Source organism: Camellia sinensis, chromosome 11 (genome assembly GCF_055761805.1).
Source record: "Camellia sinensis isolate YWXY chromosome 11, ASM5576180v1, whole genome shotgun sequence".
Taxonomy (NCBI): Eukaryota; Viridiplantae; Streptophyta; class Magnoliopsida; order Ericales; family Theaceae; genus Camellia; species Camellia sinensis.
The window spans coordinates 157,308,994-157,381,082 of NC_138971.1; the positions used below are offsets into that span (position 1 = coordinate 157,308,994).

The 72,089-nt window shown below is 39.0% G+C and overlaps 3 protein-coding genes across 4 annotated transcripts; all 3 read left to right on the forward strand.

Moving 5' to 3' along the window:
• The first annotated feature begins 28,614 nt into the window (after positions 1 to 28,614).
• LOC114283817 (uncharacterized) lies at positions 28,615 to 32,248 on the forward strand. Of its 2 annotated transcripts, XM_028226688.2 has the most exons (3): positions 28,615 to 28,830; positions 30,502 to 31,596; positions 31,777 to 32,248. In XM_028226688.2, exons 2-3 carry the CDS (start codon positions 30,535 to 30,537, stop codon positions 32,014 to 32,016), a joined length of 1,302 nt encoding a protein of 433 aa, XP_028082489.2. In that variant the 5' UTR covers positions 28,615 to 28,830; positions 30,502 to 30,534; the 3' UTR covers positions 32,017 to 32,248. The 2 variants fall into 2 exon arrangements, with proteins under 2 accessions (XP_028082489.2, XP_082752069.1); XM_082895943.1 differs by lacking the exon at positions 28,615 to 28,830 and having other exon boundaries at positions 30,031 to 31,596.
• Positions 32,249 to 33,519: 1,271 nt separating this feature from the next.
• Positions 33,520 to 38,294, forward strand: LOC145802960 (uncharacterized). The gene is made up of 2 exons (XM_082895944.1): positions 33,520 to 34,718; positions 37,882 to 38,294. The coding sequence occupies exons 1-2, from the start codon at positions 33,660 to 33,662 to the stop codon at positions 38,128 to 38,130; spliced, it is 1,308 nt and encodes a 435-aa protein (XP_082752070.1). The 5' UTR covers positions 33,520 to 33,659; the 3' UTR covers positions 38,131 to 38,294.
• Positions 38,295 to 42,290: 3,996 nt separating this feature from the next.
• On the forward strand, positions 42,291 to 50,472 carry LOC114283816 (uncharacterized). The gene is made up of 2 exons (XM_028226685.2): positions 42,291 to 43,783; positions 49,911 to 50,472. The coding sequence occupies exons 1-2, from the start codon at positions 42,725 to 42,727 to the stop codon at positions 50,157 to 50,159; spliced, it is 1,308 nt and encodes a 435-aa protein (XP_028082486.2). The 5' UTR covers positions 42,291 to 42,724; the 3' UTR covers positions 50,160 to 50,472.
• The last annotated feature ends 21,617 nt before the right edge of the window (positions 50,473 to 72,089 follow it).

The window sequence follows — 72,089 nt, forward strand, 5'->3', positions numbered from 1 at the left end:
CCCTCTTAGGCCTTGTTTGGCCCCATTTTTGTGTGATTTTGGTGACCTCCGAGACCACCTTGTTTGGGCCTCCTCACCGCTGAAATCTTGAGGGATTTCAGTGGTGAGGATGGTAGTTTGAGATCCTAAGAAGGAGAGGGGTGACCCTCTCCCTTGTTGCCTTGTTTGTTGCCCTTTTTGGCCTTCCAAAGGGGCTCCTATTTGCATGCTTCCAAGCCTTATTTCAAGCATTTTTCAGTGGGTTTTAGGACCCCCATAAGCCATTTCCAGAGTTGGTTTGGTCTTGTTGAATGTCCTTATTGCATGTGTAGAGTAACCCTCTTGTTGGCCTTCCAAAGGGGCTCCTCTTTGCATGCTTCCAAGCCTTGTTTCAAGCATTTTTTAGTGGGTTTTAGGACCCCCATAAGCCATTTCCAGAGTTGGTTTGGTCTTGTTGAATGTCCTTATTGCATGTGTAGAGTAACCCTCTTGTTGGCCTTCCAAAGGGGCTCCTATTTGCATGCTTCCAAGCCTTGTTTCAAGTATTTTTCAGTGGGTTTTAGGACCCCCATAAGCCATTTCCAGAGTTGGTTTGGTCTTGCTAAATGCCTACCTTGCATGTGCTTAATAACTCCTTACATGGCCCTCTAAAGTAACTCATCATTTTTGCATGCCATGGTTGCATATCAGTGGTTATTTGGGCCTATTTTCACATGTTTTATTCACTGATTTTTGATGGTTTGGTGAGATTCCATGTGCATCATATACTTGCCATACAACCCATGTTTGCTAGTCAAAGTTGCATGCTATTTTAGTCCATCTTGCTAACATCTTTTGGCCATGCTTTGAATTGATTTCATGCATGTTTTGGACTGCCTTAGCACTGTTTTCATGCCTCACGGTCGAATAACACTTGTTATGCATGCTTGTAGTGCAATGCCCATGCCTAGCTTTGAGTTTTGAAGCTTCTTGCATGCTTAAATGGTAGTGTTTTCATGTTTTTGGGTCATTTTGGAGTCATTTGGTATGCCATTTCAGATCTGGAACATGCACCATTGTATGCCATATTCCCTCCTTGCCATACTTTGGTAGAGTTGCATTTTCATGCCTTAAGCTTGGTTAATGCATTGTGCATGCATTCCATGTATTTTGTTGCCTCACTTGCATCATTGTGGCCACTGTTTTGGACCTAGTAGAGAGCTATCCAAATTAGTTTAAGACCATCCCTTTGGAATGTTGTTGCATACTATACATGTTTGTATGTTTAGGTACTTAGTCTATTAACATGTTGTATGTTTAAGTGCCATTGCATTTGGCATGCTTCTTGTGTTGAGTTGCTTTGCATATTTACATGTGTTATGCCTTTCATGCTGTTGCATGTGTGTCATTAACATTGATGTTATGTGCCTTGCATGCTTACTTGTTTAGTTCATGGCCCATTGCACATGGTTTTGTTGTTTGCATGATCATGTTGCATACTTAGCTCACATGCCTAGGTTGCATTACATTGGCATGCATACTTTGCCTCTTGAATTGAGTATGATAGAGGTGGAGTTCATTGTTTGTTTATGTGCATTTCACTCCACATTGAAATTGCACACTTTGGTTTTTTGGGCCATCACGCATTGAAGTGCGCGATTGGTGGTCCGAGAATCGAGTACCGCCCCCCTTTGAGTCATAAACATGATAAGGGGTGTGGTTGTGCACACATTTTCTTGAAATGCATTGCCATGCCATGTTTTGTCCTCTGCTGCTGTCAAACCAGTTTCTGCAGGAAGATTTGGCCGGCCGGCCATCTTTAGTGCCGACCGGCAAATAGTGTTGGCCGATGGATCAATTTTGTGGCCGGTGGCCATTCCCCTCAGCCGGTGGCCATTCCCCTTAGCCGGTGGTGTTCCACAGTGTGCAGAGAGCATATCCTGGGACTTGTACAATTTTCAGAGGAGCAGAGCAGGGAAAACAGAGGCAACTTGTGCATGGTGGCGAATTTCCGAGCAGAACCGAGCACACATTGCATTGGACCCTCTTCCCGAGGCTGATTTTATTGCTTAATTAGCTTAGTTAATTTGCTTAGCTAGTGAATTGTCTGTAATAATTAATTAGCTTGATAGTTAGTTAATTGTATTATTCTTTTGGTCCCTCCGAGCGAGGGCTAATTTGTAATAAGTGTGGGTGCGTGTATGCATGTCTTCCAACCCCCACTTCTTTCTCCCTTTTACTTACCCGCTTTGATGGTTAGTATTAGGACACGTTTAATTTAGCATACCTTATGCAATGCATGCGGGCATTCATACATTTGTCTTGCATGCACCGGGCTCGGCGCATCATTCTAACTGCATTTGTATTTCAATTCCAAATTGAATACGTGCATCAATTGATTGCATTTCACATGTCATCGTAGGTTGGCCGAGCCTACTCTAATTGCATCCTGTATGTGTTACATTAGTCAATTTGACATGAACTAGGACCATGCATATTGGCTAACTAGTTTATTGTTTTGGCACGGAGTACGATGTAAGTATTTTCATGCTTTAGCATATCGCATGCGTGTGAATGCTGTCATGACGGCATGCTTACTATGTGGCTAGATGCTTATGTGATAAACTGTTTGAATGCCTGTGGGTGAAGGTTGGATTGTCTGAGTTGGAAAAACTCGTTGAAATCCGTATTTTAGCCTACTCGCGAGTAGCAAATTCCAAAGTGTTTTTTTTTTAAGACAAACGGATATGCAATGCTTATTTCCAAATTAGGCGATCTAGTCTATACTTGTTTGTTGTGCGCATAACGTAGTAATCCTAGGCTAATAACCGGAATAAGAACACATAACGTTTTCAAAAACGGATATCACGGTTAGTAGAGGCCGATCTTCGGATCGGGCGAGAGGGGGTGCTCATAGCTGACCTTCCCCGATCGTACCCAAGTTCCCGAGCCAAGGCAACTTTGGTGATGACGGACACGTGGCCTTTGGCACCGAGTCAGGGTTTCCTAAATTCCCCCATTTTAAAATATTTAGGTGGCGACTCTGTATCTGGCAAAGCAGTCCATGTTTGGCACTTCTTTTTCTAAAAATCTGTTTTCTCAAAACGATTTGCCAGATTTGGACTCTTTGGTTCAGATTAAGAACCGTGACAATTTGAATCCGAACTGTAGTAGACCCGCAAAACGAACGGAACGGGACCTCACCCTCCCGGGAACTTCCGATGACCAACAGCAAGCCGCCAAAGTTAAGGCCCGGTCTGCCAATTACATCCTCATCAGTGGTGTCTTGTACAAACATGGTTTTTCACGCCCATATCTCCGATGCCTCAGTCCAGCTCAAGCAACCTATGTGATGCGAGAAATCCATGAGGGTATCTGCAGCAATCATTCAGGCGGCCGGTCCCTAGCCCACAAAATCCTTCGCACTGGATATTTCTGACCTACCCTCAACCAAGATGCGACCGACTTCGTGCTCAAATACGATAAATGTCAACGCTTCGCCAATATCTCCCATGCTCCTCCCACCGAGTTGATCACACTTTGCAGTCCTTATCTGCTTGCCAAATGGGGGATCGATTTAGTTGGTCCACTTCCCACCGGCCGAGGCCAGACCAAGTTCACGATTGCCGCCATTGATTACTTCACCAAGTGGGTAAAAGCAGAACCCCTTGCCACCATTACCGAACGGAACACAACCAAATTTATCTGGCAATCGATCGTATGCAGGTTTGGCATCCCTCAAGCCATCGTCTCTGACAACGGCAAACAATTCGACAACGCCAAGTACAGGAAGTTCTGTGCAGACCTCCAGATCCAACCCTGTTTTTCCTTCCCAGGTCATCCCCAAGCCAATGGCCAAGTCGAGGTCACCAACCGTTCCCTTCTGAAGATCATCAAAACTAAGCTAGAAGCTGCTAAAGGACTTTGGGCTAAGGAATTACCGAATGTACTCTAGGCTTACCGTACTACTTCTCGAACTCCCACTGAGGAGACCCCTTTTCACTTAATATACGGCGCTGAGGCGGTCATCCCAGTGGAAGTCGGCTTGCCTACCCCAAGGGTCTCACACCCGAACCCTGAACTGGCCGAAGAGCTCCGTCGGGCAGACCTTGACCTAATTGAAGAGCTCAGAGAAACCACTACTGTCAGACTGGCCTCCTACCAACAGAAAATGAGAACACACTACAACCGCAGAGTCCGACCAAGGGAGTTCGCCGTAGGGGACCTTGTCTTACGCGAAGCAACCCTCGCCACCAAGAATCCGGCTGAAAGCAAGGTGGCAGCTAAATGGGAAGGACCTTATGTTGTCAAAGCCAGACCTCGCCCAGGCACTTACCGACTTCAGGACATGGAAGGCCGAGACCTTCCCCATCCTTGGAATGTTGAGCATTTGAAGCACTATTATCAATAAAACTTGTATTTTTTGTATTGTCCAATTGGTGTATGTCCTTTCTGACAATCTGCACAACTGAACGTTCTCATTATTTCGCATATGATGTAAATTTATGACCCAACGGGCTACACTTTGTATAACTGCAAGCTTATATCTCAACTATCTGTGGTATTCCAATAACGCTTTGATTGCAGCCTCAGCTAGACTGAGCACAAAAAGCCTCAGCCAAACTGAACATGAAGAGCTCGGCCAGACCGAGTCACAAAAATCCTCAGCCAGACTGAGCACAAAAACACTCAGCCAGACCGAGCACAAAAAGCCTCAGCCAAACTGAGTATGAAGAGCTCGGCCAGACCGAGTCACAAAAAGCCTCAGCCAGACTGAGCACAAAAAGCCTCAGCCAGACTGAACATGAAGAGCTCGGCCAGACCGAGTCACAAAAAGCCTCAGCCAGACTGACCATGAAGAGCTTGGCCAGACTGCTCTGCATTGAATTTTTTCTTACCAGTTAAAATTCACTCTGCATTGAGTTCTCTCACATTCACTCTGCATTGAATTTTTTCTTACAAGTTAAAATTCACTCTGCATTGAGTTCTCTCACATTCACTCTGCATGGAATTTTTTCTTACAAGTTGAAATTCACTCTGCATTGAGTTCTCTCGCATTCACTCTGCATTGAATTTTTCCTTACAAGTTAAAATTCACTTTACATTGAGTTTTCCTTACATTTTACACTTCACAATAATTTATACATTCCAGATGCACAAGCAAAAATAATGAACTTAAAACACAACTCAAATTTCATTTATTCACCAACTGGTACATAAGTTCATTGTAGCATTTCAAAAAAAAAAAAAAAAAACAACTCTATGTGCAAGGTCTTCTCCTTCTTCTTCAATTATTCCTCTTCACTGGAAATGAGGTCTTCTTCTTCAATCCCCTCATCCAGGGGGGTCTGGGCCACATCGTCTTCGTCAATTTTTACACTACTGAGGTCTAAGCCTGGGAGCAGCTCTTCAGCTTTACGCTTGAACATTTTCCAGCCACTGTCCCAGAACTCAACCATTTCATGCTTATAGAAGTCTGATCGCTAGAAGCTCTCAATAACTTCTGTCTCAGTCCTGTCCCCAGCGGTCGTTCTCGATGGGCCCGCCCCCCCAGACTCCTCCCTCGCCAAGCTGCTGGCGACCGCAGCATCAACTGCCATCTGAAATTCAGCAGACCCCTTGAACTGATCCACTGCTGCAACATACAGATCGGGGTATGCCGCCCTTTCAAAGGCTGCCTTGGCCCTCTCCTCCTCCAACTCCTTCCGCAGGGTTACCTTTTCAAAGGCTGCCTTGGCCCTCTCTTCCTCCAACCCCCTCTGCAAGGTTGCCCTTTCAGCAGCCGCCTTGGCCCTCTCTTCCTGCAACTCCTTCTGCAGGCCCTCCCTCACCTCCACTGCCTTAACACGCTCATCTTCCAGCTCCTTCTGCAGCCCAAAAATCTCTAGGTCTACGTCTTCTTTTTCCTTGATCTGCTGGGCACGCAGATTTTCATTGCTGGTTATAGCCTCTTCAAATCGTTCGATGGTGATCGCGCAGTCCTTTTGAGCATCTCCCAGCTTCTTATGCTTGCCTGCCAATTGGAACTCGAGTGACACAACCTGGCGGCATTCGTTCTCCAGCTCCAACTTGACCGCTCGCAGCTCAGCATGGGCACTCTCCCAGCCTGCACGCTTGCAAGTTGAGCCTGGGCCTTGTCTGTCTTCATTTTTGCAGCCGTCGCCTTTCTCAATAGAGCTCCTGCTAAGGTGGTTACCTCCATTTGAGCAGAGCATAACCCCCTCAACAACTCAGCCTCATTGAATCTGGTTACTAAGCGCACGGCTGCCTCATCCACGATCCCCACAAGGCGATCTGCACCAGCCCTGGCTGGGCCTTCTTCTCCTCCAGCTGCCCAGCCACTGCGCGAGCGTGGTAGATCCCGATCGTCAGCCCGACACCCCCTCCTTGGGGTGTAAGACCCCCCTGGGGCTGTTTTCCTTCCCTTGGCTCAGGGCCAGTTGCCCCTCCTTCTACTTGCACTTCGGGGGCGACCCTCGCCACCTCTGAGGTGATCTCCACCATTATTGGGACGACCTCCACTCTCTCCGAGGCGATCTCCACCACTTCTGGGACGACCACCTCTCCGGGGGTCTCCTCCATTCCCCCCTTCTCTGCCTCATTGGCCACGCTGGTCACCTCTGCCATCACTTCCCTCCTCCTCTTCAAGGCAGGCTCCCCCTCACCCCTCCTCACCTTTCTTTTCTTCTTCCCCACACTGCCCATCTCCTTGGCCCTCTGTTTCAAAGGATCAATTGGGGGCAGTCGTGGCTCAGACTCACCCAAGTCTTTTTCCTCCAGCGATTTTGGGCACGGTCGGATCCTCTCCCACGCGATCGGCTTATGCGGTCGGTCATCCTGCGCCTCCTTGAACTTACTGGCTTTGGCAAGGATGGCCATGTCCTCAACCACTTGCGCTTTCCTCCTCACCTCTAGTTCAGCCCGTCCCAGATCTCCAACGCTCGGCTGAGGGCCCAATCCCGTCGCAAACAAGGCTGAAGGTTGAACGAGCTCGTCCCACCTGACCCCCTCCTTCTCCTGCCATGCCTTCACCTTCTTTATTCTCTCTTCTGTCGCTGCTCCCAGTCTTGGCTCTATAGATTTGGTGGGCACTCTCCACACCGTGCGCACCCCAGCCCCTCTATTCGCAGACACATAAAACCACCGCAGCCTCCAACCTTTAATTGATGACGGTAGCCCCGCCACCAGACCCCTCACTGCCGCCGCCTGCAACGTCACCCAAGTCTCTTGTTGTCCTGAGGCCTTATAACATGCGAAGAATTCGTCTACTGTCATGGCCGCCCCTTCGTTCGCCTTCGGCCACGCATTTGCACAGGCCAGTACAATCTTCCACACGTTGGACATTAGTTGGCCCGGTGCCACTTCTAAACGGTTCAAGACATCTACCACCACTTGCGATAGTGGCAGCATCAGTCCTCCCTTCAATGCTTCTTCGTAAAGGGCAAACTCCACCGGCCTTGTGTCAGATGGCCTTTCCGTTGACGTCAACAACAATAACTCTATTTCAGCCGGCACTTGGTATTTTTCGCGAATAGCCTCCAACTCCGCCGCGGTAACCGTCGATTTGTCAGCCTTCGTGTGCCAGTGATCTAGTTTCGCCTGGCTAATTGGCTTTTGAACCGCTATCATAGTGGAAGCATGAGATCGTACCACCAGTTCCCCCACCCTCTCTATTTGCCTCTCCATTCTATACTGCTCTGCTAACTCCACTGCGTCGTCATCACTAAGCGGATCCACCCTGACATTCACAGTTTCTTCTTCGGCCATTACTATGGTATGTCTTCGAATCGCTTCGGATGCAGGTGCAAGGAAATTGAAAAAATGTTGCAAAGGTGTATCGTCAGCAACAAAGGAGTTAACACTTGGGATGTTTTGATTTTTCACAAAGAAGTAGGTAAATCGAATAATGCCAAAAGCCCAAGGCTTGCCCGTACTCCAAGGGTCGCAATTAATTTGCGCCAGTTTGAAAACTTTTCAAAACATCCGCCAAAACTATCTTTTCAACACCCATAATGACCTATTGTTTCATTTCTGATCCAACGCCTAATCTCCCCCTCTACGAGATGTTGCCACATGTGCGACCACGATCCACTGTCTCCTCCCCTTACCCTGTCTTTTTCACTTCAAATCACCACGTGACACGTTGTCTCTTGAGCCCCGCGTCCTTCCACCTTACCCTTCGCAGTCTGCCCTCCTCATGGTCGGCCCTCCTACTCGGCCAACCTTCGCGGTCGGCCCTCCTCGTGGTCGGCCCTTCCACTCGGCCACGATTCGCGGTCGGTCCACCTCATGGTCCACCTCACGGTCGGTCCACCTCATGGTCCTCCCTTCCACTCGGTCCACCTCACGGTCGGCCCACCTCGCGGTCGGTCCACCCACTCCGTCGCCCCTTACGGTCGACCTCCATCCTACCAATCTCTAACACCCTTATTCTCTTCATTAGTATTCCCTTCGTTGGACTAAAGCTACACTCGGAAATGGGGGACTACTGACGTGGGTAAGCCCATAAAGGCCATAGCCCACTATGAACAATCCAAGCCCATCACTTGGAGCCCAATACATAACCCAGCTGGTGAAGTCCAGAACAGCTAGAATCCAACGTAGCATAAATAGCCAATGACATTCAGACATACGGCAGGTAAAGGACAAGCCACATCAGCAGACAAAGATCTACAAAGTTATTGCCACTGCACATCACCATTAATGCAGCCCATCAAAGCATTTATTACGACAACACCTCTCCGTCAGAACAGTACCCCCTTACCCTGAACAAGGTAAGCTACAACATAGACTTTCGGCCAAGATGGCAGGTCGGAAGGACAGCGAAATGATGACCAAAGGATATAAGCAAACGTTGAAAACAAGAAGAAGGTTAAGTTTTCTATCTCCAATTCATCTCTCTACATTTCACTTCTCTCTCTCTCTAACTTGCCGTCGGAGGGTTCGCTGGGGGACTCCCCATTTCCCATTGAACTCTTGTGCAGGTTTTCTGGTGGGCTCGAACACTCAGTTACCGGTTGAAGAAGCGTGGATTAGTCCTACCCATTCCATCTAGGACCCGTTGTGTAGTAACTGTATCATCAGAAATTAAAACTATTATTGAACCAGATCTCCAAAATTGCATTGAATAGGAGAGTGATAGATATATAGTCATATATATATATATATATATATATATGTATATATAGATACAATGGTCCAATCAAGTTTTTCTCTTTCTTGTTTTTAACCTATTCGTAAATGCTAGCTTGCTTGGTTCCATTTTTCTAAAAACAGTTTTCAGAAAATTTTATTTTCTTATTTTCCGTGTTTTGTTTTTTTTACTGAATTTTTTAAATATTTTATACAATTTTTTTACTTTTTAGACACACTTAACATAAATACACCTAAAAAGTAAAAAAATTATAAAAAAAATCTTTCAAAAATTCACTAAATACAAAAAAATATTAAAAAAATATAAGAATTCAGTACATTTTTTTGTATTTTTATGTATTTCTTAATTTTTTAAAATATTTTTTCACAATTTTTTTACTTTTTAGATACATCTAAGTAAGGTGTATCTAAAAAGTAAAAAAAAAAATGTTTAAAATTTAAAAAATATTCACTAAAAATAAAAAAATACGAAATTAAAAAACTCAGTTTTTTAAAAACGTAATTCAGAAAACTCAAACCAAACATTTTTTTTTTTTTTTAAATTTACGTGTATGTTGTAATATGTGTACTTATTATTTAATAGGTCCTATGATAATTAATGATATTTTTATCAAACACTAATAAAAAAAATCATTAATTGTTAATTTTCAACGACAGTTTAAAATTTTTATCACAAAAAATGTTACTATAATTTTAAGTTTTAAAAAAATGTCACAAAAAAAGGTCACTAATTTCAACTTTCAATGATATTTTAAAAAATTCGTCACAAAAAAATTTGTAAGTTTAGTGACAATTTATAAAAACCGTACAAAAAAAAAAAAAATTTACTAATTGTTGATTTTTAGCGACATATGCAAAAAATGTCACAATTATTTTTAGCAACGATTTTATTAAAATTTATTTTTAATAAAATTTGATAAGAATTAAATTCAATTATTAAGATCTATATTAATAGTGTATTATTATTATTATTATTATTTTGGGATCAAAATTGTAGGAATTTTATTATAAAAGGTAAAAATTGTTTAAAACAAAATTGAATCCCTTCCTACAGAAGGGAAAAGCCACAGTGGGGGATGAAACTCACACATGCTCACCCCACTAGCCTTAAGAGCTTGTCTCGCCAAGCAATGCGCAGCCCCATTGGTTCCTCTTCGGACAAACCTTACCTCAACGGTGGTAAAGCTTTGCAATTGGCGTTGAATATCAAGAACAATTGGCTCAACAGCCGAAAATATGAATTGTTAATTTTATTTCTTAAGTTTTGAGCTGTTATATTTGAGAAATTTGGATTAATGTTTCGGAATTCTTGTATGGCTTAAATTTGTGTTTGTGTTTGCTGTAATTTGAGATTTTTTATTTATTTATTATTTGGGTTTAGTTTGAAGGGTAATTTAAGAAAAAGAAAGAAAAAAAAAAGATGTATTGAGAGTAAATTATAATCTTAAATAATTTAATTGAGTGCATTAAAAAATTGAGCGTACTTAATTATTTTTTTGTGCAAATAGAATTCTCGCAAATTAGTCCAAGTAATTGCAATTGCTAGTATTGTTTTACGAGGAAAAAATGCGTACATAAACAACATGTGTCATACTTTTTAGGGATAAAATTATAAACTTGATAAACCAATGAGCTAAGCTTAACTAATTCAATAATAATTTTTTAACGTTATTAATTAGACTAAATTAATATACATTTTAAAATTAAGAGTTAAAATTGAACTTATTAAAAATATATAACAAAAACAACATAAGGGCAAAATATAAAAGTTACTTGTATACTTTGTCCTTTTAAATTGGTATCAATTTTATACATCTGTCAATCTCGGTTATATAACTTAGCAGAAAAAATAAATAAATAAATAAAATAAATAAATAAATACACATGGCAATGTGTCTTTTTTGGTGGTGTTAGAGCATCTCCAATGTTAATCGTGAAAATAGCATTATCAAAGTTATAACTTAATATATTATAGTAGCAAAATATCAAATTATAGTAATAGTGTTTCAATGATGTAATGTCATTTTGGCATATACCCAACCAACTTTTCCTATTTTTTAGGTGGGGTTTGGATATATTTTTTGAGTAATTTTTTTTTTTTTTTTTTTTTTGGTCTACTTGACTAGACAAATATAAAAAAAAATAAAAAAAAAAAATCGAAAAAAATATATATAAATATAATTCATCCACCATTCACAAACTACTACAAAAAAATTTAAAAAAATTAATTTGAGTTTTTTTTTTTTTGGGTCTTTTATGACCATTTTAATTTTTTTAAAAAAAATATTATATGTTTAAACGACTAGACAAATATTAAAAAAAAAATTAAATTAAATTTTAAAATTTTGATTTTTTAAAAAATTCTAATTCACTCACCATTCACATGTTATAACAATTTTTTTTTTCTTTTTTAAAAATGCTACCTATTTCAATAAAAAATACATTAATGATGATGCAAAAATTAAAGAATAATGCTTGGGACCCCCTTTTGGGGGTCACCCCCTCACCCCCCTTTGCCATGTGGCAGGGGGTGATTGGAGGAGCAGGAAAAAAAAGAAAAAGAAAAAGAAAAGGTAACCAATGAGAGAGAGAGGGGGTCAAAGGGGGTGGGGGGAAAAGGGGGGATGAATCATTACTCAAAATTAAATTACATAGCTATTTCATCTAGAACCTTCCTTTTAAATTTCATAATTATTCCATCCATGAATATTTCAATTTTTTTTTTTAAACCAAACTATTTCAGATCGAAGCCTTCTCTCTCTTTCTCATCCCTCTGAGCAAATGAAGTGGTTCTGTCTCTCAAACTCTAGTTTACTTATCTACATGCCTTCTGTCTCTTCCCGAGCCTCCACTACCACCAGATTTACTCTCACTAGAACGATCCCCCTCTTTCTTTCTCTTTCTCTTCATATTTGTGTCTCACAATCTCATCCGCCTCTCTCTCTCTCTCTCTCTCTCTCTCTCTTTCCTAGAACCACCACGAGCACAAACCCCGGTTATCGCTTGCTTCTCTGACCCTGACCCTCTCTATGGCCAACCCCTCACCTTCGACATCTAGCGAAAATTAGTCGTAGATCATCTCCCAAACCGTAATTAAAACCCTCACTCTCTCCATCTCGATCAATCGTGGCGAAGATCAATTGTCTCACCCTCTCTTTCCGTCTCACCCTCTCTTTCCATCTCAATCCACTCTCTGAAACCCTCTAATTTGCTTCATCGGGTTTTTTATTTTATTTTTAAATATCTGCATATTTGCTTTTATGATAATATTTTATTTTATAATAATTTTGGTTGATTATTCTATTTTTATTAATTTGTTCTTGAATTTTTTTCACTATGTTTGTTTGTTCCATATGACATGTATAAGCCCATAAAGGCCATGAATCACCTATGGCCCATCACTTGAAGCCCAGTGCATAACCCAGCTGACGAGGTTCAGGACAGCTGGAGTCCAACGTGGCATAAAGAGCCAATGACATTCAGACACACGGCAAGAGAAGGACGAACCACATCAACAGACAAAGATCTGCAAAATTATTGCCACTGCATATCACCATTAATGCAGCCCATCACAGCATTTATTACGACAACACCTCTCCGCCGGAACAGGACCCCCTTACCCTGAGCAAGGTAAGCTACAGCATAGGCTTTCGGCAAGGAGAGCAGGTCGGAAGGGACAGCGAAATGATTGCCAAAGGATATAAGCGAACGTTGTAGACAAGAAAAAGGTTAAGCTTTCTATCTCTAATCTTCTCCCATATACTCTACTTCTCTTCCTAACTTGATCGTCGGAGAGTTCACTGGAGGACTACCCCGCTCCCCGTTGAACTTGTTTGCAGGGTATCCGGTGGGCTCGATCATTTGGGCTTGGGCTAGAGGAGCTTGAACCAGTTCGCTCCATTCACCGGGGATAAACTGTATCAACGGTTGGCGCCGTCTGTGGAAACTCTTTGCTCCTCGCGCCAGTTGTGTTCACTGTCGCCGGAGGCCCCGTTCCAACAACTTTTTTCTCCTACCCGTCGAAGTGCATGGTCACGACTAGATCCATGGCTTCTCACAATAATGCCGCCGACCATCAAGCCGACCCCCCCAATCCAAACAACCCACCACAGTATTTTATCGAACTTACCAACAGCATTAACTGCATGGCCGAGCAAAACCAGGCCTTGATAAATGCTTTACTCCAAAGGAACCTTCCAATGCCTCCTCCCCCAACTCCAGATATTCCCCCCAACTAAGAAAGAGCCCCGAGCCATACTGCTCCACAACTCCATCCACCCAACTTGGAAGGTTTGCAACCTCCCCACCCATATATAAATTCACCACCACCCCCACACCCGTCGGTCGTAGCACCAGCCCCTGAAAGGGAGGCTAGCAGCGTCCAGCCTCCATTGACTGACCATGGTGACCACGTTCCCCTCTGGGACGCTGAGCTCCGCGCAATGAAGCTCCAACTCCAAGGGGTCATGCAGAATATCCAGCATAAACCCTCTACCACAGCAAATTCTCCATTTGTTGCCTCCATCCGGGACAAACCCTTGCCCGCCAAGTTCAAGATGCCCACCATTGACTCCTTTGATCCTCCATGCCTTCCCTGACGAGATCATGTGTCGGGCTTTCCCTGTGACACTGAAAGGGTCAGCTCGACTGTGGTTCAGTCAGTTACCAGCGGACTCTGTCTCCACTTTCCAGCATCTTAGTGACTCCTTCCTCAGCCATTTCATTGGAGCCCAGCGCCAACGCCGCCCTGCAACCCAACTTCTCAATATCCGTCAGACCGAGGGGGAGTCGCTGCGCAACTTCGTTACCCTCTTCAACACCGAAGCCCTACAAGTAGCGGAGAATGACGATAAGGTCATCCTCACGGCTTTCATGGCCGGGCTACGATCGTCTGATTTCCTTTTCTCCCTCTCCAAAAACCCCCCGACCTCCATGGCAGCCCTATTATCCAAGGCCCAGAAGTATATGAATGCCGAAGATTCACTAGCCACTCGGTAGGATCAAATATCCAAAAACCCAACCCCCAGAGAAAAGAGAAAAGACTCGGAACCCAGAAACACCCAATAAAACAGCCAAACACTCCAATATACCGACCGACCTCCTCGCGCTGAAAGGTCAGCACCAGTCCGACCTCCCGATCGGTTCGAGAGGTACACGCCCTTTAATTCTCCCATGGAACAAGTCCTCCACCAGATCCAACGGGATTACCCCCTCAAATGGCCCCTGCCCTCACGAACCCCTTCCAACCGAAAAGACCAGTCCAAATATTGTCGTTTCCACCAGGATCATGGCCACAACACTGATGACTGCATCAACCTCAAGGATCAGGTCGAGACCCTCATTCGCCAAGGGCGTCTCAGCCGGTTCACAGACACCCGCCCACAACAGAGGCAAAGAACAGAGCTCCTGAGAAACAACCGCCGGCGTACCCCACCCCGGCAGCCAGCCCAACCTAACCAAGGCCGTGACTGCCCCCCACAACAGCCTCGGCCCCCAGGTAATCCCCCTCCGCCAGTTGGTGAAATCCGAGTCATTTCTGGTGGCCTTGCTTGTGGCGGACCATCCCACTCCGCTCAGAGGGCAGAGCTCAGGAAGATAAGGCAAGGCTCGGACAAAGTAGTGGACACGGTAGACCGACCTTCCAAACAGCCCAAGCAATGGACAGAACCCATCACCTTCACGGACGCCGACTGTACTGGCATCCGTTATCCTCATGATGACCCTCTCGTCATTTCTGCCCTTCTCTCCAACTATAAGGTCAGACGAGTCCTCATCGACAACGGCAGTTCTTCAAACATCATATTCCTTAGCTGCTTCCGCCAGCTCAAAATTGGGGAGGAAAGCCTGTCCCCCCCTCCAAACCCCTTTGGTCGGTTTCACTGGAGACCGGGTGACCTCCATCGGCTCCATCGACCTCCCCATCACCATCGGCGAATACCCACGGCAGACTACCAAGTTGCTCACTTTCCTTGTGGTCGACTGTCCCTCTACCTACAACATCATCCTTGGTCGTACCGCCCTCAACGCTTTTCAAGCTGTCGCTTCAACCTACTACCTCACCATAAAATTTCCCACTGACCAGGGGGTCTGGACAGTACGGGGGGAGCAGACCATAGCCAGGGAATGTTATGCCACCTCACTCAAGGAAGTAAAGCTGAAGGAGGCCATGATCATTGAAGGACTTGACGCTCGAGATGAGGACGAGCTGGTCAGAGGCAAACCGGTGGAGGACCTCGTTGAGATTCTCATCGATTCCACCAACCCAATGAAAACTGCTAAGATCGGCAGCCAGCTATCCCCCCAAGCTAAGGCCGACCTTACTGCCCTTCTGACCGAGCACAATGATGTATTCGCCTGGACTCACTCAGATATGTCAGGCATCGACCCTTCTTTCATAACTCATCGCCTCAGCATTGAACCTTATTTTCGACTTTATCGCCAGAAGTAGCGCGTCTTTCATCCAGAGTGCAATACTCTTATAGCCGCAGAGGTCGACAAACTCCTTGAGGCCCAATTCACCAAAAATGTCGACTACCCTAAATGGTTGTCAAACGTGGTCCTCGTCCGCAAGAACAATGGCAAATGGCGACTCTGTGTCGATTACTCTGACCTGAACCGAGCTTGCCCCAAAGACAGCTATCCTCTGCCCTGCATAGATCTGCTGGTCGATGCCACAGCCGATCATCAAATGCTCAGCTTCATGAATGCTTTCTCTAGCTACAACCAAATCCTGATGCACCTGTCCGATCGGGAACATACATCCTTCATCACCGACTGAGGTACCTACCATTACCAAGTAATGCCATTCAAATTGAAGAACACTGGGGCCACCTACCAACGGTTGGTCAATGCCGTCTTCCATCACCAAATAGGTCGGAATATGGAAGTATACGTCGACGACATGCTAGTCAAGAGCAAACTCTCCACTGATCGACCTGCGGGAGACCTTCGCCACGCTACGCAAGTACCAAATGAAGCTCAACTCAGAGAAATGCGCCTTCGGCGTAGGATCTGGGAAGTTTCTGGGTTTTATGGTCAGTCAGCGGAGTATTAAAGCTAACCCTGAAAAGATCAAGGCCTTGATTGAAATGCAGTCTCCCAGGACGGTCAGGGAGGTTCAAAGACTCACTGGCTGAGTTGCAGCCCTCAACCGTTTCATTTCCCGCGCAACAGATAAGTGCCTACCGTTCTTCAAAGTTCTTCGGCAAACTTTTGAATGGACAACTGAATCTGAAGAGGCTTTTCAGCAGTTAAAGCAGTGCATGGCCAATCCACCCCTCCTTTCACAAGCGATTACGGGCGAGTCCCTCTTCCTCTATTTAGCCGTCTCAAGCACCGCAGTCAATGCAGCTCTTATCAGGGAAGATAACTCTGTCCAACGACCAGTCTACTACATCAGTCGGGCTCTCAGGAGAGCAGAGCAGAGCAGAATTACCCCCTGTCAGAAAAATTATCCTTGGCCTTTGTCACCGCCTCTAGACGACTCTGTCCTTACTTCCAAGCCCATTCCATAGTGGTCCTCACTGACCAACCCTTGAAAAAGGTCATGCAGCAACTAGAACTTTCCGGCAGACTTATGCAGTGGTCAGTGGAACTCAGCCAATTTGACATCTCTTACCGACCTCGAACAGCAATCAAGGAACAGGCTATCGCCGACTTCATCTTGGAATTCACTAATCCTACCCCAACCACTGCCTCTCCACCCCTGCCAGCTCCCATCGAGCCAGAAGACCCTCACTCTTGAACTCTCAACGTCGACGGATCATCCCGCAGGCAAGGTAGTGGGGCTAGCCTCATTCTCACCAGCCTTGAGGGTGGTTATTTCAAATGTGCGCTCCACTTCTTGTTTGAGGCCAGCAACAATGAGGTCGAATATGAGGCACTGATAGCAGGCCTTCGCCTAGCCAGGGACATTGGTGTCAGCCACATCCGAGTGCTCAGTGACTCTCAGCTCATCGTCGGATAGATCACGGGCGAATTAGACGCCAAGAAGGGCACAATGCGGACTTACAGGGATCTTGCACTTCCCCTTGTTCGCCTCTTCAATACCTTCCACATCAAGCACATTCCTCGGGCGGAGAACTCTAAGGCAGATGAGATGGCCCAGTTGGCTTCTGCAGACCAGTCCGCCCTCAGCAGTGGTGTCCGCCTCGAATACCTATCCCACCCCGCCATTTCCCCCAACCAACATGAAGTACAATTCCTCCAAAATGAGCCCATCCCTTGGGCGTCAGACATCTTTCGATTTCTGACAGCGGGGGAATTTCCAGATGACCACCAGCAAGCTGCCAAAGTCAGGGAACGATCGTCCAATTACATCCTTGTCAACGACATCTTATACAAACGTGATTTCTCACACCCCTATCTGCGGTGCCTCAATCCGACTCAAGCAACTTATGTGATGCAAGAAATTCATGAGGAGATCTACGGCAATCACTCGGGCGGCAAGTCCCTGGCCCACAAGATACTCCGTACTGGTTATTTCTGGCCCACTCTTAATCGTGATGCAACCGATTTCGTGCTCAAATGTGATAAGTGTCAACGTTTTGCCAACATCCCCCATGCACCCCCCATAGAGTTGATCACACTTTGCAGCCCTTATCCATTCGCCAAATGGGGGATCGACTTGGTCGGTCCACTCCCTACTGGCCGAGGCCAGACCAAGTTCGCGATCGTCGCCATTGATTACTTCACCAAGTGGGTAGAGGCAAAACCCCTTGCCACCATCACGGAGCGGAACACAACCAAGTTCATCTGGCAGTCGATCGTTTGCAGGTTTGGCATTCCTCAGGCCATCATCTCCGACAACGATAAACAATTTGACAACGCCAAGTATAGGAAGTTCTGTGCCGACCTCCAGATTCAACCTTGTTTCTCATCCCCAGGCCATCCCCAGGCCAATGGCCAAGTTGAGGTCACCAACCGCTCTCTCCTGAAGATCATCAAAACTAAGCTAAAAACTGCTAAGGGACTTTGGGCTGAGGAGCTACCGAATGTACTCTGGGCTTATCGAACTACAACTCGGACTCCCACTGGGGAAACCCCTTTCCGCTTAACATACGGCGCTGAGGCGGTTATCCCAGTAGAAGTCGGTTTGCCTACTCCCAGGGTTTCACATCCGGATCCAGCACTAACCGAAAAACTCCGTCGGGATGACCTCGACCTAATTGAAGAACTCAGAGAGACCACCGCTGTTCGACTGGCCTCCTACCTACAGAAAATGAGAACACACTACAACCGCAAGGTCTGACCGAGGGAGTTCGCTGTAGGGGATCTTGTCTTGAGAGAAGCAACTCTTGCTACCAAAAATCCGACTGAGGGTAAATTGGCAGCCAAGTGGGAGGGACCTTACATTGTGAAAGCCCGACCCCGACCAGGCACTTACCGACTTCAGGACGTGGAAGGTCGAGACCTCCCCCACCCATGGAACGCCGAACACCTTAAACGTTACTTTCAATAAGCTCCTATTTTTGTATTGCTCAGTTATTGTATTTTCTTTTCGAAAAATTCACACATTCTTGATATTCCCCCACGCAATGTAACTTCTTGATTATATATCTCAGCTATCTATGTGTTGTCTCAGTAACATTCTTATTTGCAGCATTAAAAGCCTCAGCCAGACTGAGCACTAAAAGCCACAGCCAGATTGAGCACTACAAGCCTCAGCCAGACTGAGCACTAAAAGCCTCAGCCAGACTGAGCACTACACGCCTCAGCTAGACTGAGCACGAAAAGCCTCAGCCAGACTGAGCACGAAAAGCCTCAGCCAGACTGAGCACTAAAAGCCTCACCCAAACTGAGCACTACAAGCCTCAGCCAGACTGAGCACTAAAAGCCTCAGCCAGACTGAGCACTTAAAGCCTCACCCAGACTGAGCACTAAAAGCCTTTTCCAGACTAAGCACTTAAAGCCTCAGCCAGACTGAGCACTTAAAGCCTCACCCAGACTGAGCACTAAATGCCTCAGCCAGACTGAGCATGAGCCGCCTCGAGCAGTCCGACCGTTAACATCCTCAGCCAGACCGAGCGCTGAAAGCCCCATTCGGACTGAGCGTGAAGCACTCAGCCAGACCTAACATATAGGGCTCGGTCAAAACCACCCATGCAAAACTTCATACTTGTGGAATTAATAGACACACTTAGTCACAATTCCAGGTCCAAGTCTTCACACCACTCTTTGCTTAGTCAAATTCCAAAGACGTTCTTATTATTTTATTACATTTTAAATTTCACAGGCTTATCATTCTATTACATTTTAAATTTCACAGGCTTATCATTTTATTACATTTTAAATTTCACAGGCTTATCATTTTAAATCTTACTCTACATTGTGGAGTTCTTAACTTTACTCTGCATTGAGTCTCTATTAAAAGCTTAAATTTCACTCTTATTAACAAGGAGTTCTACACACACTTCGCCCACACCTCATTCATCTCAGATCCACAAGCAGAAACAATCAAATGACAAATGACAAGCACAACTGAAATTTTATTCATTAGCAATTCATATACAAAAAGTTCATTACAGCAATTCAAAAAAAAAAAAAAAAAAAACAACAACAACAACAACAACAAAGTATCTCTTTCTCCTTCCTCCTCTATTACTCCTCTTGACTGGAGAGGAGGTCTTCTTCTTCAATGCCCTCATCCAGGGGGGTTTAGGCCACATCGTCTTCGCCAATCGTTACACTACTAAGGTCTAAGTCTGGGAACAGCTCTTCAGCTCTACGTTTGAACATCTTGCAGCCACTATCCCAGTACTCAGCCATTTCGTGCTTATAAAAGTCTGACTGCTGGAAGCTCTCAATAACTTCTGCGTCAGTTCTGCCTCCAGCGGTCGTCCTCGATGGGCCCGCCCCCCCAGATTCTTGCCCAGCCAGGCTACTCGCAGCCGCGGCATCAACCGTCGTCTGAAATTCGGCAGACCCTTTGAATTGCTCCACTGCTGCGACGCACAGATCGGGATAAGCCGCCCTTTCAGAGGCTGCCTTTGCCCTCTCTTCATCCAGCTCTTTCTGCAGGGCCACCCTTTCTGACGTAGCCTTTGCCTTTTCCGCCTCTAATTCCTTCTTCAGGCTCTCCTTTTCCGCCGTCGTCTGCACTCTCTCTGCTTCCAACTCCCTCTGAAGCCTCCCTTTCTCCTCCACCGTCTTGGCACGCTTGCCCTCCAGTTCCCTCTGGAGATCGCCCACTTTGCCATCCGCCTCATCTTTTTGCCTAACCAGATCTTCATTACTGCTCATAGCCTCTTCATGTTGCTCGACCGTGACGGCGCAGGCTCTTTGGGCCTCCTTCAACTTCTTCTGCTCACCAGAAAGTTAGAACTCGAGCGACACAACCTGGCGGCATGTGTCCTCCAACTCCGCCTTAACCGATTGCAGCTCAGTGTGGGCACTCTCCCAACCTACACTCTTCTTCTTTAACTTTGCAAGCTGAGCCTTGGCCTCATCTGCCTTGAGTTTGGCAGCCCCCGCCTTCCTCAACAGGGCCCCTGCTAAGGTGGTTACCTCCATTTGCGCGGAGTATAACCGCCTTAGCAGTTCAGCCTTGTTGAATCTGGAGGCCGAGCGCAAGACTGCCTCTTCTACAATCCCTGCCAGGCGGTCTGCCCCTACCCTAGCTGAGCCTTCTTCTCCCTCTAGCCGCCCCGCCACCGCACGAACATGGTAGATCGCCGTGGTCAAACTGACTCCCCCTTCTTGAGGTGTAAGACCCCCTTGGGGCTGTTCCTCCCTCCTTGGCCCAGGGCCAGCTGCCTCATCCTCCACTTGCCTTTCGGTGACGGCCTTTGCGACCCCTACGGTGATCGTCGCCACCACTGGCACCACCTCCATGCCCTCTGAGGCAGCATCCACCACTTCTGGTCCACCTACCCTTCCTAGGGCCCCTTCCATTTCTCCCCCCTCATCCCCCTTGGCAGCACTTGTTTCCTTCACACTCGTCTCCCTCCTCTTCTTCTGGGCATGCACTTCCTCACTCCGACTCACTCTCTTCTTCTTCTTCCTCAAGGACCTCTCCTTCAAAGGGTCTGTTGGGGGCGGTCGCGGCACAAAATCGCCCAAGTTTTTCTCTCCCAAGGGTTTGGGGCGAGGTCGAATCCTCTCCCTCGCAACCGATTTTGGTGGTCGGTCGGCCTGGGACTTTTTGAATTGTTGGGCTTTAGCAAGAATGGCCTGATCCTCCGCCTCCTGAGCCCTTCTCCTCGCCTCCAACTCCGCTCGGTCGAGGTCCCCACTACTTGGCTTTGGCCCCAACCCCGCCTCAAACAATGCCGATGGCTGAACGAGCTCGTCCCATTTGGCCTTTTCTCTCTCCCTCCACTCCTTTACCCTATTCACCCTCCCATCCGGAACTACCCCCAGTTTCGGCTCCACCGACCTGAGGGGTACTTTCCAAACGGTGCGCACTCCAAGCCCCCCATTAGCAGACACGTAGAACCATCGTGGTCGCTACCCCTTGATCGACGACGGTAGCCCCGCCACCAACCCTCTCCCCACTGCTGCCTGCAGAGTGACCCACGTCTCATGCTGCCCCGAGGCCTTATAACATGCAAAGAATTCGTCTACTGTCATGGCCTCCCCTCCATTCGCTTTCGGCCACGCACTTGCGCAGGCCAGCAGGATCTTCCATGCGTTGGGCATTAGTTGCCCCGGTGCTACCTCCAGACGGTTGAGCACATCCACCACCACTTGCGGCAGTGGTAACCTTAGTCCGCCCTTCAGAGCTTCCTCATAGAGAGAAAACTCTCCTGGCCTGGTGTCAGACGGCCTTTCCGTTGATGTCGGCAGCAATAGCTCCACTTCTCCAAGGATCTGGTATTTTTCGCGGATAGCCTCCAACTCCGCCCCAGTAATCGTGGATTTGTCAGCCTTCGTATGCCAATGATCTGGTTCCGCCTGGCTGATTGGCTTTGGAGCTGCTATCATGGTGAAACCGTGGGGTCGTACCACCGACTCCCCCACCATTTCTATCCTACACTGCGCCGCTAGCTCCACAGCATCGTCATCTCCAAGCGGGTCCACCCTGACAATCGCACTCCCTTCTTCGGCCATTTCTGTGGTATGTTTACGAATCGCTTCGGCGGCAGGAACAAGGAAATTGAAAAAGTGTTGCAGAGGTGTATTGTGAGCAACAAAGGAATTCACACTTGAAATATTTTGATTTTTCGTAAACAGGTAGGTAAATCGAATAATGCCAAAAGCTCACGGTTTGCCCGTATTCCAAGGATTCCAATTAATTTCCGCCAGTTTGAAAACTTTTCAAAATCATCCGCTAAAACTGTCTCTTCAACACCCATAATGACTTACCGTTTCATTTCTGATCCAACGCCTAATCTTTCCCCCCTACGGGATGTTGCCACGTGTACGTCCACGATCCACTGTCCCCTCCCATTACCTTGTCTTTTCCACTTCAACTTACCACGTAACCCGCCGCGTCTCGAGCCCCACGCCCATCCACCCCACCCTTCCCGGTCGGCCCTCCTCGAGGTCGACCCTCCCGCTCGGTCAAACGCCGTGGTCGGCCCTCCCCGCGGTCAGCCCTCCCGCTCGACCAAACGCCGCGGTCGGCCCTCCTCGCGGTCGGCCCTCCCAATCGGCCCTCCTCGTGGTCAGCCCTCCCACTCGGCCAACACCGCGGTCGGCCCTCCTCGCAGTCAGCCCTCTCGCTCGGCCAAACGCCGCGATCAGCCCTCCCAGTCGGCCCACATCGCGGTCGGCCCTCCTCGTGGTCAGCCCTCCCGCTCGGCCAACCACCGCGGTCAGCCCCCCCTCGATCACCCCTTCCGGTCGACCTCCATCCTGTCAATCCCTAACACACTCATCCATGTCACTAATATTCCCTTCGTTGGACTAAAGTTGTACTCGGGAATGGGGAACTACTGACATGTATAAGCCCATAAAAGCCATGAATCACCTATGGCCATAAAGGCCATGAATCACCTATGGCCCATCACTTGAAACCCAGTGCATAACCCAGCTGACGAGGTCCAGGACAACTGGAGTCCAACATGGCATAAAGAGCCATTGACATTCAGACACACGGCAAGAGAATGACGAACCACATCAGCAGACAAAGATCTGCAAAGTTATTGCCACTGCACATCACCATTAATGCGGCCTATCACAGCATTTATTACGACAACACCTCTCCGTCGGAACAGGACCCCCTTACCCTGAGCAAGGTAAGCTACAGCATAGGCTTTCGGCAAGGAGAGCAGGTCGGAAGGGACAGCGAAATGATTGCCAAAGGATATAAGCGAACGTTGTAGACAAGAAAAATGTTAAGCTTTCTATCTCTAATCTTCTCCCATATACTCTACTTCTCTTCCTAACTTGATCGTCGGAGGGTTCACTGGGGGACTACCCCACTCCCCGTTGAACTTGTTTGCAGGGTATCCGATGGGCTCGATCATTTGGGCTTGGGCTTGGGCTTGGGCTTGAGGAGCTTGGACCAGTTCGCTCCATTCACCGGGGATAAACTGTATCAACACCATAGAAAATGGGAATTGAATTTTGTGGCCTTGTTTGGTTTGTGTTTCGGAAAAAATTTTGGAAAAAATTCTCTACAAATAAGTTTTCAAAGTTAATCAAACCAAACAAATTTTTCTAAAATTTTTTTCCAAACCTTGTTTGGTTTACAAATTTTTCAAACAAATCTCTCTCTCATACACATCAAATCAATCACTTTTTTCAAAATTCTCTCTCAAAATAATTTTTCAAAATATCTTTTAAAAAAAATTAAACCAAACAAATTTTTATACTTTTTATCTTAAAACATGTTTCTCAAATACAAATCAAATAAAGCCTGTGTATATTTAGCCTCTGTTTGGGAAGTGGGTTGGCTTTTTAGTTTTTTGGCTTTTTTGACTATATGAGCCTAGGCTCAAAAACTTAGTTTGAGAAGGGCTTTTGACTTTTTGACTTTTTTGATTTTTTTGTGAGAGAAAATGTGTAATGATTATGGGATTGGATGGGATGTTTTGTCTGTTATGGCTCATAAGCCTATTCTGTCTTTTATGACTCATTGAGCCAAAAAAGCCCAATGAACCCTTGCCAAACCAACCCTTAGATGACGTAGCAAGTTTGATTATGCCTGTGTTTGGCAAGTGGGTTTGCAGGCTTTTTTGGCTATTTTAGCCACAAAAAACAAAATAGGCTATTTTAGCCATAACAAACAAAACATCACATCCAACCCATAATCATTACATTCTTCTCTCACAAAAAAACTCAAAAAAATCAAAAAGTCAAAAAATCTTTCCCAAACCAAATTTTTAAGCCCAGATTAAAATAGCCAAAAAATCAAAAAGTCAAAAAGCTAACCCACTTCTCAAACGGAAGCTATGTCAAATTTGACAATGAAAATGACAATAGTCAAATTTAACAGGAATTAAAACAATCCACTACAGCAAGATTTTTGGAAATTTTTACCAAATATTGACAATGACAGCTCCATAGCTAGCCATCAGAGATGCTCCTAGGATTGTAAAGGATTGTGGGTAGCATTGGAAAGGGTACGAAAAGGAGTCCGGATTCTCGGCCGCCCTTCCCGGCGACCGTTCCAGCAGCCCCCCAAAATGACGTCATTTTGGGGGTTTTTTTGATTTTTTTTTTTTCTTTCTTCTTCCTCGTTGGAACACAGAACCAGAGGGAGGGGAGGGAGAGAGAGAGGGGGAGGGGAGGGGAAGGAGAGAAAGAGGAAGGGAGAAGAAGAGGGAGCACCGGACTGGAGGGGGCCATAATCACCGGGGGAGGAGGAGGAGGCGGAGGCGGGCCGGACGCGGAGGCGACGGCAGATCGGGCGACGATTGGACGGCTGGCGAGCTCGACGACCTGCGACGGCGAATCCGGACCCCAAAATCCGACGAGCTCCCCTCCCCTCCCTTCCCCTCTGGTTCTGCGAAAAAAAAAAAAAAAAAAAACGAAAAAACTCTTAAAACGACGTCGTTTTGGGAGCTACTGGGAAGGGCTGCCCAGAAAGGCGGCCGAGGATCCAAATTCTACGAAAAGTGGGGTTGGCGGCGGGTTAGGAAAGGGATGGAGGGAGTGGTGCAAGGAGACCGCTGTTGATAATTACAAAAACAATGATGTGCTTTTGACTAAAAAAATAATTCTCTATGCACACAATGGGATGCTTTGGCCAGAAAGTAAAAAGTTAATTTTTTATTTTTTATTCATTTTGAGTCACATTATTTTTTATATTTTTTACTCACTAAAAGATAAAATTAATTAAAAAAATTAAAAAATTAATTTTTACCAACTTTTCAAAACACCACAATGTATTAGGGTTTTAATGCGGAAAATTTGAAGATTCAAACCAGTTTGAATTGTATTTAGGATTTATTTGGAAAGAAATTTTTTACCTGATTTTTTAATTTTTTTTTAGAATTTTTTTTTGATTTTTTTTAGAAAATAAAATAAAATAATTATAATTTAAACATAACATTCTTTTTTTATATATTAAAATGACTATAATTAACTTATTTAGTATATATTTTATATATTTATATATTTTTAATCCCAACCTAAACTCAATTCACTTGTCAAACTAGGATTTAGAATCTTTTATGGAAGAAAAAGAAAAACAAATGTGAATTGAAGTTATTTTATTTAGAATTAAAAATTTTATTTACAAATATTATGATAACTCAAATCCTATTTAAGATTTTTTAAATCAATAAATTCTATTTAGTATATCTAAGAATATTATTAGTTTTTTTCAATTTTTAAAACTAAGAGCATTACTAATTTTGCATAGTAATGTTCTAAATAAGTGTTTCACTAATCGATGAAAAAAAAAAAAAAACAGAACATGAGATTAAACTTTTTTGCAATTCTGCTTATTAGTTTGATTTAACTATCCAATAAAATCGAGAACATTAACAGTTTTTTTCGATTTTAAAACTAAGAATATTATTAATTTTTTCATTTTTAAAGTTTTTTTTCCTTCAGTTTTGTAGATTAATGTTCCAACATCATGCTACTCTATAGATACAAAATTTTCAGTTTTGCACCAAAAAAATTCAATTTTTTCAGCAAAAAAAACATTCAGTGTGTTTGGTTTTAGTTTTTTGAAAATTAATTTTTTTATTTTTCGAGTTTTTTTTTTGTGAATATTTTTAAAATTTTAAGCATTTTTTTTTTACTTTTTTAGATGCACCTTACTTTGAAGTATTTAAATAGTAAAATATTTTAAAAAATTAATAAATATACAAAAATATGAAAAATGTACTGAATTTTCATTTTTTTTTGTATTTTTGATATTTAGTAAATTTTTTAAATATTTTGTTTACAAATATTATACTTTTTAAGTGTATTATGTTAGATGTGTCTAAATTTTTTTATAAAAAATTGCTTAAAATTTTAAAAAATTCATTGAAAATAAAAAAGTAAAATTTTTTGAAAAGAGTTTTTTGGAAACCAAAACCAAACAAGCTGCTTATTATTTTTTTTTGGCACATATTTTTTTTTTAATTTTTTCAATTTGAAAGTTGATATTTTAAAGTTTTAAAAATCAAAATAAATATCAAATCATCATGTACCTATATAGATAATCATAAATAATGAACAATTATTGTTTGAAAGACCATTTCGACAAGTAAAAATTTAATAAGACTTGAAAATCCAAAAAAAATTAGTTAAGACTTAATGGAGTATAGTTTATAAATTAGGATTTGTGTGTAAATGTCCCTTTTATTTATTTATTTATTTATTTTGATCTGTGAAATTTAGCTGCCTTTGCAAAGTATTAAGGGTTGATTTGGAAATAGGTTATTTTAGTAATTTTTTAACTTTTTAACTAAAATATGTGGTTAAAAAAAATTATTATGTTTGGAATATTTTTTTAAACGAAAAAATATATAAAAGTAAAAATAAAAAGGAATCTTTGACTTTTTAAATAATTTTTTAACTTTTAAACTTTTTTTAATAACTTTTAAAAAAAAAATTGTCTTATAGTTGGTTGTTAAACCAATCCTAAAGCTACCTCTGGTTGGAAGATTTGATGAGAAAAAAAAAAAGAAAAAAAAAGGGATATGGAAATAAAAGGAGAATGAATTGATATAATTTGAATTGAAATTCTAAGTTATGTTTGATTGAGTTAAGAAATGGAGAAAGAAAAGAGTTTAAATGAACTCAAAAGACAAAAAATGTAATTGTATTTTCTTCTCACTTTCTTTTCCCCTGCATTTTCCATTATAACTAAACAAAAGTGATATTACATTTCTTTTTCTCTTTCCATTTCCCTTATCAAATTTTCAAACCAAACACAGTCAAAGTGTTTGCATTCTAATTCAATTCACGACCTCCTTATAACTAAACCCTTATGAAAGTTATAGTGACTAATTAGGTTAAGCCTACCTTAGTTAGTTGAAGGCATCCTTCTTTGTTTGGATGAATGATGAAAATTGAGATCACTCCAAAAAAAAAAAAAAATTAAAAGTTTAAATTAAAGAAATTTAAAATGGAGAGTTTAATTTGTTGCAGGGTAGATGTTTTGATTATCTAATTTTTCCAAAAATATTTGAAATCAATGGTTTTTTTTTTCTTTTGAAATTAGTGAAAAGTAAGTTTTTTTTTTCTTTTCTTTTAAATCTATTTTCTATAATTTTGTTGTGTCAATATTATGTGGTATATACCTTGCTTACATGATTATTTAAGCGTGGTCATTAGTACCTCTTTTGATTTTCTTTTAAAGCTCTTCTTACTTTAATAGCTTTATTGTTCTTTCATATTAAAAATAATAGATTTTTTTAAATTATTCTTTTTGTTCTTTTATAATAATAAAAAAAAACTAAAATGATATGTAAATAAATTTTTTTAAATTATAAGAATATTGATCAGTGTTCTAAATAAAAATGAAAAGATCCTATGAACAAGTTATGTCATTCTATGGCCTGAGATACTAGATTGGGCTAAAATAGTTACATAAGATAAAATATGTTATTTTAGTTAAATAAAATAAAAATGTCACATCTAATTCATAATTATTTTATTTTTTTTCTTACAAAAGTCAAAAAAATCAAAAAGTCTATCATAAATGAGGCTTTTTAACCTCACGCTAAAATAGTCAAAAAGTCAATCTACATACCAAACAAACCTTATATATAAAAATTTAGGGTATTTATGATCTTGTGAGTGACATAATTATCAAAATATTCTTAACAATAATAAGATAAAATTTGATTTACTGTTCACATTGACAGTGTAAATGATATGAATATTCACACTGTCACACTGTCAAATTTATTTAACATGAATGTTGATATTATTAAGTTGTTAGGGGTTTAAAAAATATTTGTAAAGCTAAAATTATTTATAAAACACCTTAAATATGAAAATTATAATTTGATAGATCAAATATCCAAAATAATATAATTTATAGAAATATAAAAATATTTTATGAACTAATTAAAAAACAAATACTTAAAAGAGAATTTCTAATAAATTATCCGTGAAAGTTTGTATAGCCATATATATATATATATATCATTAATTAATATAATTTACATAATAATCGCATTGTAAGTTTGTGCACCCCAGTATACCCAATCACTGCCGAAAGGTGTAGCCGTCTTCCAATCAAATCTTCATTTTCGTCTTCATCTTAATCGGCATCATTGTGATCCAATTGTACTTACAGCAAAAGCGCCGCTTTCACCATTGTTGTCTGTTTCCTGTTGTCGATCCCAAGGCGTCTAATCTAAAGTCTCCAACAAGAAGAAGGTAATCATCTCTCATTTCTCTTTCTCAGATCTCTCACTTCTTATCTACCCCCAGACAGACACTCCTCCCTCCCTCCATTGCAAAATTGATGAACTTTAATTTTTTAATTGTAATTTTATATTGCCATGTAACCACACCTAAACGTACAAAACAATTTGTTCCTTGTGGGATTTTACCCATAATTGGAAATATTAGGATTTTTGTATTCTTCTCTTTTTGTTTGTCGGAACTTGGTATGTTTTTTTCCCCTTTTTTTATTCTTATTATTTTGTTCTTATAGTCTTTATTTTTTTCCCTCATTTTTTTATCTATTTTTTTCTTTAAAAATATTTGTTGTATAATTTATTTTTGAAAATTTTTATGTAAAAATTTGAAGGTAATTTAAATTTTTATTGGTATTCTTTCATTCAATTCTTGTTTGTTGTTGTTGGTAGAAAATAAAAAACGGTTGGTTATTGTTGAACTGACAAGTTTGGCAATTGTCAAAATTTCGGTTAAATTTGGCATCAGTTATGGCATCAGTTATAGCATTGCTATATCTTGCTATAAAATCGCTTTGGCAGCTCTAATGGTAGATCATTGGAGATACTCTAATATATGATTCAGAGGGTGCTTGAGATGATCTTAATAAGTATATTTTTTTTGATTTTTTACGAAAATATGTGAAAAATAGAGAAGTGATTTGACTCAAAAAAGATAAAATGATAAAAAGATAATAAAAAATATGTTAATATAAGAGATGTCAAATAGTGCCTAAATATAATTAAACGAACCAAATAGTTCTAACTCGACTCGTGCTGGCTCATTAAAAGTTTGTTTGAGATCACTACGTTAGGTAAATAAGTCAATCTTGAATATATTTTAGAACTCTTTAAAATTTTCAAATCAAGCTTGAACAACCAATTATTCATTCGACTCAATTCCATAAGCCTAATGAATAATTTGAACAAATTTTAAAATTCGTTAAAATTTTTAAATTAAGCTTGAATAATGAACTGTTCGGTTCGCTCAACTCTTTTTTCAGCCCTACGTAGTATAATAACTGCTATTGACATTCGGCAAAAAAAATCAGTTGAAAGTTTGAGGCTTCCAATTTTTTTGAAATTTTATTTCCTCGGTTTTTTAGAAATACCTACTTTGAAATTTTGATTCTAACACGAAAAATGTCAATGAATTGAACACTAACACAAATCATTGCATCATCAAGTTAACAACAAACTCAAATTCAATCAAACCAATATAAATCCAGAGTCACCAAATTCAAATTAACAAAAAAGGATTTACCAACAATTTGTTATATAGAACGACAGACGGCTGTGTTAACCGTAAGCTCTGGCACATTAGACTTCACCTTAACCCATAAAACTGATCTAACATGAACACATTCCATTCACCCCAATCTGGATTGATACTATTAAACACTAGATTATTGTGTACCTTCCATAATGTCCAGAGCACCACCATCAGCAAAGTAGCCCAGAAATGGCTTGTTAAGTTCTTGAACTTGAATCCACTCCACCATTCAAACAAAGGAGAAATTCTTGGAGGGAGAACCCATTGAACACCCCCAATCAATCAATGCATGCCCCCGATACCTCCCATACATTATCACACTACATCAACACATGATTAGCAGATTCGAAATACTGATTGCAGAACAAATATGTGCAGGCACACAAAGAAAAAAGCGGTCAAGAGAGACAGATGGAGATGCAACATTTCATCCATGAATGTCCCTTGACATTGACACCATCTGATAAGTACTACAGTGATGATGATTATCGGTGTGAATTGTGTCGTGGCAGAATATTTGAGACCTCAGTCTATGTTTGCTTCAAATGTGACATCGTCTTGCACAAATCATGTGCTGAATTGCCACGAGAGATCAATCATCTCTTCCATCCTCAACACCCTCTAACCCTCATTGCTAGGCTACCTGGTAAACATTTCAAATGCGATGTCTGTGGTTGCCCTTTCTGGAATGCCAAATATCATTGTTCCCAATGTGATTTTGAATTGGATCCTGCGTGTGCTTCGCTAATGCCCATTGCAAACCACGATGATAATAATAGTCACACCAGTCCTCATGTCCACCCACATCCTTTCATACCTTGCTTCACAGAAAAAAAATTTGCTTATTGCTCAGGGTGTTCAAAGTTCATTGAGGACACAATATACGTTTGCCTTCAATGCAAATTCGTGCTACATGAAGCCTGTACTAAATTTCCATATAAGATCCGACACATTTTTCATCCGCAACACCCTCTTGTTCTCACCAAGGCAGGTACCGCCTATGAGATTGGGTCTTTAGAATTATGTACGGCATGTAGGGCTGATTTTAATGGCTTCACCTACCACTGTGCCGAGTGCAAATTCAGTTTGGACATGAATTGTGTTTCGCTTAGGCCCATCGTGAAGTTTAAACTTCATCAGCACCCACTAGCTTTCTTCAAGGATAATGAAAAGGGTAATAAATTTGGTTGTGCTTGTTGTGGATGCAACAAATGCAACCATTTTTTTCGTTGTGTCGAGTGCGACTTCAACTTCCATCTCCATTGTGTTCCAACGCTGCCACTTACCAGGAAGCATCAATGTCATAGGCATTCCCTCACCCTTACAAAGTTTCCAATTAAAGATTCGCCAGAAGAAGACGAGAACTCAGAGTTTTATTGCGACGTCTGTGAGACACCACGGTATCTACCAAATCCAACTTATTACTGCGCCGAGTGCCACTTTGTTGCACATGTTAGTTGCATGATCTATGAGGTAAGCAAGCCCAAATTATTCACTATTCACTTAAACATACATGTCCACACTGCTACTTTATGCTAATTAAGGTTTTTCAAATTCACACGAAACAAAATCTTCGTATTATTGAATTTGCGATTCCAAGTTCAAGTGCAAAGTTAGAAAATTCCTAATCATTTGTCAAATAATGTTGCTTAGGATGACCTACCTGGACTAGGGGAAGAGCCATGCTTGGTGGTTGAATTGGAAAGAGAGATAGAGATAGAGGACGGTGAAGAGAGTGATAGCGAAGATTCAACACTCGCTAAATTAAATAAAGAGATGGAGGCAATCACTGCAAAACTAGAGATACTGAAGCAGGAACGGGCTCGGCACATCTCATCTCAAGCTCAACTGAGAAGTGCTCGATTGAGGCTTCTACATCGGAGTACTGTGTAGCTAGTGTGAGTCTCCCCGGGGCATGTTGGCTCTTCTTCACTCAACTATTGGACTTTTTAGATAAGGCCCTCCATACATATTCACAAAAAAAAATAAAATAATAAAACAAATAAATAAATTATGGATAAAATGTATGTACATTCTTTTTATTTGTATTACTTGCACAAAGTTGACTCGAATGTACAATTATTAAAATTACTTACATATATGAAGAGATCATTAAAAATGATAATATCCACTTTTGTTGCTTTATATAGTTCAGGAAAAATCAGCTTTGGACAATACCAAATAAAAAATGAACCAACTTTAACAAAATATCATTTAGACATTACTTTTCTTGCCCTTTTAGCTCCAAAATGACTAATTAAGCTTGGCTTTCAATGAATAACATAGCTATTGCATTCAATTTGTGTTGTGGCATTATTGACCAAGTTAAATTTGATCAAATTTAACTTTGAAATTTTTTCCATCTAGAGACAAATGTAACTGGTACAGCTAAAAATATTCTATAAATAATTTACACATTTAGAAAATAATCATTCATTATTTTTAAATAATTATCGCCCTCATTTGATTAAGCCCTAATAAAACTATTTTCTACTTTGTCCCTACTATTGTTTTATTTTTATTATTTTTTGGTAAACAACTAATATGAACTTATTTTCTACTTTGTCCTCTGTTTGGGGGCCCTCATTTGATTAAAACCTAATAAAAATATTATTTATTTATTTATTTATTTTTAGCAACTTCTATAAACTTAATTGGACCCTCTATTTAAGTCAAATTTTGAGACCTCAAGTGGCCACCCTGCTCGCCTTTGCTCTATTGGATTAAGCATATAAAATGCAATTTTCTATAAACAGAAAATATATATATATAAAAATGCACATGAATGATCCAAGGGAGTGTGGGCCTACATTTTTTTTTTTTTCTTTTGTTCTTTTATTTAGACTTTTGGCATATATCGTGAAGTCAGTACACTTCTTAAATATGTGATTCTCAATTTTAAATGAATGAGTTAGTATGTATTATTCAAACTATGCCTATGTCCATGTGTCAACAATTTTTTTTTGTTATTTATGCGTTACGGTGTAAACTTTTCCCTTTATCTTTTCCTTCTTTGATGACTTCTCTTTATTCTTTTTTTTTCCTTTTTCTTTTCACTGTCTATAATTTTGGTGGAGCTAATGCTGTCAATAACTTAGCATTTAGAGAAGCATAGTTTACAGGCTGAAGAAGGAAGGTATCTAAATCCTAGATAACACATAAGCATAAAGGCTGAAGGAGGAAGGCATAATAACATATCAGCATTTGTGCACCCACTACACCCAATCATTTCCCAAAAGTAGCCCACTAGCTTTACCTTCATAATTTATAAACAAAATTTGTATACGTAAAATTCAACAACAATGATGAGACAATAGTATTTTCAAAATTGTAAATCATAATAATAGATGTTTTAGAACATGTTTGGTACTGTTTCTTGCAAATAGAAAACTCATAATTAAAAGTAGAATCATGACGTATTTTAAGACCAATCTCATATGAAAAAATTGTGTCTATTCTATAATCATTTTTAAGTGTGTAAGTAGAAGGATTGAAAGCATATGAGCTAGATCAAAGCTGCTATGTGTCTGTGAGTGATGGAGATTCAACACTTCAGCCACAACCATCCCTTGAACCTTGTTGATCAGGTGGAGGTTTTTGGTCCCTGCCAAGGCTGCGATCAAATTGTCTTGACCCGAAACACTCCAAGCTATAAATGCCTTAAATTTGGCTGTTGGTTCCACATCCACAAACCATGTGCCCAACTTCCCCAACAGCTGAGTCACCCATTTCACCCCCAACACACTCTCACCCTCCTCCCTCACCCACCTTCCAACCACAGCGAATTCAGGTGCCAAGCTTGTGGCAAGACTCGCCGAGGCTTCACCTTCCACTGCTCCACCTGCCAATTCAACCTTGACATCAATTGCGCATCTCTCAAACCCCAAATTAACCAACAGATTAGCATCCAACATTTCAACCACACAAAGCTGCATACCTTGGATCTCTGCAATAAGGACAAGAACTTCAATGTTTTTTGCTCGGCGTGTGAGTCACAATTTCAGGATCATGATTCGATCTACGTTTGCCTTGAATGCAAACTGTTGTTGCATAAACCATGCGCTGAATTACCACAGAAGATCGATCACCACCCGTTTCACCCACAACACTCACTCGTTCTATGCACTAAAAAGCCACCATGGGAGAGTTTCACGAGATGCAAGGCGTGTTGGAAGGATTATAGTTTTGGCTTCAATTACCGCTGTGTGGAATGCAAGTTCATTTTGGGGAGTGAATGCGCTTTTCTGATGCCTAGAAAGTTTGAATTCCATGAGCACCCTCTTGCCCTCTTTAATAAAACAAGGTTTCGTTGCAGCCGATGTTCTTGTGGGAAATGTTGCGCGATGTTGAGGTGTGTGCTCTGTGGTTTCAATATCCATGTCCACTGTGTTCCAATTTTACCGGATACTATCAAGGGTCGGTGTCACAGGCATCCGCTCACTCTAACCTACTCTCCCATCAGAGATCATCCGGATGAGGATGAGACTGCAGAGTTATACTGTGACGATTGTGAGGAACTGAGATATCTCATTGATCCCACTTATTATTGCAAAGAATGTCACTATGTTGCTCATGTTGAATGCATGATCTCTAAGGTAAGCAAATCTACATCCATTTTTACCATTATATTCTCTTCTACGAATACGCATTAATCCATTTTTACCATTGATCTATTCTTTGAGACTCGAACCCATAACTTTTTGTATACATTTTGTGAAGATTTTAGTACATCATTGCCTACTGGCACGTTTTTGTGATTTTAGAAATGTTAATTGCTCTGTTTGAGCTTTTACAGCTTGATATTCTACGGAAGAAAAGTTTTAGGGCTATTATGAGCCAGAATTTTTTTCCCCCAAATTTGTACCCAACAATATGCGCCATACAATTATTGATACATAAAGATAAGGTTTGGAGCTTATGCTATCTATTGCAAGTAGGACATTCCATCAATAAATTTAGTACTACAACAAAAATAGTTGTTGGATTTGATCACATGTAAAAAATAAGGGGGTGTTTGTTTGGTGGGATTGAGCCATGAGATTGGATTTCTTGTCTAATTAAATGAATAGTCTAATGTTTGGTTAGAATGTGAAGATTGGAGTATTAGTTCCTCATATGTCGGATCAATGTTTTGAAAAGTTTTGGTCCAGATCAATCCTCAAACCCAGACTAGTTTGAAAATCCATCTTTTTAAACTAAATCAGCCAAATCCACAGTTTAACCGGTAACTCGATTGAACCAAACCGGACCGGTTTGTTATATATGGTCCAATAATGAAAAAATTATGCTACAAGGAGTTAAACTCAAAGAACATGAATTTTTTACTATGCGACCATGGCTCCTTGTTAGTATATACGAGATATATAATATTTATAGGTAGGGTTTTCCTCCAATCCCAAATCGGATGAAGGGTACTGTTGCGCTCGGGGGGGCCTACCACAGGTACATTTTCGATAATCCGAACGATACAATGTGTAGAATTCGTCGAGTACTATATACTTGTAAAAAATCAAGTTGATCAAATATCGATAACTACGTGATCAAATCAGTTTTGTATAAAAAAAAAAGATGGTGAAAAAATAAACGGTTGACAGAAATCTGATCCGATACAATAGTTGTCAATATCTAATCAATGCGATTTTTTACAGACATATAGTACTTAACGAGTTCTACATATTGAATAATTCGGATTATTAAAACGAGACCCGTGGTAAGTTCCCACAAGCCCGACAAAACCCACTAGTCCTAGATCAGACTGGAGGGAAGCCAGTCCCAATATTTATTGTATTCAAGGTAATTTCTTTCAAACACATGTATAATTAATATTTTTATAAATAATATTAATATAAAAAATATATATAAACATAAAAATTTTATAAATATATATCTTAAATTACAAAAATATTTTAAATGAATGTATTTGATTTATTTTTAAATTATAAAAATATTCATAAAATAATTATGACGTCATGGTTTGATTCCGGCTCAACCCAACGGTTGAACTTATAACCCATCCACCCAATCCCTTTTTCCGGTTTGCTCGCCAGTCCGATTTTTCAAACATTGTGTGGGAAAACTCAATCCCATGTAGGGTGTGAAATAGAAATAGGTAGGTAGAGCCAACTTAATTAAATGATGAAATTGATCTTCAAATATATAACATTTATTTTTTTTTTATTTTTTAAAACATTTTTTTAAACATATTGAATTTTTTTTTAACATGTTTAAATTAATCTAGTGATGTATAATATATTTTTTTTCCTTTGTATTAGTAAAATAATAATGAAATATACTTCTAATGTTCAAAAGAAAAATAATATATAACATCTATTTTTTTTCTTTTTTTTTTTAACATGTGTAAATTAATCTCATGATATATAATAGTCTACTCTTTTTTTACCTTTTTTATATTAGCAAAATCATAAATAGAAATATAATTCTAATGTCATATTTAAATAAAATTAAAAGTGATTTTAGTAAAATAAAATAAAATATATTTTAAACTTAGCATTGCCATTGTAAACAATTCAAAAGAACAAAACAGTAATTTTAAAATTATTCTTCTTCATAATTTCTTAATTAAATATGAGATTCACTAAAATAGTTATTTGTGGACATTTAGGCCTCATTTGGGAACATGCTAATTTAGTAACTTTTTTGCTATTTGGCTAAAAATGTAGGTAAAAAAAACTTGTATGTTTAGAATGACTTTTTGGCTAATTACGAAAAGATGTGCAAAAAGTAGAGAGAGAAGAGAATCTTTGACTTTTTGGTATGAGTTGTTGGCTTTTTGACTAATTTAATAACTTTTTGGTTAGTTGACTAAAAAAGTAAGTCCCCAAACGAGGCCGTAATCTCATGACAAAATAAATATAGGATATACATCATTTCTAGTCAAATAGTCCATCGATTATTTATCCCAAGACTAACAATCCATTACATTATAATTCTCTTATCTAATCTGCCCAAACAAATATAGCTTAAGAATTTATGTAGCAAAGCCCATTTAATTGTGTAACAATGGTCAAACCATACATAATTGTGTAAGTTCGAGTATAAGAATTGGGTATGATTTTGTATAATTTTGATGCAGATATGTGCTATTTGAAAATTTTGAGTAGAAATTTTGTTCAGTACAATAAAGTAAGATTGTTCAATAATAGATTATTTATTTTCAGTTTGTTTAGACAACTAAACTACATATAATTATTTTAACAAACTCTAAACCGTTATAAAAATTAACTTAATACAATAAAAGCATAATAATTATTATTTTTTTATTTATAGAGAAGTATCTAATATGTCATGTTAGTAGCATTGCATTCATTCCGAATATGATATATACTCCACAAAATTTATTGTGCTGCCACAAATGTACATTTTTCTATTAATTCTTTTATGGATTTATAGTAGGGATGTAAATTTAGCCTGGCCCGGCTTGGCTTATGTCGGGTCTTGCGGGCTCCTGCCAAAATTCTGGCCAAGGCGGCCCACGGGTCAGAAAAATTGGGCTCAGGCTTGGGGGTATTCAGGCCTTGGGTTGGCCAATGGTGGCCTGGCCGGGCTGCAAAATGATGGCCTGGCCAAGGTCTCTTCCCGGACCACGGACAGATTTCGGGCTGCCCATGGACCGCGGACCATTTTTACACTTCTAATTTATAGCATTATTGAAAATTACCCATTGATTTTTTACAGGCATGCATGTCCCTACACCAAATTATTGACTAAACTAAATTGATTGCATTGTTGGTTTCTTAGGAGGATGTCTTTTTACTAGGAGAAGAGTCAGTTGTGGTTGGCCAACTAGGAGTCATGGGTCTTGAAGGCTCAAGCAAAGTGGTTAAAGAAGACTTGAACAAGCAGGGTATGGAAAAGAAGGAAGCAATTCATCAGGAAAGTGATACTGGAGAATTGATCAACCTTGCTGAATTAGATAAAGAGATAGAGTCACTAACAGCAAAATTAGAGGCACTAAAGCAGAAACGAGCACGTTATACCTCGAAATAAAATGTGGTGAGATCTAGAGAGGTTAAAACAATAATAGTATAAACATTTTCAAAAATAAATAAATAAGTAAACACACAAAATGTGAAGTCATGGTGTAGTTCTATAAAGGCCCTGTTTGGTAGGGATTATTTCCAACTTATTTCAGCTTTTAACTTAATTTAAACTATTTTGATGTGTTTGGTTCAGCTTAACAATACAACTTATAACTTTTTGTAAATCAAAAATCAACTTATTCTTTGAGTGGGGAAAGAGAAACTTAATTTATAAGTCAAAAATCAGCTTAAGTTCACAGCTATAAGTTATAATCACTTTCTCACAACTCTACCAAACGGAGCCAAAATGGTGATAGGTTATATGTACCTAGTTAGAAGTAGACCTTGACCTTTGGGCCTTTCAGGCACAGGGCAAGTTTGGGTTGCGTTTAAAATAAAAGTGGTACTGGCATTAGAAATTTAAATTTTGTACATTTCTCAATTTTTTGATTTCTTAAATATGCTATTCTCAAATTTTGAATGAATAAGTTAGTATGTATTATTCATATTATGTCTATATCTATGTATTAATTATTTATTTATTTATTTATTTTATTTTTTTGTCATTTATGTGTTACGGTGTAAACTTTTCCCTCCTTGATGACTTCTCCTTATTTTTTATTTATTTATTTTTTGTTCTTTTTCTTTTCACTGTCCATAATTTTGGTGGAGCTGATGCTGTCAATGACTTGGCATTCAGAGAAGCGTAGTTTACAGGCTGAAGAAGGAAGGCACAATAACATATGAGCATTTGTGCACCCACTACACCCAATCATTTCCCAAAAGCAACCCACTAGCTTTACCTTACCTTCTTTCTAAAAATAATTTATAAACAAAATTTGTATATACAAAATTCAACAAGAATTAAAAGATAAATAAATGTATTTTTTATCTTTTTAAATTAAAAAATTAAATTTAAAAATATAAATATTTGGGTTAATTTTTTAAATTTTTATGAAAAAATGTGTATTAAAAAATTATATAAATTAATGTGTAGAGAAAAATTAATATTGAGAGTTGTGCAGCCGTAATTGTTGACTTTTGATGAATAGTGATAACTTTTTACCTTTTTGAGTAACTTTTTGACTTTTTGATTTTTTTGAGATTTCCCAAACTTAGCCTAACATTTTTAGGGGTTGTTTGGGGTGTCTTAAATAAGTGTATTTTTTGTCTTTTTAAACTAAAAAATTGAGAAAAAAATATGGATGTTTGAGTTAACTTTTTGACTTTTTATGAAAAAATGTGTATTAAAAAATATTATAAATTAGTGTGTAGGAAAAAATTAGGATTGAGAGTTATCCAGTCGTAATTTTTGATTTTTGGTGAATAGTGATAACTTTTTGACTTTTTAATTTTCTGACAACATGTCAAACTTGACCTTAATATTGTAAATCATAATAATACATGTTTTAGAACATGTTTGATATATTTTCTTGCAAATTGAAAATTCATAATTAAAGTAGAATCATGACGTATTTTAAGATCAACCTCATATAAAAAAAATTAAGCTTGTTTGCTTTGTATTTGAGAAACATGTTTTGAGATAAAAAGTACGAAAATTTGTTTGGTTTGATTTTTTTTCAAAAGATGTTTTGAAAAAGGAAAATGAGTAGGAGTACTAATTAGTGCTACCATTAATGATGTGGTGGTAGGCCCCACCATGAATAATTTGATGTTTTGGCCTTGGTGTTGTATTTTTTTTCTTTTTTTATTAAGTGCCATGTCATTAGTGGTCTTTTTAGAGCTCCAAAATTAGTGGTCTCTATCATTGTTGTTTGAAAAATTATTTTGAGAGAGAGTTTTGAAAAAAGTGATTGATTTGATGTGTATGAGAGAGAGATTTGTTTGGAAAACTTGTAAACCAAACAAGTTTTGAAAAAAAAATTTAGAAAAATTTATTTACTTTGACTACTTTTAAAAATTTATTTGTAAAAAATTTTTCTTAAAACTTTTTAAAAAACACAAATCAAATAAGGCCATTGTGTCTAATTTTATAATCGTTTTTAAGTGTGTAAGTAGAAATATTGAAAGTAAGGATGGGCAACAAACTGATTTATCCAATGTACCTGACCAATCTGACTCGAAAAATGATGTTGCGAATGGTTTTATCAGACAATTCGATAGGCTATGGATAGTAACTGCAATTTTTTTTGTGAAACCATTCAACTCGATCCAACTGAATTAATTAAGTTCAAGTTTGACAAGTTAAAATAAAGTTAAAAGGTATTTAAAAAGTTAAAAAATTATCACTATTTATCAAAAGTTAAAAAGTACGGTTGTATAATTCTTAATCCTAATTTTTCCCTATATACTAATTTATATAATTTTTTAATACATATTTTTCTATAAAAAGTCAAAAAGTTAACCCAAACAATTATATTTTTTTCCTCAACTTTTTAGTTCAAAAAGTCAAAAAATATGCTTATTTAGGGCATCTCAAACAACTCCTAAATACATTAACTTGTTAGTATATCTTTATCCCTTCACAAAATTTGCCTTGAAAACATTAGAAATAGAGCTGTGCAAAATATCACTTAATCCGTTAAAATTGTACAAATCTGTGTTAATTTGTATAGCGCTATCCGCTAATTGCGGTTTAAACTTTAAAATTTATAAACCGCTTTCGAAACCACTCCGTTCTGTTATAGTTAATACTTATATATTTTTTAACCTATAATGAAATATTAAAGTAAAAATAAATGTGAGAGAAATTTTATATACGAAATTTATTACAAATTAATAGTATATGAAAAATTAGTTCGTGTTATATATATAAATATTATATAAATTAATATTATATATTATACAAATATTTGATAATTAATTAAAATATTCTTCAATTCACCAATCTATCTAAAATTACTCAGCCTCTGTTTGGAAAGAGGCTTTTTGGGCTTTTTTGGCTAAAATAGTCCCAAAAGACCAAATAGGCTATTTCAGCCATAACAAATAAAACATCACATCCAATCCATAATCATTACACTCTTCTCTCACAAAAAAAGTCAAAAAGCTAAAAAGTCCTTCCCAAACCAAACTTTTTAACCCAGGCTAAAATAGTCAAAAAAGTCAAAAAGCCAAAAAATCAACCTACTTTTCAAACGAAACCTCAAGCCGAAATTTATCAATCCGTTAATTTGTTAATCTATCATTAATTTAAAATTTCACTCTTAAATCGCACGCATCTAATCATAAATTATTAATATGTATCATCAAAAAAACCTGTAAGACCATCTTCAACGGTTCACCAAACTTGACATCAAATTTAAATTTTGATGAAAAAGTTACTGCTTGATTCTTCAACGGTTGCACCAAATCGATATCAAAATGAGATTTCACCAAACGATTCATCAAACTGAGGACCAAATACAGAATTCAGCAAAACATTGTGCGTGACCGTTGGAGAGAGGAACCGGTCAACCAGCCGGTTGCCCGGCCGGTTGACCAACCGGTCGACCACTAAAAGGTTCAAACAGTTCAAATTTACAGGTTCAAACAATTAAAAAAAAAAAATTTGTCTTACCGGTCGCCCAGCCGGTGATCGACCGGCCGATCAACCGGTCGACCACTAAAAGGTTCAAACTGTTCAAATTTATTGGTTCAAACAATTCAAAAAAAAAATTTCCTCTTACCAGTCGACCAGTCGGTCGACCGGTCGGTTAACCAACTGATTGTCCTCGGAGTAGATTTGATGAAAATGAACCATTGGAACAACTGATATCAAATTGAGAAAATGAGTCATTTTTTACTCAAATTTGATGAAAAAAGAAGTTCACCGTTAGAGATGCTCTAAGGCGCCCTCAAAAATATATATATATTATTATATTTTAGAGCAAATTATATATATTTTTCTCGAGATTTAGTTAAATTACAGATATCTTGAAGTTTCGAAAATTAAAGACACCTCCCTAAAATTTATATTTTCATAATAATTTGTCCCATAATTTATTATGTAAATAATATCTTAAAAAAAATATCTGTAATTTCTTAAATCTCAAAAAGTATCTATAATCTTACAAAATCTCAAAGGATATATGTAATTTGCTCAATATTTTATTGGAAAACAGCTACCTAGTGCATATCACAAGGCCTAAAAATCTTTTTTTAATCGGTGAAAATTACAATGTCTTTATTCTTTATTTTTTTATTCTGAAACAAGCTTATCTCCCCCCTTCGCCTTCTCTTTAATATTCTCTCTGTCTCTCTCTCTCTCTCTCTCTCTCTCTCTCTGAGTGAACCAGCAAATCTTTCTCAAACCTTCACCTCTGACACCTCATATCTCTCCTCCTACTTTCTTCTTATTCTCAGATCACTCTCTTAGTATCCCTCAACACCTCACCTCTGAACCTCCCTCCTCTCTGATTACCAGGGGTTATTGTAAGTCACCGGTTTTGTTTATTCTCCACCGAAATTCGACCACGGTTGGAATCGGATTAAGAAAAGTGTAACCCGATAGAGTCGGTTCGAGTTATGGGTCAATGCCAAACCCGAACTGAGTTGTCCCCGTGCACACTCCTAATTGAAAGCATATGAGCTAGATCAAAGCTGCTGTGTGTCTGTGAGTGATGGAGATTCAACACTTCAGCCACAATCATCCCTTGAACCTTGTTGATCAGGTGGCGATTTTTGCTACCTGCCAATGCTGCGAGCAAATTGTCATGACCCGAAACACTCCAAGCTATAAATGCCGTAAATTTGGCTGTTGGTTCCACATCCACAAACTGTGTACCCAACTTCCCCAGCAGCTAAGTCACCCATTTCACCCCCAACACCCTCTCACCCTCCTCCCTCACCCACCTTCCAACGGCGGCGAATTCAGGTGCCAAGCTTGTGGCAAGGCTCGCCGAGGCTTCACCTTCCACTGCTCCACCTGCCAATTCAATCTCGACATCAATTGCGCATCTCTCAAACCCCAAATTAACCAACAGATTAGCATCCGACATTTCAGCCACACAAATCTCCATATCTTGGATCTCTGCAATAAGGACAAGAACTTCGATGTTTTTTGCTCCGCGTGTGAGTCACAATTTCAGGATCATGATTCGATCTACGTTTGCCTTGAATGTAAACTGTTGTTACATAAGCCATGCGCTGAATTACCACAAAAGATCGATCACCACCCGTTTCACCCACAACACTCGCTTGTCCTATACACTAAAATGCCTCCATGGGAGAGTTTCAAGAGATGCAAGGCGTGTTGGAAGGATTATAGTTTTGGCTTCAATTACCGCTGTGTGGAATGCAAGTTCATTTTGGGGATTGAATGTGCTTTTCTGATGCCTAGAAAGTTTGAATTCCATGAGCACCCTCTTGCCCTCTTTAATAGAACAATGTTTCGTTGCAGCCGATGTTCTTGTGGGAACTGTAGCGCGATGTTGAGGTGTGTGCTCTGTGGTTTCAATATCCATATCCACTGTGTTCCAATTTTACCGGATACTATCAAGGGTCGGTGTCACAGGCATCCGCTCACTCTAACCTACTCTCCAATTAGAGATCATCCCGATGAGGATGAGACTGCAGAGTTATACTGTGACGATTGTGAGGAACTGAGATATCTCATTGATCCCACTTATCATTGCAAAGAATGCCACTATGTTGCTCATGTTGAATGCATGATCTCTAAGGTAAGCAAATCTACATCCCTTTGTACCATTGTATTCTCTTCTTCGTTACATATACGTATTAATCCATTTTTACCATTGATCTTAGTCTATGAGACTCGAACCCATGACTTTTTGTATACATTTTATGAAGATTTTAGTACACCATTGCTTACTGGCACGTTTTTGTGATTTTAGAAATGTTAGTTGCTCTGTTTCAGCTTTTACAGCTTTAAATTCTATGCAAGAAAATTTTTAGGGCTATTTTGACCCAAAAAAAGTTTCCCCAAATTTGTACCCAACAATATGCACCATACAGTTATTGATACATAAAGATTAGGTTTGGAGCTTATTGTCAAGTGCCGACTCATTAAGGATGCGAGTTGTACACCAAGTACCTTGCAAGCGCATTAGTTTGTTAGCGGAAAGGCAGACAAGGTAGATCCCTGTTGCATATCTTGGGTTGGTCCTTGAGCATAATTCACGGGTATGCAGTACCACTCGTGGAGTTTGTTTCTCCGGAGGATGACAAGCATCCAGTCCGTGACAAGTGGTATCAGAGTCAGCCTAAAGGCACTTTGATGGGGACAATACGTGAGACTTACACCAAGCACCTCCATTGTGGGGTCTGCACTAAGGGTGGTGTCCGCAGGGACGAGTTTTCCATGGGTAGAAGAATGAACAAGCATAGAAGCAGGCAGGGTAATGTCACGAGGGCATTAGGGATTGGCGGTAGTAACATGTCAAGTACCGACTCATTAGGGATGCGAGTTCTACACTAAACACCTTGCAAGCACATTAGTTTGTGAACGGCAAGGCAGGCAGGGTAGATCTCTGTCGCATCTCTTTGGTTGGTCCTCGGGCATAATTCATAAGGTATACAGTATCACCCGTGGAGTCGGTTTTTCGGGAGGATGACAAGTGCCCAATCCGTGACATTATGCTATCTATTGTAAGTTGGACATTCCATCAATAAATTTAGTACTACAACAAAAATAGTTGTTGGATTGGATCACATGTAAAATACGGGAGTGTTTGTTTGGTGAGATTAGGCCATGAGATTGGATTTCATGTCTAATAAAATGAGTAGTCTAATGTTTGGTTGGAAAAGTGAAGGTTGGATTATCAGTCCCTCATATGTCGGATCAATGTTTTGAAAAGTTCTAGTCCGGATTAACCCTCAAATTCAGACTAGCTTGAAAACTGATCTTTTTAAGCTAAACCAGCCAAATCTGATGTTAAATCGATAACTCGGTTAAAGCAAATCGGACCGGTTTGCTATATATGATCCAATAATGAAAAAATGATGCTACAAGGAGTTGAACTCAAAGAACATAAATTTTCACTATGCCACCGTGGCTCCTTGTTAATATATACAAGATATATAATATTTATTGTATTCAAACTAATTTCTTTCAAACACATGTATAATTAATATTTTTATAAATAACATTAATATAAAAAATATATATAAACATAAAAATTTGATAAACATATATCTTAAATTGTAAAAATATTTTAAATGAATGTATTTGATTTATTTTTAAACTATAGAAAAATAATTATGACGTCATGGTTTGATTCCGGTTCAACCCGATGGTTGAACTAATGACCCATCCACCCAATCCCTTTTCCGGTTCACTCACCAATCCGGTTTTTAAAATATTGTGTGGGATAACTTAATCACATGGAGGGTGTGGAATAGAAATGGGCAGATAGAGCCAACTTAATTAAATGGTGAAATTGATCTTCAAATATGTAACATTTATTTATTTTTATCTTTTAAACATATTGAATTTTTTTTAACATGTTTAAATTAATCTCGTGATGTATAATATTTTTTTTTCTTTTGTATTAGTAAAATAATAATGAAATATATTTCTAATGTTCAAAAGAAAAATAATAGTAGTGTTTGGTAGAGTTTTCTAAATATGATTTACGAATCGAGTTGTATTTTGAGTTTGTGAGTTTTGGAATTATGATTTGAGTGTGAAAAATTTGCTTGATTGTGAGTTTTGAAAAAAGTTTTGAATTGAGTTTTAAGTTGAATGTGAAATTAAGTTTTGAATGTATGATGTACATATGAAATAAGAAAATTTGTTTGGTTATGAGTTTTAGAAATAGTTTTCAAAACTTATTTCAAATTGTTATAACTCATAACCAAACATACTACTCAATACTCTATTGAAAATTCTGATCAAAACTCATAAGAAAACTTTTTTTATAATTCAATTAAAAAGTTAATTATAAAAAAATGGGGCATCTACATACAAGTCTCATTTTGTGAACCTATAATCCATTAAGTCCTAGATAAAATTATTTGTTCCTTCAAGTCCCATTAATTTTTAATAGACCAATTTACCCTTCCAAACCTAAATTTGGGAATCAGATGGTCGTCTTCCAGCCATCGCTACACTAGCACTGGAATTCCATCATCTCTATTTTTTGTAGAATGATTTAAATAGTTTAAGAAATCATTAAGAAACAGTATATAAAACCTCAAATAATCAAAATGCCAAACAGTAGCACAATTGTAACATCAAAACGGAAGATCCAAGAACATAAAGCATCGTTTCTTGGCAATCAAGACGATTAGGGGACCAAATTACTTGGGCACCAGTACGAATTGTAGCTTCAATAATGGACGAAGCGTTGAGATAACTCGATCGAGCCGGAGGAGGACCGATTCGAACCGCTTCGTCGGCGAATTTCACATGGAGGTTGTGAGTATCGGCGTCGCTGTAGACGACGATAGTTCGAATCCCTAATCTTTTGGTAGTCCGAGTGATTCTACAAGCTATTTCCCCTCTGTTCGCAACCAGTATCTTCTCTATCCTTAGATTACTTTTCTGCGGGAGCGATGCAGAGAACAACCGCAGATGGGGATTGGAGGGCTTGTAGTTGAAGCCACCGTTATTGTCTTTCGAAGCTGCGATTGTGGTGGTGGTGGTGGTGGTTGAAATTGGAGAGCATTTTTAGGTTGTGCTGCCCCATCGCTCTGTATTCTCTCTCTCTCTCTATACACCCACACACACTCTCTTTCTCTCGATTGTGGTGGTGGTGGTGGTTGAAGTTGGAGAGCATTTTTAGGTTGTGCTGCCCCATCGCTCTGCATTGTCTCTCTCTCTCTCTCTCTCTCTCTCTCTCTATACACACACACTCTCTCTCTTTCTCTCAATTGTGTGTGTGGTGTGTAGTGTGCATGTGACGCATATGCAGTGTAATTTCGAAGTGAGCGAGTTGTTCAGCTGAGTCTTTTTTTTGAAATTGAGAATATTCTCAATGTATAATATTCTCAATTTTAATTATGAAAAAAATCTCAATTCAGCAATCTAATGTATCAAGTTCGCAGAATTATCTTTCTTTTAAATTCCATACTTTTCTCAAAAGCCAAACAGATTGTGATCAAGCAAGAAGAGAACACATACCTCTTAGTTCATACTAGGAAAAAAATTGAGAAATTTCTTAGTTTTGAAAAATGAGAACATTCTCGGTTTTGAAATTGAGAACATTCTCAGTTTTGGGATTAAGGGGCAAAACGTTTTTTTACCTATAAATGAGACTTATTGGTTCAAAAACTTTTTGACAGTACCTAAGCTACCACCAAATATGTAGACAAGACTTTTTGGTAATTAATCCTAAAAAAAATTACATTAATCATTTTTTTTAATTGAAAAACTTACAAAGGAAATTATTTTTTTTATAATTGAAATAAATATTCAATTACTGATGTCAAACAAATTTTGATTTGTGTATTTGGTTTGAATTATTTTTCTTTTCATATTTTTCAGATAAAATATATTTTTTATTTTTAACAATTATTGGCACAAATAATTTGTTGTTTATTGTTTTGTTTTGTTCAAATAAATGGCCAAAAAATATTAACAAATGATATAGGAGTGAGAAAAAAAAAATCGAATATCGCTTTTGTAACATCTACTCTATTTATCACACACAATTCAATTTTATTTGATTTATTAATTTTTGCACAGTGCCTGTCATTGATGAAACTCATCTTCATTGATGAAGATGAGTCAAAGGCTTGGTGAAGCTTTACGAAGTGAGTTGATCAACATTTATTACCATTCTGCAAAACAACCAAACCCATGCATATGTTCAATCACCTCCATTATTGATAAATAAATCTTACAACCGTCCACCACCTGCACCTACTGTCAAGAATTTCTTCAACTGAAATTGAGCCTATAAGAAAGCCTATGCCAAAGCCATTTTGAAGGCAAACACAGAGGAAAAATTGTTTAAAAATTCAATGAGTTGTAAATTACATGGCTTTCACATTTGAAGGTCGGCAAGGACAAGCCAACAGAGCCATAACAAATTAGCCAAACAGATCACTCATAGAACCCCACTGCCACCGGTCAACCTCCAGGTCAACCGGTGGGTTATCCGGCCGGTTAACCGATTTCAATTCAGTCCAAGCCTCAGTTGAAGCTTCTTCCATTTTGTTTCCCTATTGCTTACATTTTCACTCCATTTCCTTACCTCTTACATCATAAATTTCCCACCTCCAAAACCGGCCATTCACACTGTAATCTTGCCTAGAACAAAAAGAGCGAGACCCGAACATGGTGAAACGTCTAATCCGAGGCCACCACACCAACAACAGTTACAACAGAGGGAGATTGAACCATATTTGGCCTGAGACAAATTAATTTGGGGATGAATTTAGGGATGAAGGTGCAAATCAGTGAGATATATATAACCCATATATAATTTCCAGATGAATTTGTGATTTACTTACCTCTTTGTTGTCGTTGTTTCGTTGCCCGGAAGGTGAATCTTCCATAACGCACAAAGTGAAACTTCGTTGATTTCTGGGAGCTGATGGATGTGAATTTATGGATGGGAAGGGGGTTCATAGGCATGGTAACGATTTGAAGCTCACAGTTCAATTCAAAGAGAGAAGACGAGACCCGTGAAGAATCTTGAGCTTTGATCTTCAGCTTTTATTTTCTTTGCACGTAAAGCTTTTCAGAAATGGCAAAGACTGAAGAGAGAGAAAATATGTACATTTGGAAGCTTTTCACAGTGGAGATTGAACAGAGGGAGAAATGTGCCAAACGGGAATTCGAATATCATTTTGAACTCTGTGGTAGAATTGTATTTTCAAATCTGTATCCAAACGTCTTGCACAAATAGAAGGGTGGAAATATAGTTCGCTAGCCTTACCAAACACAGCCAATATATAACATCTATTTTTTAACATGTGTAAATTAATCTCATAATATATAATAGTCTTCTCTTTTTTTTCTTTTTTATATTAGCAAAATCATAAATAGAAATATAATTCTAATGTCGTATTTAAATAAAATTAAAAGTGATTTTAGTAAAATAAAATAAAATATATTTTAAACTTAGCATTGCCATTGTAAGCAATTCAAAAGAACAAAACAATATTTTTAAAATTTATTCTTCTTCATAATTTCTTAATTAAATATGAGATTCACTAAAATAGTCATTTGCAGACATTTAACCCCATGACAAAACAAATATAGGATACACATCATTTCTAGCCAAATAGTCCATGAATTATTTATCCCAAAACTAACAATCCGTTACATTATAATCCTCCATTATCTAATCCGTCCAAACAAATACGGGCTAAGAATTTATGTAGCAAAGCCAATTTAATTGTGTAACAATGGTCAAACCATACATAATTGTGTAAGTTCGTGTATAATAATTGGGTGTGATTTTGTATAATTTTGATGTAGATATGTGCTATTTGAAAATTTTGAGTAGAAATTTTGTTCGGTACAATAAAGTAAGATTGTTCAGCAATAGATTATTTATTTTAAGTTTGTTTAGACAATTAAAACTAAATATAATTATTTTAACAAACTCTAAAGGGTTATAAAAAGTAACTCAATACAATAAAAGCATAATTTTTTTATTTTTCTTTTTTTTATAGAAAAGTATCTAATATGTCATGTCAATAGCACTGCATTCATTCTGAATATGATATATACTCTACAAAATTTATTGTGCTGCCACACATGTACATTTTTTTGTTAATTTTTTTTATGGGTTTATAGCATTATTGAAAATTACACATTGATTTTTACAGGCATGCATGTCTCTACACCAAATTATTGACTAAACTAAATTGATTCCATTGTTGGTTTCTTAGGAGGATGTCTTTTTACTCGGAGAAGAGTCACTTGTGGTTGGCCAACTTGGAGACATGGGTCTTGAAAACTCAAGCAAAGTGGTTAAAGAAGACTTGAACAAGCATGGTATGGAAAAGAAGGAAGCAATTCATCAGGAAAGTGATACTGGAGAATTGATCAACCTTGCTGAATTAGATAAAGAGATAGAGTCACTAACAGCAAAATTAGAGGCACTAAAGCAGAAACGAGCACAATATACCTCGAAATAAAATGTGGTGAGATCCAGAGAGGCTAAAACAATTAGTACAAACATATAATTTTCAACAAAAAAAAAAAAAAAAAAACACAAAATGTGAAGTCGTGGTGTGGTGCTATAAAATGGTGATAGGTTATATGTATCTAGTTAGAAGTAGACCTTGAGCTCTGGGCCTTTAAGGTATAGGACAAGTTTGGGTTGTGTTTATAATAAAGTGATACTGGCATTTGAAATTTAAATTTTGTACATTTCTCAATTTTTTTGATTTCTTAAATATGTGATTTTCAAATTTTGAATGAATAAGTTAGTATGTATTATTCACATTATGTTCATGTCCATGTGTCAACAATTTTTTTTTTTGTCATTTATGAGCTACGGTGTAAACTTTTCCCTTTATCTTTTCCTTCCTTGATGGCTTCTCCTTATTCTTTTTTTGTTATTATTTTTTTTTTCTTTTTCTTTTCACTGTCTATAATTTTGGTGGAGCTAATGAAGCATAGTTTACAGGCTGAAGAAGGAAGGTTTCTAAATCCTATAGATAACACATGAACATAAAGGCTGAAGAAGGAAGGCATAACAACATTTGAGTATTTGTGCACCCACTACACCCAATCATTTCCCAAAAGTAACCCACTAGCTTTACCTTCTTTTCTTTCTCCAAAATAATTTGTAAACAAAATTTTTATACATAAATTCAACAAGAATGATGAAATAATAGCATTTTTAAAACTGTAAATCATAATAATAGATGTTTTAAAACATGTTTGGTATATTTTCTTGTAAATTGAAAACTCATAATTAAAAGTAAAATCATGACATATTTTAAGATCAATCTCGTATGAAAAAATTGCCTTTGATTTTATAATTATTTTTAAGTAAGTGGAAAGATTGAAAGTAAGGGGTGCAACAAACCAATTCACCCGATGGACTCGACCAATCCAACTCAATAAATGATGGAGCGAATTAGACAATTTGGTTTCAGCCCGATCCGACCGAACTAATTAAATATATTAAATTTTATACGTCGCATACTCCTGCATCTTTATCTCTTCCCGAAAATTTGTCCACAGGTGGTGTGTTGAAAACATCAGAAATCATTAATACATGAGCAATGATACATTTTTTTTTTAATTTTGAAGTTCAGTTTTTTTTAATTTTGAAGTTCAGTTCTAATGATACAATAGAGAATAAAAAAAATAATAAATAAATAAAATTAAGGTCAAAATGTCACATCACAATGAAATTCACTCCCATTAAAATTCATTAGAGTTCTTTTATTAGATCTCACAATCATTTTTCTTAATACATCATCAAATAACAATGATACATCTCCTAAATGAAGGAGCTCTAAGAGCTCTAATGACAAAAAAATTTAAAAAAAATAATAATAATAAGACACAAACATCACTATCACAGTGGAACTCACCCCCAATTAGAGCTTTTTTATTAGATTTATAAAACATTTTTGTATTGTCAAACAATTGTGCTACATGTACCAATTAATGTATATATTAGTGTGCCAACTAGTGTTATGCTATTATTACTGATCTCACCTGTTACACAAATTACAAATATCCAAAATCTCTAAAATTATGCTGCATCATCTGTTAATATACTAATTAATACATTAATTAGTAAATTAATTAATACATATAACATTATTCATCATCAAAAAACCTATAAGTCTTTGAAAACAAAACATGTCATTATTACATTGGAAAATATTTGGGACTCCCACAAAGGAAAATCATCATGACCTCCATTGATATATTGACCATTGATATGTTTGAATTTTTTTTTTTTTTTCCTATCTCTGACAGTCACATGAACAGTTCAGATCATTTTGGGGGTTGTAGGGGTTGTGTTTTGTGAAATCTCTATCATTACTGTATTTTATAAGAAAACAGCTACCTAGGGTTTGTTTGGGATGTGGGTTGACTTTTTGGCTATTTTAGACTAGGGTTAAAAAGTCTCGTTTGAGATAGTTTTTTTTTTACTTTTTAAACTTTTGTGAGAGAAAAAATAAAATGATTAAGAGTTGAATGTGATGCTTTGTCTTATTGAGTTAAAAAGTCTATTTTAACTTTTTATGACTATTTCAATAAGTAAAAAAAAAAGATTTTTTTATGCCAAACGAGCTCCTAGAGCTTCCAAAAGCTAAAATTCTTTTTTTAATTGATGAAGATTACAATATTTTTATTTATTTTTTCAATAATGCTTGAGACCATTAATTAGGGTTACTACTAATGATCCCACTGCCACAGTGTGTACTGTACTTTTTTTTTCTTCTCATTTTTCACCTCACTAGTAGTAGATTTAGAGTTAATTATTTAGACGGTGAATTACACCAACGGCCCCTATAGTTTGGGGTTTGTGTCACTTTGATCCCTGACTTTTCAATTGACCCTGAATTTTGAATCTTGTTTCAAATAAGGACAATTGAAGATACTGTTGGATTTTTTCAAGAACAAATTCGTTAATTTGATAAAATATAAATTAATTTGAAAAAAATAAATATCAAAAAATTATTTTTGAATTTTTTAAAATTATTTCTACCTACTAAAAATAAAATTATATAAAATTGATAAATCTTTTAGACATTTATTTATGTTTTTACCAAATTAATTTTTATTATGTATTTGGATGATGTTCATGTAAAATTAATTTTTAAAAATTAATCATATAATTTTTATTAATTTTTATCAATTTTACATAATTTTATCTTTGGTGGGTAAAAGTATTTTTTAAAAATTTTAAAATATTTTTTTGATATTTATTTTTGCCCTTATTTTAGAGCTCTAAATCATTATTGTTATTTTTTTATTCTGAAACAAGCTTATCTCACCCCGTAAGAGCATCTCCAACCCTGAACCAAAATTTTCATCAAATATGAGTAAAAAAATGACTTTTTCCTCAATCTGATACCGAGTGCTCCAACGGTTGATTTTCATCAAATCTGTGCCGGGATAACCGGTTGGTCGGGTTAAGCCTTTTTTTTTTTTTTGAACTGTTTGAACCTTTTAGTGGTCGACCGGCCGGTCAACCGGCTGGTCGACTGGTAAGGCCAAAAAAAAATTTCTTTTTTTTTTCAACTGTTTGAACTTTTTTTGGAACTGTTTGAACCTTTTGGTGGTCGATCGGTTAGTCAACGGCCGGTCGACCGGTTGGTCTCCTCTAACGGTCATGCACAGTGTTTTGGTGAAAATGCGGAGCCTGTCCTCCTTTTGGTGAAACGTTTGGTGAATTCTCGATTTGATATCAATTTGATAAAACTGTTGGAGCTCCAAACAGTGTTTTTTTCACCAAATTTCAAATTTGATGCTAGGTTTGGTGAAGGGTTGCAGATGGTCTAACCTTCTCTCTCTCTCTCTCTCTCTCTCATTGACCTCTCAAATCTTTCTTAAACTTTCACCTCCGACGCCTCATGTCTCTCCTCTAATTTTCTTCTTATTTCTCAAATCCCTCTCTTAGTATTCCTCAACACCTCACCTGTGAAACTCCCTCCTCTCTGATTATTTTGCAGTGGGCTTGGAAAGCATATGAGCTAGATCAAAACTGTTGTGTGTCTGTGAGTGATGGAGGAGATTCAACACTTCAGCCACAATCATCCCTTGAACCTTATTGATTAGGTGGGGATTCGTGGTCTCTGCCAAGGCTGCAATCAAATTGTCTGGACCCGAAACACTTACAAATGCCTTAAATTTGGCTGTTGGTTCCACATCCACAAACCATGTGCCCAACTTCCCCAACAGCTAAGTCATCCATTTCACCCCCAACACCCTCTCACCCTCCTCCCTCACCCACCTTCCAACCGCGACGAATTCAGGTGCCAAGCTTGTGGCAAGACTCGCCGAGGCTTCACCTTCCACTGCTCCACCTGCCAATTCAACCTTGACATCAATTGCGCATCTCTCAAACCCCAAATTAACCAACAGATTAGCATCCAACATTTCAACCACACAAATCTGCATACCTTGGATCTCTGCAATAAAGACAAGGACTTCGATGTTTTTTGCTCAGCGTGTGAGTCACAATTTCAGGATCATGATACGATCTACGTTTGCCTTGAATGGAAACTATTGTTGCATAAACTATGCGCTGAATTACCACAGAAGATTGATCACCACTCGTTTCACCCACAACACTCACTCATTCTATGCACTAAAAAGCCTCCTGGGGAGAGGTTCACAAGATGCGAGGCGTGTTGGAAGGATTATAGTTTTGGCTTCTATTACCGTTGTGCGGAATGCAAGTTCATTTTGGGGAGTGAATGTGCTTTTCTTATGCCTAGAAAGTTTGAATTCCATGAGCACCCTCTTGCCCTCTTTAATAGAACAACGTTTCGTTGCAGCCGATGTTCTTGTGGGAACTGTAGCGCGATGTTGAGGTGTGTGCTCTGTGGGTTCAATATCCATATCCACTGTGTTCCTATTTTACCGGATACTATCATGGGTCGGTGTCACAGGCATCAGCTCACTCTAACCTACTCTCCGATCAGAGATCATCCGGATGAGGATGAGGCTGCAGAGTTATACTGTGATGATTATAAGAAACTGAGATATCTCATTGATCCCACTTATTATTGCAAAGAATGCCATTATGTTGCTCATGTTGAATGCATGATCTCTAAGGTAAGCAAATCTACATCCATTTTTACCATTGATCTATTCTTTGAGACTCGAACCCATAACTTCATTTTTGTGATTTTAGAAATGTTGGTTGCTCTGTTCGAGCTTTTACAGCTTTAAATTCTATGGAAGAAAAGTTCTAGTGCTATTATGACCCAGGATTTTTTCCCCCAAATTTGTACCTGCCAGTATCCACTAGAGCCCGGATCCTCTGCCATACTTTCCTGCCATGCTTCCTGCAGTGCCCCAAAACGACGTCGTTTTGGGGCAAAATTTCAAAAATAAAAAACTCACTCCCTGTTTGGCCACTCCAAAAAAAGCCCTAAAAATTTTCAACCATTTTTGCATAGCTCCACCAACAACAGAAGAAGAAGTGGAAATGGAGGAGGTCACCATCAAAGGCGTTGTTGAAGCTGCAGTGCCGGAGGAGGTCACCGTCTGCAGTAACAAAAACGCCATTGTTGAAGCTGTTCAACAACTCTTATGTCCCAAATGTCAATATTCTACTGCCATGAGGTTAAAAATAAAAAATTATACTATATATATGAAACCATATATATCTTTATATCCATACAAATCTACAATACATATATATATATATATATATATATATATATATATATATATATATATATTACAAATCATAGGCTAAAAAATATAATACAAAATGTGAATGTATATATCAGATTTGGATTTTGTTTGGCGTAAATTCAAAGTAAAATCAGACTTTCAATGTATGCACTGTTGTTACAGATAGAGAACACAAGAACAAAAAAGTCCTTTTTCTCTCCATAATTAACCCAACAAATGCAAAACACAAACACAAACACAAATTCTTTTGTATTGCCAATTTAGGGCTCATATCAAGTGTAAATTTTGAAAGTCTGTCATTGTGGGAGAAACCCCAAATCGAAGATGAAGAGAGAGAAAATCAAGAGAGATTTTTGTGATTTCAGACGCCAAAAGCCCTAAGGCGGCACCTTAGTCACTCGATCTTCAACATCATGACTTTCTCTCTCGCCATATATCGAATCGGATCTCATTTAAGAGAAGACAACCCACTCAAGCCTCTCTCTTTGTAATCATAGCCATTACTGGATACAAATCGAGAGATTTATAGACATGCAGAGAACAAGAAAAAAAGACAAGCATACCAAAGCTTTCTCAAGCCTCTCGAACCAATCTACCGGCAGTGAGGCGTCTCGCCTCTCTGTCGTTCTTGTTTTCTTTCTTCTTCCCCTTCTCTGGTTCTGTTTTGTTTTATTTTATTTTATTTTGAAATTTTGCCCCAAAACAACGTCGTTTTGGGGCACTGCAGGAAGCATGGCAGGAAAGTATGGCAGAGGATCCGGACTCGTATGGAGCATACAATTATTGATACATAAAGATAAGGTTTGGTAGGAATGGCAAAGAGGCGGGGCAGGGCTGGGGACCACCCTCCCCGTCCCCGATCCCCGATAGTGAGAAATTCCCCGTCCCTGTCCCCAGCCCCGATCCCCGACGGGGACCCTATCGGCCCTCCCACCCCCGCCCCCGATTGGGGTTCGGGTTTCCCCAACCCCGAAAATTCCCGACCTGTTTGTTTTTTTTTTAAACACAAAAACAACAATCTGTATATACATAAACATATATATATATATATATGAATTTTAATCATCAACTTAAAAAAAATATATATACATAAACATAAACATATATGAATCTATATATACACCCAACCCCTCATTGCCAGTCTATCATCATCAATCATCATCAACTTAAAAAAAAAATTAAAAAATCTGAACCTGTATATATGAATCTATATATACATTGTTAGGATCCTTTGTTGTCAAAATCCATGGATCAAAACCAAGGTTGTTAAAGGTTTCAGTTTTCCAGTTTTTCAAATTTTGGTCTTCCCGCTCGAGCGGGGATTGGAAGCTCTCAGCATCTCTGCAGTCGCCTGAAAAAGTACTGGATTGTGTGATTCGACGCTCGAGCGTGGAAACTGAAGCTCGAGCGTGAAGCCTATATGAATCACACAATTTTGTAGCCTCCGCTCGAGCGGGAATTCCCACGCTCGAGCGGACCGCGCGATCCCAGATTCTATAAATTCGCTTGTTGGGTCTGTTTTAGGTTTACTTTTCCTAGATCTTATTCAAGAGTCCTAGGGTTTTGTTTGAAGTTTTCTTCTGAAGTTTTGGTGAGTTTTCCTTGATGTTTTGAGAAGAGTTCTTCAATCATGATCTAAGATACATACATCAAGGAGTTGGTTACTTTGAATTCAAGAGAGAGATTTCTTCGGTGGATTCCGAAGATTCAAGCGTAGAGTTTCAAAAGGCGTTTGATTCTGTACGTAGTTGTTAATTCGACAAGTGAAGTTGTGAATTCAACTTCAGGATTGATCAGTTCCGAGATGAAGGTGTGGTGAAAGAGTTGCAGAAGATTCGAAGACAAATTGACTGAGTTGGGTAATTTGTGTATTATCTTTGTAATCTTTCTTTCTTCAGTAGTGGATTGATTAGTGGCATTTCGCCCGTGGTTTTTTTATTACAATTGAAGGTTCTTCAATTGTGATTTTTTCCACGTAAAAAATCGTTTGTGTTGATTTATTGTTTATTCCAAAAACAAATAATCTAAATCACTTTCGTAAGGGCTAGTTGATTTAGATTGTGTGTTTTGGATAATTGGGATTTGGAATATTATAATCTTGATCTAATCACGAATCACTTAGAATTTTCATTTGATATCAGAGTGGGTCACTCTTTTTTTAAAAAATATAGGAGTGTGATTTTGTGTGACTAGTGATATGGATTCTATTCGTGAAGGTAACTCGACCCATAGACCTCCTTTACTCGATGGTACAAACTATTCTTATTGGAAAGCTCGTATGAGAGCGTTTTTAAAATCCATCGATGAGAAAGTTTGGCACAGCGTAATTTATGGGTGGAGTAAACCTACTATCACCATTAATGGTGTTGATATTCCTAAACCCCTTGATAAATGGGACACTACTAATTACCAAAACTCGAGTTGGAACAGTAAGGCTCTCAATTCCCTGTTTTGCTCCGTCACACCTGAAGAATTTCGTCGTATCTGCACGTATGAGGTAGCAAAAGAGGCTTGGGACATTCTTGAAACAATTCACGAAGGTACTACTTCTGTCAAAAGGTCAAAACTTCAACGTCTCACCTCATCCTTTGAAACCCTTTTTATGCACGATGAGGAGACGTTTGATGATTTCTATGCAAAACTTAGTGATATCGTGAATTCCTGTTTCACACTCGGGGAAAAAATCCCGGAAGCTAAAATTGTTGGAAAAATTTTGAGGTCTTTACCCGAGAGGTTCCAACCAAAAGTGACAGCCATTGAGGAGGCTCAGGATGTTGATACCCTCAAGCTTGATCAATTGGTTGGAAACTTGCAGACTTATGAAGCCCACCAGATTTCAAAAAAAAAACAAAAAGAAAGTATGGCTTTCACTAGTGCTCATGAGTCTGCAAAAACTCCGGAGGTTGAATTTGATTTAGAGTCTGAAATGACGGCTATGTTTACTAAACAATTTTAAAAAAAAAATTGAAGAAAAAGAAGCCTAATTTCAGAGACCCTATTTCTAAAGACAAGAGTAATGAAAAACTCAAAACTTTTCCACCAAAACTTGCTCCAAAAACTGAAAAGAAGATTGTAAAGGGGCAAGGGGTTAAGTGTTATGAATGTCAAGGGTTTGGTCACATTGCCCTTGAATGCCCTTCGAAAAAGAATCGAAAGAAAGTCTACACTGTAACTTGGGATGATGAAAGCGGGTCGGAGCAAGAACCCGAAGAACCTGAATCTGGAGAAGACGGGGATAGTGCTTTCATGGCATTTTGGTCCACTTTCACACAACCTCCTCCAAAGCCAGCAGAGTTAGCTCGTGGTCAGAACTTGCATCTTGCTCCCACCTTTGACGGGAGTAACTACCTATTTTGGAAGATCAGAATGAGGGCTTTTCTGAGAGCCTTTGATCCAGAAGGCTGGCAGGCCATTGAAAAAGATACATAAAGTGCTGACAATCCGAGCAATCTGAGAGCCCTTATCACTATTCGTAGAGCAATTTCTGCTGAAGAACAGCAACGGGTTGTTCGTTGCACAAAGGGTAAAGAGGCATGGGAAATTTTGAGCCAATTCCATGAAAGAGGAAATTCACATTCACCACCATCCAGCAACTTTTCAGTCTTAGTTGCTAGATTGGAGGAGGCAAAGGAGAATGAAGAGCAAAAAGAGGATGATGAAACACCTGATGACAATGATGAGATCAATGGCGATGAACTACAACAAGCTTACGAAAAGTTATACGAGGAATCTATGAATTTATCCAAAACCAACGACAAACTCTCTCTCAAGCTCAAAACATGTGAGAGTGAGAATGTCAGGCTGAAATGAGAACTTGTAGCAGCAAAGCAGAATATCGTCAAGATCTCGAGTGACAGGCAAGACTTATGTGAAAAACTACTATCCTGTGAAACTGAAAGGAATGAACTTCTGAAGGTGTATTCCACATATGAAGAAAAGCTTGAAAGTCTTGAGCTGTCACAAGCCAGATTGGAAGAGATAGTTTGTCAAAAAGATGAAGAGCTCCGTGTTGCTAGAGCCACTGTTGCCATGTGGAACAAAGGTTCCAAATCTTTAGAAGACATCCTCGGGTCTCAACAAATGGGTTGCGACAAAAGTGGGTTAGGCTATGGTGCAACAGCTCACAAGGGACAGGCCTCTACTTCACATGACAAGAAGGCTCAAGCAAAGGAAAAATTGAAGGTAGACCAGGCTAATCTCTCTCTTCATCTACCTAAAGCTGGTAAGATCAACAAAAATGAGGTAAAACCGGTTTTTATTTGTCATCACTGTGGTAGGTATGGCCACATTCGTCCTTATTGCTATGAATTGTTTGGTAAGGTGTCTCAAAAGGGTAGAAATTCAAATACTTTTTGGGCTAGGAGACAACCTTGCATGTCTAGGCGGAATACCAAGACTAAAAAGATTTGGGTGAGAAAAGATGATTTGACTTGTTTAGTTGTTCACACCGCTCTAAAAGCACGTGATTCACACATGTGGTATCTTGATAGTGGTTGTTCTAGTCATATGTCCGATAACAAATCTTACTTCACCTCCCTTGAAAAATATGAAGGAGGAATTGTTACTTTTGGAGATGGCGGCACTTCTAGAGTCATTGGTAAGGGCTCTATAAGTGTTGCTGGTCTTCCTAAGCTCGAAAATGTTCTTCTTGTTGATGGTCTTAAAGTAAATCTTTTGAGCATTAGGCCAATGTGTGATTCCCATCATGAAGTATTGTTTTCAAAAAATAAATGTGAAATTTTGGATAAAAAGGGAAATACTGTCTTACATGGGGTTCGCACATCTGATAACTGCTATGGGATTGTTACTACTAATGATCTCACTTGTCACTCTGCCATCATTAGTAACATTGACTTGTGGCATCAAAGATTAGGTCACATGAATTTCAAAGACCTAACTAAGATAGCCAACAAAGAGCTTGTGAGAGGAGTACCTAAATTGGGTAAGAATTTGAGCCATGTGTGTGGACCATGTCAACTTGGAAAGCAAACCCGTGCCCATCATAAAAAGGTGAACAGCTTTACAACCAAACGTCCTCTTGAGTTGGTTCACATGGATTTAATGGGTCATACTCGCACTGAAAGCATCGGAGGTAAAAGATACATTTTTTTAACTGTTGATGATTTTACTCGATTTTCGTGGGTAAATTTTTTAAGGGAAAAATCTGATACGTTTGATGCTTTCCAGGCCTTAGTCTTTAAAATCCAAAATGAACAGGGTGTTTCCATTGGGCGTATCATAAGAATCCGAACTGATCATGGTCGTGAGTTTGAAAATAGTTCGTTTTCGGATTTTTGTGATATGCATGGAATCAAGCATGAATTTTCTGCTCCTATTACTCCACAACAAAATGGATTTGTTGAGAGGAAGAACAGGGTTGTTCAAGAAATGGCTAGGGTCATGCTTCTTAGTAAGAAACTTCCTCCTAAGTTTTGGGCTGAAGCCTTAAATACTGCTGTTTATGTCATAAATCGCGTGTATTTAAGGCCCGACACTTTACAAACTCCATATGAATTGTGGAAGAGTTTGAAACCTAATGTAAAATACTTCAAAACTTTTGGGAGTAAGTGTTACATCTTCAAAGATAGAGAGCCTTTGGGCAAATTTGACTCCCGAAGTGATAAAGGTATTTTTCTAGGGTATTCAACCACTAGTAGGGCGTTTAGAGTCTATAACCTGCGAACTTCATCTTTAATGGAATCTATCAATGTGGTTATAGATGACATAGGTGCACCTACTCCAGCAACAAATGAGGATGATAATGATAAGTCTCCAACCTTGGATACGGAATCACAAAATCAAGGAGAAGGTACGGACCAATCACAAGAAATGGTTACAGAACCATCCTCACAGGTAAGGTCAAGTCCAAAGAGTGCTCCTAGGGACATTACTCCTGTTGCTTCTGTCACCGCAAGTCCTGAGCTTAAGCCTTCAGCAAGGGTAAAACTGAATCATCCAGCTCAACAGGTGATTAGAAGTGTCTCGGATCGAATGAAAACCTGAAGACAGATTCGGGATGAGGTATCACATATGTGTTATGTTTCATTAATTGAACCTAAGAATTTTAAAGAGGCCTTGCTAGATGATAGTTGGGTCAATGCTATGCATGAAGAATTAGGTCAATTTGAACGTAACAAAGTTTGGACTCTAGTTCCCAGACCTAGAGACATGAATGTGATAGGTACCAAGTGGATCTTTAAAAATAAATCTGATGAGAATGGTACTGTTGTAAGGAATAAAGCTAGGTTGGTTGCTCAAGGCTACACACAAGTAGAGGGTGTTGACTATGATGAGACGTTTGCCCCAGTTGCACGTCTCGAATCTATTCGTATCTTGCTTGGTGTTGCATGTTTTCTTGGCTTTAAATTGTTTCAAATGGATGTGAAAAGTGCCTTTCTGAATGGGTACTTGAAAGAAGAGGCATATGTTAAGAAACCAAAAGGGTTTGAGGACCCTAAATGTCCTAATCATGTCTACAAGTTAGACAAGGCTTTGTATGGATTGAAACAAGCTCCTCGGACTTGGTATGATAGACTTACTACATTTCTTCTTGATAATGACTTTCAAAGGGGTAGTGTGGATAAGACCTTATTTGTGAAACATACTAAGTCTCATATTCTTGTTGCTCAAATTTATGTTGATGATATTGTGTTTGGATCCACTGCTGAACATCTTGTGAAATATTTTTCGGATTGCATGACACATGAGTTTGAGATGAGCATGATGGGAGAGTTGTCTTATTTTTTGGGTCTTCAAATTAAACAGTCTCCTTCAGGTATGTTTGTTTCCCAGTCTAAGTATGCCAAAAATCTTGTGTCTAAGTTTGGTCTTGAGTCTGCCAAACATGCACGCACTCCCATGAGCACCAGTCTTCACCTCTCCAAAGATTCCTCTGGTATTGATGTTGATCCTACCCTTTATAGGAGTATGATAGGGAGTCTTTTGTACCTCACAGCCAGTCGTCCTGATATTACTTTCAGTGTAGGTGTTTGTGCCCGTTACCAAGCTAGTCCTAAGGAGTCTCATCTTCTTGCTGTCAAACGCATCATTAAATATGTTAATGGGACTTTGGGGTATGGGGTTTGGTTTTCCACTGATACTACAGCTGAAATTACTGGTTTTTCTGATGCCGACTGGGCAGGGTGTGCTGATGATAGGAAGAGTACATCCGGGGCCTTGGGAATAATTTGGTTTCCTGGCATAGTAAAAAGCAGAATGCCATCTCTCTTTCGACTGCTGAGGCTGAGTACATTGCTGCAGGGAATTGTTGTGCACAAATGTTGTGGATGAAGCAAATGCTTCATGATTATGGGATAGAACAGAACACTCTTACTCTTTTCTGTGATAACACAAGTGCCATAAATATTTCAAAAAATCCTGTCCAACACTCTCGCACCAAACACATTGACATTCGTCATCATTTTATTCGAGAGTTAGTGGAAGAGGGCCTTGTTGTTCTTGAGCATATTCCCACTGAGCATCAAAAAGCTGATATTTTTACAAAACCCCTTGATCTTCTTCGGTTTGAGTTCCTTAGAAAGACCTTGGGTGTCATGCTCGATCACTAGAGTGTTACTTGTTACTTGAGTAGGTGTAAGTGTTTTTGCCTTATGTATGCTTGGATGCCATAATCTCATTGTCATTGATATCTTTTGTACTTGCATCCAACTTTTTTTGTACACTACTCATGCTGCTTACAAGATCTCATTGTTCATTGGTCATAGCTCATTTTGAATGCCCATGCTCATTAACCTCATGATCTCATTCTGTACACATCCTTGAGATTAATTGTTGCAGGGGTTTCCGCACATGTGATCAAAGTTCTCTATGGACCACTAACAGTGTTTCTTGTACTTTTATAGTGGAATTGACCGATACTAGTATATCATGGGTGATGTTGAGTCTCTTAACCATCTACCATCTGTTTTCACTTCCACGGTTTCTCCCTCGGTTCCTTGAAGTCCGAGCATTAGGAAAAGGCTACCTCAGAGGCACCAACCAGGCCATCCTTTATGAATTCATTCTTCTCTGATTTGGTTTCCATACTCTTGACAGTGAAAGCCACCAGTGAGTGCCCACAAGAAAGAAAGAGTTTTAAAATAATAATAATAAAATATAAAAATAAATAAAAATAAAAAGGGACTCATTGATTGAGGGGGAGCCTCCGCATTTACTCAACAAATACCCCGTGATTCCTTGTGGTTTGACTTTTCTCTGTATTGTTGAGTTACTCTTGATGGAGGTCCAGCCATCCGATCACTACTAGGATTAACTCTTGCTCAGTGACCTCTCATGGATTGCACACACACACTTTCTTTTGTGAGCTCTCATGTTGGCTTTTGAGTTGTACATTCTCATGTAGCTTATGATCACTGATTATATTTTATCTGCTTTGCTCATGATGTTCAGTGTCATTTTTTTTAACAACTGCAAGTTTCCAGGCTTCATAAATTGCGGATTATCTCATCTTAGTATTCAATTCTGGTTGAATGTGCTCATCTACTTTTGTTTCGGGTCTCACCTCTTGTTATTGAGTATTTTGTTTTTATTTTTTTTTAAAAAAAAAAAAAATTCCGCTCGAGCGGCACTTTTTACGCTCGAGCGTAGTTTTGAGCCTTGCAGTAGTTTGCTCTCTGCCTTACAGTTCTGAGAGGGGTGAATTGGAGCTCGAGCGTATGTGTTCACGCTCGAGCTGGTCTCTGCGTGTTTTGTCTCACGCTCGAGCGTTAAATATTACGCTCGAGCGGACTGGTTTTGTATATATTTCCCTTCTTCGTCCTTTCAGTTCATTTTTTTTCCACAGTGCTCTCTCTCTCCTAGGTTTTTTTTTCTTGCGCTTCCCGTCCTCTGCTCTTCCGTGGTGTTTCCTTGGTGTTTTCGTGTGTTTCCACATCTCAGGTTTGTCTCTTCTCTCTTTCTCCTTTGCTCTTGTCGGGTCCCTGTTCTTTGATTTATTCGTATTTGGTTTTTTTTCTTGCGTTGTTTTACAGTATGTCGATGGGTCTGTTATGCTTTTATTCATCTTGTTGAAGGTCCTTCATTGTTGCTTTTGATTAGTTAATAATGTTGTACTGTCCATGTCTTGCATCTAGGGTTAGTATTTTGGGCACTTTGCTAGTTTTTGATTGACTTTGAAATTGGGAATTTTGGTCTACATCTATTATCTTATGTTACTTGATCCTTTTTTTTTCTCTGAATAAGTCTCTCACCATGCTGCATACATATGTGTTTGACTGCTGTTTTCTTGGTCCTAGTACACATCACCTTTACTCTGCTTCATACTTGCAATTTTTGAAATCCTTTGCATACATTTTTGCATTCTAGATTTCTTTTCTTGCCTCATGTTGCTATATCACTGTGTTACTAATGTTTTTGTTGTTTCTCTTGTCCTTGTTGGTTTTTGGTTGTATTGGGTTGGAGTTTGTTTGTCCTGTTTAGTCATGTCCACCTTCAAAAGACGTAAGTCTACAGCCTCTCGCCCTACATATAACACTGACCGCTTCCCGTCCGCTGAAAAAGCCAAGTTACACCGCGAGTCCTACTCCTCCCGCTCCATCCATCTTGAACGAAATGTACAAACCTCCACCTTTGAGTCCATTTCTATCTGATCTTTCTTTGATTCTTTGGGTGGGGATCAGGTACTTTTGTTCTCTGGGTCACAAAATCTTACTTGGGTACGGGAATTTTATTGCCATATGGATGGTATTGATGACATTGGACCATCTTTTAAGACCTGGGTTAGGTCTAAGGAAATCACTGTTACCACTGACCTTATCTGCGAGATTTTAGGGATTCGTGAGAGATTTCCTATTTTTTACCCTTTCCAGTGCGCCCTACGTGTGATTTTGATGAGGTTGCTTAGTTTCTTTGTGGTTGTCCTCGCTCTTGGCCTTCCGGTTCCTTGATCAAACAGCATGAACTTCTTCCACAATTTAGGTTACTCAACTTAATTGTGTGTGCCAATATCATAGTTACCACTCACTGCTCTGAGATTAACCAGGATCAAGGCTTTGTTCTTCAGTGTATAGCCCAAAACCGTCCCATCGATCTTGCCACTCTTATCATTCAAAAGATGGTTGCTCCTTTTGAGTGCAGCAATCTTGGCTTCCCCTATGGCTGTCTCATTAACCGACTTTTAGCAAAATTGAAGGTCCCTGCTTTTGATGAGGACGGATTTGCTTCTCCTTCCCGTCCGTTTACCAAAAAGACTGTCTCCCAGAGTCAGTCTCACATTAGGGGGGTTCCTTCTGGTTCAGGTCGATCTGGTGCAGGTCCCAGTACTGCTGCGGCCCTGGTAGAGGAGGCCGAGTATGATGCGGCTGCTGGTGGAGATCTTGTTGAGGGGGTGCAGCACCCTCCAGTTCGTACAGTTCGTGGTCAGCTTCAGTTCCTCGAGCGCTCTGTTGGTTCCCGGTTTGATTATCTTGAGGCGCGGATGGATATATTTGAGGCCAGACTCACAGATCTTGAGACCACTACCGATGCTCGTTTCAGTGCCTTGGAGGCTTCTTCCCAACGGATTGAGGATTCCGTGGCACAGTCTTTATCCCAGTTGGCTCAGATCTTGACCTTGCTTCAGATATAGTCTCCCCCTCCGGCTTCATGATCTTTGCTCTTTGCTATTTTGTTTTGTTCTCTCTCACCATGCTGCATACATATGTGTTTGACTGCTGTTTTCTTGGTCCTAGTACACATCACCTTTACTCTGCTTCATACTTGCAATTTTTGAAATCCTTTGCATACATTTTTGCATTCTAGATTTCTTTTCTTGCCTCATGTTGCTATATCACTGTGTTACTAATGTTTCTGTTGTTTCTCTTGTCCTTGTTGGTTTTTGGTTGTATTGGGTTGGGGTTTGTTTGTCCTGTTTGGTCATGTCCATCTTCAAAAGACGTAAGTCTACAGCCTCTCGCCCTACATATAACACTGACCGCTTCCCGTCCGCTGAAAAAGCCAAGTTACACCGCGAGTCCTACTCCTCCCGCTCCATCCATCTTGAACGAAATGTACAAACCTCCACCTTTGAGCGCAGCAATCTTGGCTTACCCTATGGCTGTCTCATTAACCGACTTTTAGCAAAATTGAAGGTCCCTGCTTTTGATGAGGACGAATTTGCTTCTCCTTCCCGTCCGTTTACCAAAAAGATTGTCTCCCAGAGTCAGTCTCACATTAGGGGGGTTCCTTCTGGTTCGGGTCGATCTGGTGCAGGTCCCAGTACTGCTGCGGCCCTGGCAGAGGAGGCCGAGTATGATGCTGCTGCTGGTGGAGATCTTGGTGAGGGGGAGCAGCACCCTCCAGTTCGTGGTCAACTTCAGTTCCTCGAGCGCTCTGTTGGTTCCCGGTTTGATCATCTTGAGGCGCGGATGGATATATTTGAGGCCAGACTCACAGATCTTGAGACCACTACCGATGCTCGTTTCAGTGCCTTGGAGGCTTCTTCCCAGCGGATTGAGGATTTTGTGGCACAGTCTTCATCCCAGTTGGCTCAGATCTTGACCTTGCTTCAGATGCAGTCTCCCCCTTCGGCTTCGTGATCTTTGCTCTTTGCTACTTTGTTTTGTTTCTCTTTCTTTTGTTCCCTTCCGGACAAAAAGGGGGAGTGTTTTTGGTGATGTTTTGGATGATTTTGGTACAGTTGATGTTGGTACAGTTGCTTACAGTTGATGTTGGTACAGTTGCTTACAGTTGATGTTGGTACAGTTGCTTTTACCTTATCCTTCTTTGGTACAGTTGGATTGTCTTTTTGTTTTGGATGATTTTTTTAGACTTGTCATTGGTTCTTTCTTATTTCATCCATCTAATCCAGTTCCACATATTTTTGGTTGGCTTGTGTGTGGTTGTTTTCTTTCAGGATAGTTGTTCACAAGCATGGATTTGAGATTTGGTTGTGACTGTTGGATCGTCGTTGGTGGTGTTTTTTTTTTTTTGGATTTATGTTGGAACATTGTTTTTAGACTAGTTTGGAATATTGTTTGAGTTCTTTTGTGATTTTGTTAGGATAACTGTTTTAGAATGGTTTTGTCCAGGATTTGACAAAGAGGGAGATTGTTAGGATCCTTTGTTGTCAAAATCCATGGATCAAAACCAAGGTTGTTAAAGGTTTCAGTTTTCCAGTTTTTCAAATTTTGGTCTTCCCGCTCGAGCGGGGAAAGTGAAGCTCGAGCGGGGATTGGAAGCTCTCAGCATCTCTGCAGTCGCCTGAAAAAGTACTGGATGGTGTGATTCGACGCTCGAGCGTGGAAACTGACGCTCGAGCGTGAAGCCTATATGAATCACACAATTTTGTAGCCTCCGCTCGAGCGGGAATTCCCACGCTCGAGCGGACCGTGCGATCCCAGATTCTATAAATTCGCTTGTTGGGTCTGTTTTAGGTTTACTTTTCCTAGATCTTATTCAAGAGTCCTAGGGTTTTGTTTGAAGTTTTCTTCTGAAGTTTTTGTGAGTTTTCCTTGATGTTTTGAGAAGAGTTCTTCAATCATGATCTAAGATACATACATCAAGGAGTTGGTTACTTTGAATTCAAGAGAGAGATTTCTTCGGTGGATTCCGAAGATTCAAGCGTAGAGTTTCAAAAGGCGTTTGATTCTGTACGTAGTTGTTAATTCGACAAGTGAAGTTGTGGATTCAACTTCAGGATTGATCAGTTCCGAGATGAAGGCGTGGTGAAAGAGTTGCAGAAGATTCGAAGACAAATTGACTGAGTTGGGTAATTTGTGTATTATCTTTGTAATCTTTCTTTCTTCAGTAGTGGATTGATTAGTGGCGTTTCGCCCGTGGTTTTTTTATTACAATTAAAGGTTCTTCAATTGTGATTTTTTCCATGTAAAAAATCGTTTGTGTTGATTTATTGTTTATTCCAAAAACAAACAATCTAAATCACTTTCGTAAGGGCTAGTTGATTTAGATTGTGTGTTTTGGATAATTGGGATTTGGAATATTATAATCTTGATCTAATCACGAATCACTTAGAATTTTCATACATAAACATATATATATATATATATATGAATTTCAATCTGTTGCAGTGAATAGATTCATATATACATATATATATGAATCTTTAAAAAATATACACATAAACATATGAATCTGAACCAGATCTGTCCATCTTCAAATCAGTTTCGATCGGCGGCGGGGAGCACAGATCAACATCTTCATCTTCATCATCTCCATCTTCCAGATCTCCATCTGCATCATCTCCATCTTCCAGATCTGGTACGATTGGCGGTAATGGAGCACATATCCGTCGTATGTGTGAGAGAGAGTGGCACGATCGGCGGTGAGGGAGCATAGCAGCGGTGAGGGAGGAGTGTTGGTGAGAGTTGAGGGTGAGATCGACGGTGGTTGTGTTGTAAGAAACATAGAAGAACGAGAGGCGGCTGCTGTGAGAGGGAGAGAGAGAGAGAGAGAGAGAGAGAGAGAAAGAGAAGGACGAGAGTGAGAGTGAGAGAGTGACGCACGGGTTTAGGGTTTGATTTATTATATATATATATATAAGGGGTATAAAAGTAATTTAATTTTGAGGAAATTCGGGGATGGGGCCGGGGACGGGGACGGGGACGGGGCCGGGGCCAGGGCCGGAGCCGGGCCGGGGCTTGAACACTGATCACCGTCCCCAGCTCGAAACAGATTGGGGATTGATTTTCAAATACCGTCCCCTCCCCGTCGAGGGTATTTTTTGGGAAAAAACCGTTTAAATCGGGGTCGGGGTCGGGGTCGGGGTCGGGATCGGGGATCCCCGTCGGTTTGGTTTCAAATTGCCATCCCTAAGGTTTGGAGCTTATGCTATCCATTGCAAGTAGGACATCCCATCAATAAATTTAGTACTACAACAAAAATAGTTGTTGGATTGGATCACATGTAAAATATCAATGCCCATTTAATTGTGTAACAATGGTCAAACCATACATAATTCGAGATGAGCAGCGGATATATCGATCCACCCAAACTGACCGAATCGAACCAATCTGCTGCATTTTGGACGGATGCGTAATAACGAGCGGACGGTTGCGGATTGATTTTTTTCAATCCGCCTAGTTTTGGACGGATAGCGGATTTGGGGTTCATTTGGCCGCAACCAAACCGTCAAACCACCCTAGTAATTTGTAAGATTTTGTGTTTTCAATTTGTTTAGATATTCTGTTTGTGTTTTTAATTGAAAAAGAATTTAAATATTCTGTTAAATATGTTCTGTTGAGAAAAAATTTCAACTTGAATATATTTTTTGAATTGAAAAAAATAAAAGTATTATTTATCTTTATTTTTTGATTTTTAAATCTAACTTTAAAAATAATAAAGAAAAAAAGATAATATATGCTGGTTAGTTTTTATTTTCAAAAACAGCTATAAATGTAACAATACAAAGGCATACAATCTCTTCTACTGCTCTGTTCATGGTTTTGGTGATTTGAATTGTTTTTATATTTTTAGAACCACAGATTATAATATTTTATGTGGATGGGGCATGATGTAATTATAATATGTGGATGAGGCATGCCGTGATTGTAATATTATAAAGTTTTAAGCTTTCTTTCTTTGATGAGGCATCAGTTATTGTAATACTTTTTTAAGTCATTGACTGGAACATATATATATTTTTTTTAGAAAATGCAGGAGTTGAATTATATTGAAAATTTATAAAAAATTTAAACCGCCAAACTGATTTCGCATCCATCTGCTAATCTGTCAATCTGCTCAATCTACATCAGTCAGATTGGCAGACGGATGCGGATTGATTTTTTCCAATCCGTCAATCTGACGGACGGATAGCGGATTGGAGGTTTTGTGACCACAACCGTTCCGCGCCCACCTCTATACATAATTGTGTAAGTTCGTGTATAAAAATTGGGTGTGATTTTGTATAATTTTGATATTGATATGTGCTATTTGAAAATTTTTAGTAAAAATTTGTTCGGTACTAATTTGTCTGAATAAAGTAAGGTTGTTCAACAATAGAATATTTATTTTAAGTTTGTTTAGACAACTAAAACCAAAAATAACTATTTTAACAAATTCTTAACTGTTATAAAAATTAACTTAATACAATACAAGAATAATTTATTTTTTTTTTAGAAAAGTATCTAGTATGTCACGTCAGTAGCATTGCATTCATTCTGAATGTGATATATACTCTACAAAAGTTATTGCGCTGCCACACATGTACATTTTTCTATTAATTTTTTTATAGGCTTTTAGCATTATTGAAAATTACACACTGATTTTTACAGGCATGCATGTCTCTACACCAAATTATTGACTAAATTGATTCCATTGTTGGTTTCTTAGGAGGATGTCTCTTTACTAGGAGAAGAGTCAGTTGTGGTTGGCCAACATAGAGACATGGGTCTTGAAAGCTCAGAGCAAAGTGGTTAAAGAAGACTTGAACAAGCATGGTATGGAAAAGAAGGAAGCAATTCATCAGGAAAGTGATATTGGAGAATTGATCAGCCTTGCTGAATTAGATAAAGAGATGGAATCACTCACAGAAAAATTAGAGGCACTAAAGCAGAAACGAGCATGTTATACCTCGAAATAAAATGTGGTGAGATCTAGAGAGGCTAAAACAATGGTAGTACAAACATATAAATTTTCAAAAAAAAAAAAAACCACACACACACACACAAAATGTGAAGTCGTGGTGTAGTTCTATAAAATGGTGATAGGCTATATGTATCTAGTGTACGGGAAAGAAATAAACCTTCTCGTATAACCAAGTTCACTCTCCTTCGTAAGTCGTCGCTTTATCATCTGAAAACACAAACGTGAGCTAGCCGGCGGGTGTGTGCCGGAAACCTCTCCGATGCCTAAGTCAGTAAGCTTGACAAATAGACAAAACTCTGAGTATTCAGAAAGTAAAGTTGTGTGTTACTTCTCCAAAGGTGATGTTTGTGAGCTTTTATAGATTTCGAATGGCACAATCCAGGTAGGACTCTTATTTCTCCATGCAGAGTCCTTCTAGGATTCATACTCCTGAAGGATAATGCTCATCTCTCAACACCCCCCTCACTGCTTAAACCAAGTGAGTTGGTTTTACCATGGCCGAACTACCACACGACCAAAGTAAACACGACTCTGCTTAGCCGCAGAATTGGCCGAACTATCCTCAATTCGGCTCTTCCCTATACTATTCTTAACTTGGCTTCTCATGTACAACTCATGGTATAGTTAGACCGAACTAACATGTCAAGACCGGTTCAACTCTAGGACCGGTCTAACTCCAAAGCATCTCTAGGCCAGTAACTTCAATCTTCTTTCGGACCGGACTAACTCCAAAACATCCACAAGACCGGAGTAACTTATACGGCCATTCTACTCGGCCCTTCGTACTGCAGCCCATAACAGCCCATTTACCTAGCTCGGCCCAATTTTCATATAAATTACCCTCTCATCTAGTTAGAAGTAGACCTTGAGCTCTGCACCTTTAGGCCATGTTTGATTCCACAAGACTAATAGTGAGGTATTAATAATCCAATCAAATTAGTGTGGTATTCACAATCTCACCCCTACCCCATTACTAATAATCCTATAAATTTGTTAGATTAATTATCCATTGGATTAATAATCCTAAAACAAAATGTCAAAACAAACATAGAATAATTGGACCCGCGAATTAATAATCTCAATCCCATTCTCTAATCCTTCCAATCAAACATGGGCAAGTTTGGGTTGCGTTTCAAATAAAAATAGTAGTGGCATTAGAAATTTAAATTTTGTACATTTCTCAA

Bases quoted from the DNA above. Each gene is read 5' to 3' on its own strand.
- LOC145802960 (XM_082895944.1), top strand. From the start codon at position 33,660: ATGGAGATTCAACACTTCAGCCACAACCATCCCTTGAACCTTGTTGAT. The intron at 34,719-37,881 runs GTAAGCAAATCT...TTGGTTTCTTAG, and splicing joins TTGAATGCATGATCTCTAAG to GAGGATGTCTTTTTACTAGG.
- LOC114283816 (XM_028226685.2), top strand. From the start codon at position 42,725: ATGGAGATTCAACACTTCAGCCACAATCATCCCTTGAACCTTGTTGAT. The intron at 43,784-49,910 runs GTAAGCAAATCT...TTGGTTTCTTAG, and splicing joins TTGAATGCATGATCTCTAAG to GAGGATGTCTTTTTACTCGG.
- LOC114283817 (XM_028226688.2), top strand. From the start codon at position 30,535: ATGGAGATGCAACATTTCATCCATGAATGTCCCTTGACATTGACACCA. The intron at 31,597-31,776 runs GTAAGCAAGCCC...AATGTTGCTTAG, and splicing joins TTAGTTGCATGATCTATGAG to GATGACCTACCTGGACTAGG.